Source organism: Atractosteus spatula, chromosome 7 (assembly GCF_055471065.1).
Source record: "Atractosteus spatula isolate fAtrSpa1 chromosome 7, fAtrSpa1.hap1, whole genome shotgun sequence".
Classification (NCBI taxonomy): Eukaryota; Metazoa; Chordata; class Actinopteri; order Semionotiformes; family Lepisosteidae; genus Atractosteus; species Atractosteus spatula.
In genome coordinates this window covers 55,994,807-56,066,895 of record NC_142712.1, presented here as the reverse complement: position 1 = coordinate 56,066,895, position 72,089 = coordinate 55,994,807, and the positions used below count along the sequence as shown (strand labels likewise).

Genomic DNA, 72,089 nt, shown 5'->3' with positions numbered 1-72,089 from the left:
AAAGAATTAAACCACTGAACACATAGTGCGCCTCCAGATATTTTCCGCCATTTGTTGTGCTTTTGATTGATTAATAACATCCGGGTTTTTATCTGTCTTGTGGCAAATATCATCTGCCATCTTGCTCTGATCTATCCAGCTGGGATGCTGAGGTTGTTGAATGCTGACGAATGAACAATTGAGAAAAACCCTGAATTGAAGATACATCCAACAGATTGGACAGGGATTCAACAAAATGTCTGAAGCTCCTGCTGGCCTCAAGATCAGATGATTCAGTCTGCTAGAAAAAAAATCAATAACAAAGCAGGTACAATTTTCATATCATTTATCTACCACAGACTGAAATTTACTCCCAAAAGAATCATGCATTTTCTAAGATGAAAGACATGGTGTTCAGTAAGAGCTGTATTTTAAACAGTGGAAGTAAAGAACTTATAATGTCAGCTTGACAGAAGAATAAAGTTCCACCAATGTCTTATAGTGCAATTCCCACTACAGAAGTGAAGAAAATAGAAACAAATGCAAGAAATAGTCATATAATTTGATAATGACCCATTTGACTGTAGTGCAGTAATGTGGACTGGTTTGGAGGTACCTTCTCAGTTTAGGGGAAGTGCCTGTTTCACTTGTTCTGTCAGCAAAAAATTATGCTTTGTTAGTTTCATTACAACATAATGACTTTCCTTTGCCTGTTAGAGTTTAGAAAGCTAATAGACTGCTGAAAGAAACATTAGGAATGGAAGAGGAGGTATTTTGATGCATCCTGCAGGGTGGTAACTAATTGTCAGCTTGCTCAACTTTTCAGCTCTCCAGCAGATGTGTGACAGGAAGTCAGTATAGGGTTTTCCTCTCGAAAGTGTTGAACTTGTGTTAATGTCTGTGAGAACAATGTGGAAGGCAGTTTAGTAGGAATGATGTATGGACACTGATATGCACTCTCAACGGAAGTGATCTAAAGCTCTCGACCACAAAACTTACTGCCTCATAGGAACTGGCAAACTGTAGAATTTTTCCTTGACCTCCTCATAACATTTAGACTGAATCCTCACTTGTTTCTCTTTAAAAATGTGTGCGATCAATATATTAATGTAATCCAAACATGTGGACATGTGTAAGATTTCTAACACAAGTAAATATCTGAACCCGTACACATCCCAACCCACCCTGATGCTCTCACTGTGTGTGTCAGTGTTCCATCATGCTTTCTTGAGAAAGAACCCTGCACTTTACCCTGCACAAAAAGCAACTTTGTAATTCATTTCTTCCCAAGTTACACCTAACAGCTTTCGAGTTGTGTCCCCGTATCGTTTTTTCCCTTGCCAAGACCCTTACGGTGTATTTGAACTGTGTGAGGGCCAGACTCTGAACAGCAACTCTGCTCTCTCTATTGTCTGCGCTGGAATTAAACATGATAGCTGCCTTATGCGTTAGCTGGGATGGGAATGTGTGTGAATTCTAGCAGATATTGCCTGCTATCACTCGGGCCACACGGATATAAAGTATTTAAAGTCAAAGGGCAGGTGTTTGGAGATATCATCTTTAAAGGCAGGCTTCTGTATTTCATCTGCTGCCCCCAACCACCCTAAGTTTACACAGGTTGGCTAGGAACCAGACTTCACTAGGAGAAAAATCTCCCTGCTTTCTGCCCTGATAGAGACCATTGAGTTGGAGACCCCACACAAAGACAAATAGCAATGGGAATCAGCTGAAAATATGTGACATAATCACATTAGTGTCTTAAAGGACACAAAGCGCTTAGTCAACTTCCTTGATCTAGGCACATCTGGAGGAGTAAGAGACTTGAAACATATTCCTGGCTTCTCCCTCACCAAATTAAAACAAGCTGTTGTGAAATGCCATGCTTCCAGGCCCTAGCAGAACAAGAAACCTTGACAGAATAAAGGATTGCTCCAGCAGCAGGGCCGGAGAATTCATGGCTTGTGAAACAGAGGACAGATCTTTAAAGAGTTTGGGAATGACGCCCACTGCTTTCCCAGGGAGAGGTGAACTCTGACCTGGAAGGCCTAGTCTCTAAAGATGGAAATTCATTGAATACCTCTAAAAAACCTCATCCAGGACTTCAGACTGTACTGTATTGTATGTCAGGTGTTGGTATGCCAATTAAAGTGACCAAAAAAATCACCAGAACCAATGCAGCATTTTGACACTTCAGAAAAAAAAATGGAAGGAACAATTGTAATGACTTGTTTAGTATTCCCTGTTGCGTTTTAATGAGGTAAATTGAGAACAGCCTTAATCTACCAGTGTTTCAGTGCTGGCACTTGCTGTAAAATAAGACAAAGGGATACTTTGAGAGCTAATAAAAGCCCTTCCTTTTCAAACAATTAGCAACACAGAGTAAATAACAGGGTTATCCTTTCTTCTCTCAAACACTTGCATCTGTGTTTTCATTGCTTTTCAGTTATTTCTATTAATTATTATTTTAGTCTCTCCTGCTTATTACACTGACATAAATCATTCACTTAGGTCACATATAATGCAAGATGATTTGCTAGCCTCACATCGCTTCTTTACCTGAAATAAATATCAGTGAACATTATATCTGACCTTGGGAGAGTTTTTCTGTTTTTGACAGCTAGTATCAGCAGTGTGATACAGCATTACTGGAAAGTTTAAACTTGGATAGCATGGCGGGGATACTAAAAGTGAACACTTTTTGAGGAACGTAAAATTGAAACAGGAGATGTAAAGGCATAATAATATGATATTGACCTCTCCAAACCAATAGCACAGCACACTTATAGATCTTTTCATAATATAGAATGAACTAAGAGCTGCAGCTGTAATGAACTCTGTGTATATGTATTAATTAGTTCATCACAATTTCAATTACAACACTCCAGGAGACAGAGCCAGTCTCACTGCCACTGCTTAAATACGTGGAAGTGTAGATTAAATTGTCCAGATATGGGTGTTGGTACTGTAACTTACTTGTTTGCATTTTTAGCTCGTTAACTCAAAATGTCTTTTTTTGTTTGTAGCCTACAAGACTAATTATGTGGCCCCAATTAGAAGTGGTTAGTTAAGGGTCAGAAAGGTAAATAAAATTATATCATGTCTTTGCTTGGCCATATTGCTGTTTAGAAGATTCCTAAAACTGTTGTCACATCCAAATACATTTTTTAAAGTTTTCCATTATGCTGTGAAGGACTTGCACGCCAAGAGCCCATTAGAGCATTTTTTTTTTCTATTTAAATCAATGTATTGTACAGATTTTATTCTAGTCGTTAGGTTTAACGAGAACAAAAAAAAACTGCCCAAATACTGGGGATACTTCAAAAAAAGTTTTCTGTGAATTCTCTGTATGATACCTATTTTTTTTTGTTTCCACTCCAAAAGTATTTCCAGCTAGTATCCATTAGAGAGGCGACAGTCTTTTTACTTGCTTTTAGTTGGCAAGAACTCTGTTTGGTCATTTTCTGCTTTAGTTGTGAGCTGTTGGAAATGCTTCCCAGAGGCTTTTCTATGCTATTTTCTCCTCCTCTCCGGTCTTGTCCCTGTCCTAGGAGCGCTACAAAGCTCCAAGTCTATTTCTGTTCCCAGCCTGCTGTGAGAGAGCAGGCCCACTCCTCCCCTCAACACCCAAGTCAACGCGCTCCATTCCAGCAGTGGGAGCTAATTACAAACACTGGCAGGGCTAACACGTCCTCCATGGTAGCAAACACACAAAAACAGTGAGAGAAACTGAAAGGGGCTCAGGGATTGAGGAGGGGGACTAATGAATCCAAAGGAAACACCTCTCCACCAACGTGTCAAGCGGTTTCACTCTGAACAAAACGGGGCTTAAAAATGTTCCTCCTTTGTCTCTCCTCTAATTCCTTCTGAAGGGCTGCTGGGGGTTTCTCTTCACAAAAGTGCCCGTCCCGTGGAGTGAACCTAACGATAAGATGCTAAAATTAGATGAGATAAAAGTCCTGCAAAACTTATTATTTTAAGCCAAACCTCTTTTAAACATCGATTTTGAGGAGCTGTAAGTTTCACATAATGAGTAGGCAGTAAATCACACCTTCAGTCTCAAAGGATATTTAAGTTTATACTGGCTCTGGTCATCTGTATTAAATATTGCTAACATATCTTCAATGAGCTAAGACGACTACTACTACTGCTACAACTGTTGCTACTGCTTTGGTCTAAGGAGATAAGAATGTCAATACTCAAGAATGAGAAAAGGACATTCAGCCCATCTAGCAAATAGAAATATAGTAATTATTAATTAAAATCAGCAGGAATAATTAGTAAGCAAATTACAGTCATAGTTCTAGTAACATTAAAAACAGTAGTATTTGTGAAAACATTTTTAATTGGATAACATAACTTTTGTATGTTGGAAACAATGCAAAATTCAGTGCAGATTTCAGATTTTCACCGAGTTTCCTGCATTCAGTTTAATGATATTCTTCCAAATGATAATCTATACAGATCCTGACAGGACTGGGCAGCTCTGCTTGATTGACCTTATTAAGGACAGAGCTGAAGTTAGCATCCAGTGCTCTGTTAGTAAATTGGCACCTGCTGTCCTGTCACATAACTTTCTCTGAAAGGGAAAAACTTGAGTAGAAATTTAATGATTATTATTATGACCCTTGTTGTATTATATGTTCAATGAACAAAAGCATACCAAGAAACATAAAATCATTGAAAATAGGTAAGAGATTTTTTTATTTATTTGATGTTTATAATATTGTCTCTATATCTTTGACCCCAGGGCATGTCCTTTAAGTCTCTGGATACTCTTCCTGCCCAGCAGTACAATTGACTATCAGCAGGACACCAAGGGAAATGATTTGTGGAATGTCACTTTATCATGGGTAAATAAACACTCTTACACATGAAAGCCAGCTATTTTCAGGCAGAGAGTGGCCAGCAGTTTGAGCTTCAGTATATACTTATGTCATTGACGCGAAAATCCTGGAAAATAAAAATGGAAAATGAAGAAAAAAAATCTGATCATGCTTCACAGAAACAGAATAAAACGAATCAAAACAGTGCCCTAACTGGCTTAGTCAGCCCTCCCCCTAAACCCAGCTGATATGAAGAAAAAAGGTTTGATTCCATTGACAGGAATGTGATTTCCAGCAGGGTCTTCTTAAAGCAAGATAAAGAGTTAAGAAGGTGATCGCTGTGTATTTTTGGTCAGTAATTCCTCGAAGTCTTGAAGACGTTAATCCCATCTCCAGATAATCCATTAAGGAGAATCCTTCATTATGATGTTAAAAGCCTAGATCAGCACTCTGAGACTTCAACAATAAATCCAGGGGTGTCCCTTGAATGGAACCTGCATTCTTCCCTGGCTAGAAACAGCAATTGTTTGCCTTCTGGTTTCAAAGGAGAACCTGCAGGAGATCCTTCTCCGACAGTTCTGGAGTTTTGTGTTTCAATCTGTATTTTACGGTTGGGATACTGCATGGTTCACTCTTCTCCTTGTGTTCACCGAATACTGTGCATCTGGGCTTCATGTCACCCAAAGACATTTTCTAAGCCCCTTTCCTAATACTATTGAACCCTGATTAGATCTATTAAGCTTAAGACCTCAGATTAGATGAAATAGTTGGTTAACTGATAAAACAGGTGCACCCTCTGGTTTAATCATTCCCTACCTCTTGTACTTTAATAGGCTATACTTCAAGATGCAAAGAGAGTGGTCAGAAAATAAGCTTGGGCAGACAATAACAGTTATGGAGTCTACAGAGAGCAAATAATGTCCTTCTTCACCCTCCTGGCTGTTTTATAACATTTGCCCATTCTCTGCTTCTGACAACTTTACTGTTAAAAATATGGAAGCCTAAATTTATGATATAATAATCCACTTGGTCCAAATATAAAGCAAGACATTCCTTGACAACTGACATGTTTTTAAGGACTTAGAAAATTAAATTACCACGTAATTTCAAACAGTTTACAGAACATATATAAAGAGTAGAGGCTGTACATCTCATATACAGAACTGTAACAGATTCAAGATTCTGATATTAATCAGAAAGAGTTTTGGTCCTAATACAGATCTCTGGGGTACTCCACTAATTACATCATCATAGACTAAACATCCATCCCATTTGAGGATAACTCTTTGTTTTCTGTTAACCAATTCTTAATCCAACTACAAAGTCAAAGCAAAGCCAACTTTATTTCCAAACCAACCCTTCAGAATGTTAGGAATGCTCTCTGGTATACTCAAAATGACAAAGATAAAAAATGACGGAGATACAAAAAAGAGAAAAAGAACAAATAAAAAATGCATAAGTAATACATGCACTGTCTTGAGTGCCTACTACCTGTAATTTGAGAATTGTTTCATGAGCCTTTTGGAAATCTAAACTTGAAATACTGTATGTCAGATCATACTGTATATTCTGTTTGAATTTATAATTGATATCACGGTCAAAAACTCAAAGAAATTAGTCACCTCTTCTAAATGTGTGTTGACTATCCTTTAGAATCTAATTTCCATACAGTTGATCCTCTAGTTTTGCTTTTGTTATTTGATATAAATATGGTTTCCATAACCTTTTATGTAATAGACATATGAGTTATTGTTCTATAATTACTTGGTTTGGTTTTGTCACCATTTTTCTGGATGGGTGCTACAATAGCAATTTTCCAGTCAGTGGGTATTACCCTTGTCTAGGAAGGCTGCTGGAAGAGTTTTTTAAATGGCCTATTACATTAATTCTCCCCCTAGTCAGCCTCAAACTGAACTATGTTTCTGTCTCATAAGTGTTTGAGTAGAAAGTAAGGGGTTTAAAGGACCTTATGGCATCTGGTCAGCCCAGGACATTGAGTATTAGAGTATTAGTATTAGAGTATTAGGGATCTGATGAGTAGCTGGTGATGGCTATAGTTAAAGTAAATACAGAACCTAAAGAGAAAACAAAACACCATTTAGAAGTAATTTTCAGTATCCAGCCTTTCTCCAAATTGCTTAGCCTTCAGCAACTAGTGAACACCACAAGTGCAGTGGAGAAACAGATAATTGTGATCATGCACCATTCCCATGTAATATTACATATCATATCTAAAGATGACCCACAGGCAAATACACACTGGAATCACAAAGCCTGTCAATTTACTATCATTCAGAGCTGTAGACACATTTCTGAAATACTAACTTCTAAAGGTTAAGTGCGTTTTGTGAACTACTTTTTCAATATTGTTTTACATTGTACTTATATGGAACAAGTAATAGGTTTATTCCATGCTGAAAAAAAGAAGAAAAAAAACACAATGTTTCGGCCGTGGAGCTCCTTTTTGGAGCATGGAATAAACCTATTACTTGTTCCTTTGCAACCTACGCATGCTGACACAGCTACCCACCTAAATTGTACTTATATGGCAACTATGGGATGCACAGCCTGGCATCCTTCTCTTAAAATGTATCAATACTACTTAAGGAACAAGAAAAGTATGTACTTATAGCTGAGAAGTATGTACTTGTAGCCGAGTAACACTTAACCTTCATGAAAGAAGAAAATAATTGCTTTAAATAAAACACACTGCTAAAAACCAACATTCCTCAAACTAGTCCTAGAATACCCATTTTCAGATTTACACATATGCTAATAGACTGGAATCTGTTTATTTTTTTATTATTTTATTATTTTTACTTGTGGGCCACCCTATTGGCCAGAAAGGCAAACTAGCAAACTTTCACTCGAAGCTGTGGTTAACGCAGTAGCTCATGGATGTAATTTGGCTAATCAAGACCTCGCTGAAGGAACAAATAGGCCTGTAGCACACAGATTGAACTGACCTCAAAGTGCACCATCAGCCACAAATTACAGGCTTTGATTTTAGGTTAACTGCATGCTATTGCTATAAGAATAACAGTGATGGCTGCAATATGGGAATAGTTAGAAACCTGTAATAGAATCTAACCAGGAGGCACATGCAGTGGTTGCAGCTAAAGGAATTGAAAAAAAAAAGCATTACGTTTCTACTGCTTGATGAAAAGTTCTATACAAATGACCTCTAGCAAAGCAGAGAGGTACAGATAATTGTTCTTTGACTGTATGTAAATAAGCTTGGTTAATTGGTCTTTGTACACTCAGATTTGTTTGCAGGGGTGTCCTTATTTTCCTTATGTTTGGTTTTCATCTGTTGGGAAGTACATTTGGATTGCATGATCCATTCCCCCTGAAGTGGGCTCAGATTGTCCTTTGCGTGGTCTGAGCAGAACAGACTCTGCACTGTTCATCAGCAGCTGGCAATTGTTTTTGAGCGCCACCCTCACTGTGCGATTGGTACCCTATGATGCACAGCTGTTTTCTGACTGCTGCGCTTGCCACGCCAGAGTGCATGTTCAGAGTACTCTTACAGAGTATTAATTGCTCTCTTCCATCCACTAGTTCATTTCTGTTATACCCACCCTTTACTTGGGAGACATAGTTGTCAGATGTTGAAGTATTGTTTTGCATTAAAAGGTAACTTTTTTTCTTTAAAAAGCCCTTACAGATAACACGATGACATATGATTAAGGCGATGAGAATTTTATTGCTATAAGAAAGAAACCAAAGCACATTTGAAAAAGTACATAAAGATATCCTAAACCCTGTTAAAACGTGTTGTGTTTTTTCTGTAAATTTTTGTAAATTTCCAACTAATTGTTCATATTTGTGAGGAAAGAAAAGGCAGCTGCGTGATGGGTATGCACTCACACGTCTCTCCTGCTTGAGGTTTTATTAAATCCCGAAGTTCAAGTCCCCCAGCCCACAACGAACAGTTCCCTCGGTGCCAATTTCAACACCTGATAAAACAGATATAACAATAGTGACATGGATGCCAGCTAAAATAACTGCTTTGGTTGCAGGAGATTAGTTTCCAGGAGAAAATTACAAAGTAGGTGGCAAACATTTAGAGTAAAACAAACAGCCTCATTTAGAAATGCCCAGATAGGAATCTGGAGGTTTTTTAGTGAGAAGATGAAAGGAGACTAAATTACAATGACAGCAGAAGGGCTTGCTTTTTAAAGAATGCAGCCATTACAACAAAGCATTAAAGGCACCTAGGTGCTGTCAAATCTCAGAACATGAACATCTTGCACAATAATAAGCTTCTTATGCTTTAGGTTGGAAAGATGTGAAAGGCTGTGGAGCTCATTTCAGGGAGTAATTTTGACAGTTGGTTTGAAATAAAAGGTGCCTTGTCTTTCCTCTATTTTTTGCAAGTTAATTTATTGGCAATAATATTTAAAACAAAAGTAAAAAACACTTTAGAATATTCTGGTGTAAATGAGAATAATTGTCATGTATAAAACCATGCCCAGACTGGCTTACACAGTACATGTTTTGTGAATCTGGCCAATTTTTCTTCAAATGCTCTGCTCCTTACTACTTAAAGATTTCCCCACTTCCTGATTTAAACCTCTTCTGTAAAGCCAAAAGATAGGAACACAAGGAAAACTGTTTTACTGTGTTCAGAGCATTGCTGTTTCTTTTGCTTGAAGGGAAAAAAAGAGGAAAACACAATAAAACTGATAGTTTGTCTTATCAAGTCAGGGAGAATGTGTTGAACAAAGAAAGTGATGTCACTTCCAACAGGAAATTACATCAAGGGAAAAGTACTAGTGGATTCTTTGCATACACACATGATAATGCAGACAATCAAAGAAGAAACCTGTTGTTTATTTCAGGAAAGGTAGCCTGCTTTTCAAGTCACCTGATTTTGTTTTTATTGGTTTTAACATTTGAAGGACAGGATTGATTTTTGTTAGGAGGCATGTGATTCCCAAAAAGGGAATCAGATCGTCAATGAATGAATTTTCTCATTTTCTACTGAATGAGCAACACATTGGGTCAGCTCCATCTGGGTATGATTGTCTGCATGAAGACAAGTAATGAATGCATCCAGGTGGATGCTGCACATTGGTGGTGGTGGAGGGGAGTCCCCAATACCTGTAAAGCGCTTTGAGTGGAGTGTCCAGAAAAGCGGTATATAAGTGTAAGCAATTATTATTATTGTTAATGAAGCCAGTTCAGAGATGGGGATTATTAGGAGGTCATGATTGGTAAGGACCAATGGGAAATTTGACCGGGAAACCACGGTTACACCCCTACTCTTTTCGAGAAAGTCTCTGGGATTTTTAATGACCACAGAGGCAGGATGGCACCTTTTTTACAGTATAGTGTCCCCGTCACAGACAGACCACAGGGTGAGCGCCCCCTGCTGCCCCCCTAACACCTCTTCCAGCAGCAACCTTAGTTTTTCCCTGGAGGTATCCCGTCCAGGTACTGACCAGGCTCACATCTGCTGAGCTTCAGTGAGCTGTCAGTTGTGAGTTGCAGGGTGATATGGTTGCTGGCATAGTTAGGATCCCCTTCCCTCAACAAGCCTGAGACTTCAAGCCTGTACTTCAAAGCGATTTTTACTTGTGGACCTTTTCAGAAACCTGCAATATGCACTTATGGCGACAAGGAATCTTCTATTTCTCAAAATCTGAATAGCAGAGTTAAAAAAAGTTTTCTCTTTGTCCTTGTAGTATCCTGAAAGTGAGGAGAGGCAGGTAAAGTCTCAGACAACAGCTCCATTATGAAGGAAGTTTGTATGATGTCTCCATGCTAGCGTAGGTTTTCTACAGGTGTTCTCTTTTCCTCCTACCTTTCCTGCCAGAATCCAATGCTGAGTAGTTAATCACTGTCTGTAAAATAACCCTGTGTGGACTGGCCTCCTACACTGAGCCCTGTGCCTGGTGGGTTCCCCTCTGGATGAATACAACCTTCCTAAGGCCTGCCTGGAGCACCTCTGGGTAATGGATGGATATTTCTTCAGTGTGTCCTGATTATTGATTGTTGTTGCTTGCTGTTATGTACATGTTAGAAAACCATCTGTGCAGCTGTCTCTTCCTTCACAATGAGCAGAGTTTAACCTTTAACATTGGTTTGGCCAGAACTAATTTTATTGCTTTCACATTCTGTAAAAATCAATTGGAAGTGAGGCTGTTTAATTACTCTGCAAAGTAGAGTCCACAAAACCAAGTTCTTGAGATAATAAGCAAAGTTGTGTGGTTAATATAATTATTCTACTGGTGTGTGAGGGGGGAACAAATTGATTTGTTTAAAATTACAGCCTTTGTTTTGTTTCTTATTTCTGTTCGTTTTGCAAAGAACATTCGCAAAGTGATTTTGATGTATTTCCGATAATTAAAGCACACCCTGGTTTCATTTGAAACAACAGACTGAAATTTTTTACTCTAGTATCTACCAACATGCTATGATACTTAGACGCAAATACCTTAAACTATTTATTGTAATTTAATTGCTCTTTTAAAATTAATTTTCACTCCATAGTAGTGACACAAGCACACATCATTAATCTAAACTGCTGTTTCGACTTACTGGGACCTTAATTTGTATTGTATTAGTAACCTTCGATAGCAGACACATCCACGTATCTTCAGACGCATCTATTTTTAGGTTTCACATAGTGAATGAACTTTTCAGTTCCGAAAAAATCCCTGAGATGTATTTTAGGAGGAGAGATAGAAGTCGCTTTATATCACGGGGGGAGGTTGGTAGTAATTTCCTGTATGTTTTCGGTCTTCTGATAAAAGGGCTGGTGTGCAGTTTCACGTTGGAGGTCTTCTTCTTTCTGAAAAAAAGTTCTGAAGGGGGTTACAGAGAGGCGGTTGTTAACGTAAAGCAAGTGCCTTTCTGCATTCCTAGGGTATTTTGGAAACAATGGGTTTAGGGAATAAACACAGGCCTCGTTTGTGAAATAACACGCTGTTTATGGTGGGAGGGAACTCTACAAGCCCAAACTGCAAATGCCATGTTTATAGTTGGTCTGGTAATACCATCACTTGTGTACAAGCTCAGCTTGTTAACCCTAAACTCCCAGAAATGGAAGTGCTTTCATTCACCCGTTTTTTCTTTCAGCTTGTCCCTTCTGCCCTCAGGGCACAGTTGCACTTTGTTGTCTATAATGCAGATATTACTCGCCAGGTAATGGATTTATCACAATGAGCTATTCTGCTAAGGCCTGGAGGCAATCGTCGAAATTTGGCTGAAATCCACACCTACTTTAAAAACAAGAAAGAGAAGCAGAATTTTCCATTATGGTCTAGAGCTTTTAAAAATCATTTTGGCCAAAGGATTTGCTTCGAGTAGCCTCACCCAGTAAATGATTACTCTTGTACTCTATATTTGTTTTTAGAGCTCTTAAAGCACCAAGAGCTTCTTTTTGAAGAATAGCTGCTTATGATGATACAACGAATACCATTGCTCTGAAAAAAGATACATATTGAATGAAACAAAGAATTTTGAGATGAGGCTGCCTTTTGAAAAAGGTGGATGAAGTTTCAAGTACAGAGACCTCAGGGAAAATAGATGCCTCTCCTGCCTGTTGGCTCAAGCAGTCTCCCATTTGATATTCTCACCTCCAGCAGTAACGGCGATGATGCTTCCTGTATCAGTTATACAGATGACATGCACTAGTTTAGTAACTAGCTATAAACAAAGTCCAGCTCCTTCCTCGGACTACCTAGTCTCCATGTCACTTCAATCCTCTCCCTAAAGGGCCATTTACTGTCTAGGAGGATTTTTATGGAGGGGAAGAAATGATTTCTTACAACTTAATTCAAATAAAGAAACAAATATCCTATTATCTTTTGCTTTTCAAAGAAAAAAACACTTAGTGCCACTTTTAGTGCTTTATAAACTCTGTGCTGATGCGTAATGTACAGTACGTAATTCTATCTTGGTTATTTCAGCTGGCCTTAAAAGAAAGAGTGTCCTTCTTCTGTTATTTTAAGCAGTGTCTTACTTGTCTCTTATGTCAGGCCTTGGATTGTTGGTAAAAAAAACGTCTGGTTATTTATGCACTGCTGTTCCTTGGAGAGCTGATATATTAACAAATGTCTTAGATGAAGATATATTAGACAGGAGAAAACCCAGAAAGAATGTAGTTCTCCATCCCACAGTTCCAGAAATATGTAATGCTCCTAACCACTGTAGCTCTGAGGAGAAAGGAGAAAACTGCCCAAACATGTTACAATCTCTGTTGAACCCGGGGGTTAGCTTACATTACATTGTTCAGCACACTCGCCAGCATTAAACCACTGGTACAGCGTTGGGATGATTATTGCTCAGCTTCTGTTCTTTCAAGGAAAAATCCTATATCTAAATAGTAGCTAGAAGCCGAAGAGATATAGACTCAAAATCATTCTCTCACATTCTGTGAAATGTGTCGCATATCAGATTGTAGGAATAAAACAAAAAAAAAGGTGAAACATAAACCCATTGTCTTGTGAGTCTATATTTTTCTTGGTATTCTGAATGAATTCCAGTCCTCTGTCCTTTCATTAACATACTTTTAAAAACTCTGTTCATCCTCCAACAGCTTATGTTGTTACTAATTGGCTGTGATTTGAATGCAAGAGAATCACTGTGGCTTCCAAATTCCAATTTTGAGCTGGGAAATAAAATAATTACTGAATTGCTTAGTTATTATTCTTAATGAAAAAACACCTGGAGAGAAAAAAAGTCCAATCACAGTAAGTTGTGTTTTTTTTTACAAAAGGATTTTTTGTGATTAAAGGACAGTTGCTTATGTTGTTATTCACTGACCTTCAGGTAAAAAAGAAATATCCCAGTTGAGATAATCAAATTGTCTTCCATTTTTACTTATAAGTTCTGCGACACTGTGTTTTTCCATTTCAAAAATAATTAGAATTCTTAAGTAGCAAAGTTTTTTCTTGCTTTGTGGCTGAACAAGCCTTCAGCAAAAGACATCTGCAAATCATTAGCAGCCAGTTTCTGTGTGATTGGGAAAGAAAAAGCATTGGGAAGAAAGTTTTAAAGCAGAGATAGACGTGCCGCTATAATTTATTTCACTTTGGTGCAGAAGAAAAAAAAAATCTAATTTTTGTTGGCAACAATCAAGTATATGCTTTCATCAAATAGCCTTCGCAAAGAAGGACTTTCATGTGGGAAGCAGGCAATATCTTGGAAGTATTACTCAGACTCAACCCCCAACTGCACTGCGTGTTACTTGTTGCTGAAAGTCTTTTCAAATTAATTTTCTAACTACAGTACCTTAATCTAACCCATTGCCCTTTTTGGAAGATCAATTACATTTTATGCATAAGTAATTCTCCTTGATGATTTTCAGATGTATGAATTCGTTTTTAAAGAATGGTCTTTGTTTCCTTTACTCCTCAAAATATAAAAAAATGAAATGATTCAGATCTGGTTTTAACAACTTAACTTCTTTATTGGGAATCCCAGGAAAGACACATTGTCAGGCTTCTGCAATGACAAATGATTCAGTCCAGTATCAATTGCATCTGTTTACATTGCGGTTTTCCTTACAAACCTGAATTTTGCCTGCTGTTTATAATGTTGTAAGTCTACAAGTGACTCTTGTGCCAATGAAAGCGCGGCAGTGCTGAAACTGGCTAGGGATATTTTATGAGAAATAACATTAGTCTTAAATTTGCTGCAAGAAGTAATGAACAGTTCAAAAACACACACTTTTGCTTTAATTACATGTACAAAACCCTGCAGTTTCCATTTACTTAATCACACCACATTTTTGAGAGAACATTTTACCAATTTGAGAGTGAGCAAATTGATGGTCTGCTCACTTTTTGAGACTAAAAACTCATTATTGTTATTATTATTATTAAACCTTTGACGTAGTTCATTCAAGGTTTATGCCTTTGATTATGGGGCAAAAGACAGTAATTTTGTTTTATTTCAATATCCTCTAATCTTCTCACCCCCTCCCCCCCCACACACACGAAAAAGGCTACAGAATTAAGTGCAAGTTCATAAAGATTAAAAGGGTAGACAATACTTTGCTAATTTACAGATTGAAGGTTCATTACAGACCAGACATGTTTACTAGCAATCTAGGAATTTATTTATGAAGGAGGCTGTTTACGAAAGGATTTAATACCTTAATCTCTGGTTATAAATGTCTGAGATGGAATACCTGTACCATTTTTTCTATAGATGGAATGCACATTTTTGAAGCAGGGCCACGTGTCAAGTAGTGCTAATGTTTCCTCTTTAATATCTGGAAACCGTAGTCGGAATTAAATTGTGTTGTCTGCCCCTCTCCTTTTTTGGTCTTGCAGTGGTGCAGTGTCCGATCCTATGCTGTCCCGGAGTGGATTATATGTTCATGGGAAACGGAACCAGGACTCTTTTTACTTTTTCTATATTATACTGAACATTCCTTATTATCACTTCAATTACATATTTCGATACAGGCAAATGGTGATTACTGACTCCAATTAACAAATTGTGTGTTTTTCTGTATTTTTAAAATGGTTTCAAGACTACAGGAATACTGTGAATAAAAACATTGGAAATAGTTTTGAAATTTCCTGGGAAAGAGAGATTATGCAGCACAACAGTTAGAAATGGACCTTTCCTGCATCTCCCTGTAATAAATTAACTTGATTAACTCATTAACTTGTTTCTTAACGTTTTGGAAAATATAAATGGGGGCACATGGGTCTTTGAGCTGCATACAGGTAAGCAGTGTGAATAGAACAGTGTCTTATTTGCAGCCACAGCAGGTGAGCTCATGAGGCCTGCGGTCAGCCATGGAGTTAAAGGCTCACCCTGTGAAAAGTGGCGCTACATGTTGCACATAGGACACGTGGGCCTGTGACCACATGTCTCACATCACAGATCCATGCAGACATTCCCATTGTAGCCGACAATTCTGCCGCTGAAATACCCATCAGGAATGTTGGGGCGCTTGGAGTTGGGCAGGGCACAGGCGTTCATTCAAGAGCTGGCTGGTGTGGTTACTTCCAGGCCGGAGACGTAGCCTGCCTGTTCGATTTAAGCTCTGTGCCAGCTGAGTTCATGTGGCTTGTGGGCGGGCTGCCAGCAACAAGCGGCCTCCCACTGTTTAACGACAATAGATTTACTGCCTCTCTCCATATTGCTGTTATATTGTGTAAACAAGGTTAATGCTCCTTTTAATTGAGCACCTGGTGACAGAATGTGACCTTGCCAGGTTATTTTACCTGGCCTGCTGTCTTAGCACAATGATTTGTATCTGCAGGATTGAGCTTTTCATTTCCTCCATAGTGTTTTTTTGTGTTGACAAAGTAGCTTTTGCAATGCAGAAGACATCTTCCTATTTTAATTCTTTGAGTGACTTGAGATTTTAATTAAACTTTCATGCACATCTATTTTTCTTCAAGGTCCGTCTTCGAGTGTCTCCATACCTGAACAGAACCTTTCAGACCATAAATGTGAAAGCAAATACCAGAAACCAATAGAAATTTAAAATCCATCAAAAATGCAATTATCATTTTGTCCCCTGATTTTTCTTTTGGCTTAAAGCTGACACAGCAAAAGAGGGTGTAACTGCTTTTTAACAATATCACTGAAAAAGGTCTCAACAAATATTTTTTTTTTGTAAATCTGTGCAAAGTGAAAATACAATTGAATTTCTAACCCTGGGGAAAGCACATACAACCAAATTGAAGAAACCTCAGTTAAATCTAAGTTGTTTGCCATAATAAATATTAGAATGGAAAGCCACAACTCGTTAATAATACTCCTTTTCAATTTTAAAGCTTGAATGTGGGCTGCTGCAAACAATGTCTTTTTATAAAAGCCAGTAAAATATCCTCTCTAATATATATATATGAACATATATATATACAGATGGAAAGACTCACTGAAACATAAAAGAAATCAAAGTTTAGAAAGCTGTAGAACGTTGAACATGATTTTCAGCTTTTGCATGATCTATTAAAAATGGATAAGGTTGATTATTAGTATTATTAGGGCAATTCCCCAGGATAGAAGTATCAGTGAATATCCCTAAATCCATCTTATTTTCAGTTTCACTCTTTTCTTAGAGACTTAAAACATGTAAAGCCTCTTTATTGTCATTTCAAAAGGGGGATTGTTGCTAATTGAGCACTGTAGCACAGTAATTGGTCCAGAGCACCTATCCACATGGAGAGACTGACCCCTCTAACCCAGGCCTGAAAGAGACACAAAGCCAATGGGTGGAGTAATATGAGTTAAGGGATTCTCACCAGCTCTTGTGAGAGCTTGTTTCACACACATGGCTAAAAGGGGGACTCAATAACTTAACACGTCGGTGTGTTATTGCTCTTGAGAAGCCTTTTCCCTGGAAGCTGGAAAATTCTCCCATAACACTAGGTAAGGACTCTTAAAAAGAGTAGGCCTGGTCCTTCACACTCACACACACACAGGCAGAAGCACACACCATTTACTAGCCACCATTTACTGAGAAAACTGGGAGGGAACATTGTCACTTGAAAAGCACAAAGAGCACCTTTACTTACAATACCAGACAGCATACCCTTTATTTTGTGAGCGGGGGGGAGGGAGGCCATTTCTTTTGCTGAGCGCTAAAGTACTATACCTCTGCTCAAAGTTCATTGTGGCTCTCTCTGGGATGCGATTAAGATCTTTGAAAGTATATATTTTCCTAGCTGTATTATGTAAGCAGTTGGCGGACTTACTGCATCCTTATACGAACTGGAGTATTTTCTCCTCTCAGGGGTGGAATGGGGGCCTCAGGTTCACAGAGATATGAGCTGCTTAGCTCAATCCCCACCTCGCTGTACATGCACACAAAAAAAAAACTGCGCTGTTATCACATGTAGAGGGAATGGAGCTGACATTTTCAGGATTCTCAGGAGGGTAAAGATCTTTTTGCTAACTTCAGACCTTTTTCACTTTATTTAGAATCTCAGTCATCTTCATTTTCCTAAGGTCTTAACCTACCAATGACACAGTTATTAATAAGCAAATATATTTATTGCATATCATTTTCCCTTTTTCATAAAATTAATACACATTTGCAATTCTCTGAGTTACACTTACCCACATTTCATTCGATGCTTTTATTGAGAAGTGGCGCTCGTAATTAAAAATGATATGTTGTGAAGTGAATGCGCTCTGGAGTGTACATAGTCACCCTACAGGTAGATGTGATTAAGAGAGTGTGCTTCTTCTTCTTCTTTTGGAAAATCAGAACATTTCTACCTTTGGAGCCATGAAGACAGGTTTGATTCCATACTGGGACCTGCCTACCTCCTGAACATTTCTATATAAATACAAAAAATAATGGAAATATACGCAGATCTTACAGGCAACATCCTTCTGGCATTTGGAGGAACAAGTAGAAGTTGCTATAGATAATGGGATATATGAATATTAATTAGCTCCTATAATTTCATAACCCTAGAAAACAGAACTAGAAGTAACTTCTAGTTAGACTGTTCAGTTCTCTTGTGTATGCAAATTGCCGGGAAAACACAATACACGGAGAAGCCATCCAGAAACAGACTACAGCAACAACAACAACAACAACAAAAAACTTGGTCTGGAATGGAATGGAATCAGGCCATGACGTGAGATGTTGTTTGATTCTGTCATACACTGCAACATTCCAACATCATTAACAGTTTCTCAAACATCTGTTTCTTTCTGTTTTTGCTAAACTCGAATAACTTTCATCTATTTAACAGAACCAGAAGGCACAAGTAGAAACTATGTGGAAGTGCATTTAAAACTGAGAATAGGAGGTCCTTCTTTCCTAAAAGGGTTGAGGGACTATGGAACAAGCTGTCCAGCCATGTTTTTGAAGCCAGGACCCTGGTTTCTTTCAAGAAATGGGTGGAAGAGATCTTGCAGGCAATGATGGCTAGATGGCTTATCTCTAGTAAGGTCAAATTAATGTGAATCTGTGCAGCCACTTTACCACCACTTGTTTTCGTTGTGGTTCCAGAATTAGTCCCCTCTGTAATCCATGAATTTCCATTAATCTAATTGATATTTAATGAGACTGCGACTCAGTGTTCAAGACTTCAACTATTGATCTAGAAGCTCTATCCTCTTGTCTGTCTCCACTCCTGCAGCCTCTAGGCAGGGCCTGTTGATGACAGCAGTACACCAGGTGGCTGTGAGTTTCTGTTCCTGTTCAGAGGTGTTTACTTGTCCAGATCTGATGACAGGAGTTTCAAGGGCTTACCAATGCCAGACTTTTGAGCTTTCTCTGGTACCCCACAAACGTGTAAGTGAAAACAACCATTCATATAAGCTACTGTATCAATTTAAAAGATGACTGAGGGAATTGTGCTTCTAGTGAGAGAAGAGGAATGACTGTGTATGAAAGACAATGTCCTTAAGATGAAGATCCCCCTTTCTCTCTTATATTGATCACTGTATAACCGTAAAAGACTAAAGGAAAATCCTTTCGCTCTATTCAGAAAAAACTTTGTCATACATTTCATTTCCTAATATTTTACCACTGCCACAGATGCTAAAAATAATTACCTTTAATTCAAACTCTGAAATAATCAGTAATGAAATTGGGCTCAGTTGTGTTAATCAGCAATAAAATAAATTGGTTAGGATTCAAATCACTCTGCTTGGGTGCCAGAAAGGCATTGCTAGCTGTACAAAATTATGCAAATTGTAGAAGACATTACAATGAGTAATTTAAAGGGTCTCCTTGCTGTTAACATTCCTCGTAGATAAATATGATACATTTATTATTTTTATGAAGGGTGCAATGATATTCCTTTCTTTCTAACTATAATATAATAATCAGCATTTCTTTACAGGTTATCTGAAACTTTTAAAAAATGTATAACTTTTTGTAAGGACCTTTCAAAACATTCCTGCACTACAGTGAAAAGAGGTAAAACAATTCTATTTGAGCTTTTTGGGAAACCCTTTAGGAGTATAGAAAACAGGTGACTATAGCTGGAACAGAAGAATGGCAAATGAAACTATTCTCCGATAGTACAGGAAGAAAGAAAAAGAAATAGAAGGCTTATCAGTCTTTTAAATGCTTTCATAGACGTATGGTTGATGGTTTAGCTTTCTGATCTCAAGGAGTAAAGGGAAGAAGAATTTTTACCTTCTATGTACTTCAGTAAGGTTCCTAGCTGGGTGGTCCCTTCACAACCTTCACAATACATACATTTAAAATAGTCTTGTTCCTTTGCCAGAACAGGAGCCTGATGAGCACTTGGTTTTGACATCTCCCATTTAATTCGTTGTCATACACATTGTGGCCTTTGTTTGGATTTTTTGGTGGTGCAGGCCAGTGAAAGCCATGGGCAGGATTGGGAGTTTTTATTTGCTCTAGCAGTGATTTTGAGAAGGTAAAATATCGGTGATATAAAAACAGTTAAGGCACCCTGTCTGGAGCACAGGCTGAGCTATACAGCCCAGAGGTTATTGGTTTAAGCCTGGTGTCTGTCTGGGATTTCCTAAGAGCTGCTGCTCCACTGGGAGAACACTACTAAGGTGTCTTCAGTTTGCAGCACAACAGGCGCATCTGGATCATGTTAGGCGCCTGTACTGCAGAGTGTGCTTAGTGTATCAAATGGCCTGACAGTGGGTGTGCTGGAGGGGAGTGTGCACATACCCACCCCCCCACCAAAGTGGTGCACAGGCGCAGACAGGGAGGGTATCAGATAGAATAATAACTATAGCCATTTCTGAATAAAAAAAAGGAAAAAGTGAAATGTCCCGTCACTCCATCTTTTTCTTCTTCTTTCTGTATTAGTAAACATATGCTGCTGTTCTAAATTCAAAAACATAGAACTTGCAGCATTCATGACATTTAATGTGAGATGCTGGCTGGAAGAGAAGGGTTGCTTTCGTTTCTAGATGAAGCTGCAAATGAAAGTACCATCCTCACAGGGCAGTTCCCAAACTTCTTTCAACAGCCAAGAACAAGCACCTCCACAGTGAAGACACTGACAGAGATCTCTGTGCTGGAATGCACTAGTGCCTGACTGCTGTGTCTCCTTGGGGAACGACTAACACTTTGCCATGTTGCACTGGTAACCTGGCACGCGCATGAGAGGAAGAGGATGGAAGTTCACAGATGTCTTGATTTCAAATATTTTCTGAGATCAAACCATGACCAGGGCTCAAAGCTGAGTTTCTCTGGTTGATGAGTTAGTTGGGTTTTACAATGATGGAAGTTTAAAATTAATGTGACTGTGACAAAAATTATTTGTTAAAATATTTGCATGTATATACATTTTAATTTCCTCCACATAAAATTAAATAATATTAGGGTCCACAAAAGAGTTTATAATAAGGAATGTTCATTAATAGTTCACGTTGAATGATGGAATTTGTAGAAGTAAATGCAAAATTTGTTATGAATATATAGGCTGCGTAGGCTGCAAAGGAACAAGTAATAGGTTTATTCCATGCTGAAAAAAAGAAGAAAGAGAACACAACACCTGAAGAAGGCTCCACGGCCGAAACGTTGTGTTCTCTTTCTTCTTTTTTTAATAAACCTATTACTTGTTATATTGGTTTTACCCTGGCAAAATATGGGTTACTGCTTATATAATTATGTACATCAGAATTTCTGATGCATTTTAGAAAATTGGTAACACTTAATGGAAAAATCAGACAGAATAACACAAAATGTTAAACAAATGAGATTAAATGCAGAGCTGGAATTGGTTTTCATCTTATTAATGTGTACCTCTATGTGTGTGTCTGTTCACAAAGTTAGCATAGAAGAACCATTTCTTTAGTGATTCTGGGTTAGGATAAGGCAATAAACTATCTTTTTGAATTTCAAAATAAAGTTTCTTTTTACTTGATGTGTAACACCACAGGCTAGCAGAAGAGTATGGATTATCCAATAGCAATCATCAGAAGGGTTACTCCTCCAAAGCAATCAGGATAAAAGTGATTTAGGTCTCCGCTGTGAGAGAGGAAAGAAAAGATAAATAAATAAATGGCACTTTTTTCTTTACTGGTGGACTGGCTCAGCAGTAGACAAAGAGATTAAACCTTTCATCTGGGATGTTTGTTGTTAAAATTAGCCTAATTAAAACCTACCTTAATCAATGCTCTTTACGGTAATTTGACCATCTCCTTACTCTGATTTACACAGACTCCCCTTTCACTTATTTAGGCAGGACTTGGCACATTGGTGTTAGTGTCTAATCCTCAGCTTCCCTGGCTATAAAACAAGCTAAGTGTTTGTTTAACATGACAGAATTAGCCCAGGCACATCACTTATCAACTTTCGTAAGTCCAGCATCAGGTTACGAATCAAGAATGATTAAAGAATAGGGACAACATGTTTACATGTTCAGTCTGTCCTCCTCTGATTTGAATTCCTAGTCTTTGTAATTATTAATTATTTTTTCAAATACCCGAATATAATTATTTAGCTTAGAAACTAAGGTTCAGAGAGTGAGAACCTGAGGTGTACATTCTTCAATTTAACAGACTTTAGTATTTTCAGAGCTACATGTATATTCATGTAAACAGTGTATATTCAGAGCTGACTGTTACTAAAGATTCTCAACCACAGTACATAGGTTCTGATATATATTGCAAAGTAACAAAACCTATTAGAATATAAACAAAAGCAAAGTATGTTACAGTACAGTACATGCTGTAAAGATACTAGTTAAGAACTCAGGCTATTTGTGATTAAGTTAATTGAGTTTAAAATGCTGGATGTAATTTTGAATTACACAAGCAGGTAATGTTTAATTTTTTTGATGAAAAACTCCAAACAGCAAACATTGTTAACTATATATATAATGTATATATATAGTTATATATTTAACTATAATATATATAAAGAATATAAATATTATAATTTTTCAGTGGTGGATGAAGTGGGCCCTCTACTATATGTAAAAATTATAACATTTTTTATAATATAATAGAACCTAATAATATAAATAATAGTACATCTAAGATTTTTGTTGCATCATAAAAGGGACAAAAGCAAGAGTGAAGAGCTGTTTGTTCTAAATCTATTAAATATCATACAGCATTCTTCTGAGGATGAGCAGTATGTTAACTCTGGGGTGACAGCCAAATTCTTCTAAAAGGTCACAGTTTTGGCCTGTTAAAATTCCCTTTGCTTTGGCTGATATACAAATAGCCTACAGTTATTGTGGCTTGATTACATGGAGGTAGGAAACAAGACCTTGCAATGCTGAAGATCAACCCTGCAAAACCAACCGAAAGCATTAAAACGATCCATATTCTATACATAGAAAGCAACCCAACAACAAAGAACTGAAATGTAGCTTCATTCCTGCATTGGAACAAAATCAGAAATTTAAAGATAAATAAAATAGATCCTGGTCATCTATTTGAAGTATAGAGTAGCCAAAAACATATTTGTGATTTTGTCTAAGAGGCAGTACTTGTCACTAAATGAAAGATTGAATGACAATTAACAATAATTTAACCCATTCTCACATCTGAGATCTTGATGGTGGCTATTATGAGTTCGTAAACCCTGCAGTTTACAAATTCTCTGTGAATAATGTCGCACACCTTAGCTCTGGGAGGTGGAGCAGAAAGGTTATTGAGTTCAAAACCCTCTAATAAAACTCAGGAAAACTACTAAATGAGTCACTACTACTACGACTACTACTACTTAAGTTACTACTCTACTAAAATCCCAACATGTTCCTGCAGCCTGCAAAAGAAAGCCAAAACAAGGCTGGACCCCAAATAAAGATTTTGCCAATTTCACGCTACAGTTTAAGTGAAACATTGCAGGACTGATGAAGAGTGAAATGAAAAAAGATGCTAGCAAACAGTTCTTTTGTGCATGCAATGGAACCTCATTAACTCATTATGAGACATGCACAAACATACATAAGAATCAGCTTGTTTAAAGGAGGAGCGTTTACTGCAGCTTGCCTTAAGATGATAAACACAACAGAGGAATAAAGAGCGTATGGATATATGAAACGGAGGTGAGTGTGCCTTTTCCATTAGCCACTGAATTTGAGTCAATTTCCAGGTTTTTCCATCTGAGTGGAATTATTCATGAATCCCCTCTAGCTGTGACTTGTACATTAAGTGCTGTTGGACTGTACAGAGTCATCCAAGGCAGTTTCCCAGCAGTTAAACCACAGTAGCTACAAGGTTAATGCGCTCTGCACATGTTGCCTTTGCAACAGGTGGTATAAAGTACACTGCAGTTCCCTGCATTCCACAGTTTCCCTGCTGGTGACTCCTGGTATTCTAGGATTTACACTGCCTCCTTCCTTCCAACCACAGAGGCTGACTGACAAGCTAATCGTTGGGCTGGGATCCCCTCAGCTATTGATTCCACTGTAACACAACACCTCCCAGTCAATGAAACTGCAATCTAATGCTTGAACAGCGAAGAAAAGGGGGGAATTAGTGTGTTGAGCAACTGGAAGAAATCTGCTGCTGCTGCTGCTGCTGGTAGGTAGAGCAAGGAAGGCACAAATTAAGGGAAAAAAAACATGTCTCAGGGGCAGGAGCTTGGAAAGCCAGGTTATTAAAAGCCACAAAGCGGAGCTCACGCTGAGCGGGGAGAAATAGCTGCAGCTCAGTTAGGCACGTCTGAAAAGAAGGGGGTCGGCTTTCTAAATTGTTCTAATCCTCCAAGTGCTTTATTTCTCCGGGTCTGTAGTTTAGCAACGTAGTTTCAGCCTGTAGATGTCCAGCACCCCACCTTGAGCAGACTTGAACAGCAACTTCGATAAAGGACTGGAAAACAAAGTCAAGAAAAAATAATGATTCTGTTTTAATGTTTGACTTCTCTTAAATCTACAAAATAAGGTGTCATAGATTGGAAACAACTTTAACTCAAATTAGGAGCACTTTAGCAATATAACTGCTACTGTTATTAATACAGTGGCAATCATTCTATTTTTCCTTGCAAAGATTTACAGAGATTTATTCATTTTCCAGGAATATCTGCTATATGAAGAAGGTTATGGTAGTGTTTTTTCTGCCTTGGAAAAAAAAATGAAAAAAGAGTGTTATTTTTGAGTGTGTGATCATGTATCAAAGGAAAAATACTTTTTAAAACCACATTCATCCTTACCCTAAATTTATTATAATAAATACTACCCCTGCCACTTTTGTGTCTAGTTTTTCATTTCTATATACTCTGCACAGTTAATTAAAATGAATCTTTTACATATTCTCAGGTAGTTCTGAAAAAGCCTCAAGAGACAAAGAAAGTCAATGAAGTGGAAGGAAAAAAATCAATGTTTTTGGGTCTATTGTGCTACTGGGAATCACTAAAACACTTGAATATTGAGGACAATTACCCTGTCACCAAACGCTATCTTTCCCGAGGGCTGAGTGAATTATAGTTACATTTGGAGTACAACTTCTCAGGAATTTTCCTCCCTCAAACGACTTTCTGAACGATAATAAAACACGTTGAGACTGAAGGGAGGGGAGAAAGCAGTTAACATTTTATTAACTTTTAAAAGCTGCACCAAACTCATGACCTTTCGGCTCTCTCCCCCGGGTACTTTTCGGTAATACTTCAAAAATGTTCACTTGAAACTATCAGCAAAGCTCCCCCAGGACCGGCTTTATGCATTTTTATGCTGTGTGCACTCCAAACAAGAGGCTACCTGACCTATTAACAAAAATAAAGCCTGTGTGCTTCAACCTATCCACTTGACTGAAAATTCATTTGAAGCTTTGCTAAGCCTGTAAACGCACTGAGACCCTTTGAATGTTTATCCTAATGATTTATAAAGACAACCCAATGAACTTCTTCTGTTCACCATTCATTAGTACATTTTCTTCTTGGTTATCTGTTAACACTGGCTAACACTGTTTTTTTTAAATTATTTCTCCTTTCTAAACATTGCAAATATGCTGTCAACACTAAATACGTCCCTGCATTCAATTGATATCCACACTTACTGGGAGTAGATAAAGTGAGTCTTGCCATAGAACAGTTGTGAACCATAGTTTTACTTCACTTCTTAATGCAGTTACTTTAAAACCTAATTGAAACACTTGGTTGCATTGAGGGCCAGGATTCGAGTGATGTGGCTCTCAGTGTTAGGAAAACATTTTACTGGTCTGTTCATCAGTGCAATACAACAAATACACTGATCACTCGCATACTCTCGCAATGCAGGGTGAGCTTTTAACTTTGAACATGAGCTTATTTTTTCTTATTAAGAATAGAATTAACTTTTGCAGAAGTTAGAGTAGCAGCTTTACACAGAGTAAGGTGCCTCACAGCAGTCTTGCAGGTTGGGCCTTCGTTGTGAAGTTTTCTCCTCTTGTCTAGGTGATCTTATCTGTGCATGCTCCGGTTTCATCCCTAAAGCTTGCAGGATGGGTAATCTGTGCCTCTACATTGCCCATGTGTGAGGGTCCAGTTGTTTACCAGCGCTCCATCTGGGATGTGGTCCTGCCTTATACCCCGTCCTTCTGCAACAGACTCCAGGTTTCTTCAGCCTTTTCCATGAATGAGCAGCTTTCAGATCAGAAGGATGGATAGAAGTGTATCTTTTTGGGTTATTCTATGTTTTTTCTATCTCTCAGTCAGGAAATGCTATAAACCGGTAATCATTGTGGTAAAATACATGTTATAGAAAGAACAAACTGTCTTGCACATCTTTCTATCATCTTGATCCCAGAAGGAGAGGTCCCACTATGTTGTCAATATTCTTAACTTCTAGTGCATTAAGTGCAGAACGAGGATTTGAAAGCTGCTGTGATTTATGTGGGCAGAGGAGTAAGAATTTGTAAAGCAGAAGTCTGACAGCAAATAAATAACAACAGGGGTAAGACAACCGAGACACATATCTGCTGTGATTTGAAAACTTGTGCTTTATTCACACAAGAAATATTTGGCCACAGCCACTGAGGGAGTGTTTAAGTTCACATCAATAGTTGATTAGATTTATCTAGCCCGTGCTTTTTTATTTCTCTTTAATAATGAAGCTAGCAGTTGCAATCCCGTCAGTAATGTGATATATTTTCAATCTGTGCCCCCGAAGCAAGGCAGCTCAATTCATGCCTAATTTTCATGTTTTGTTGAAACTTAAGTAGGATGACTAGTGTAGTGTAGTGTCATTGTGACCTCCCGTGATATCTATTTGTCTGTTTATCTGTTTTCCTATACCTGTCAGGACAATTAGCTAGGCAATTATATGCAGATGTAATGTAAGTAAGATACTTAGTTACTCGTATCACAGTGACCCTCACAGATGGTATTTGATAATGCAGAACATCAGCTAAACTACACAAACAAGAACCTGGAGAAATTGCCTTCTGAAATGTGCAAAACAAAGCATATCGCATTCGTGATGCTAACAAGGAACAATTGTAACATATTAGGCTAGACAATCAAACGACTAAAAGCTTGTAGTAAATATGATTCATCATGAAATACAAAGCTGAGAAATGAAAAATTCCCAAGAGGATGAGAGAATTGACTTTTATTATATATTAACATTGGAAAGGCAGATTCTGACTCTCTCTGAATGCATTTAAAAAGGGGCTGGACAGGTCACCAGTGCTTGGAGCCATTTGAAAGAATGGAGGTGGACTGACTAGCCTTTCTTGTTAAGGCTGCTGTTATCCTTCCCATATTAACGTTCCTGGTTCCAAGTGCTATTTCCCCACACATTTTGTTACAGCTGTGCAAGTAAAAATAATAAAGCCCATTTTCTGTTCTGTAGTTAATAGTGTGACCTTTTTTTCCCAGGATGGAAAGTCTTAATTTTTTCAATCCCAACTTTCAAGTTTACTTCAGTCATTTGCTGTGGTTTTTGGTACAGGATTGTAACCTTGTGTTGATCTTTCAAGTGTTTGTTTTTGCACCTTTCCCGAGGACTGAGGACTGAGGCTTCAAGTACTTTAACTTTTGGGTTCTCTATAATGTGAGATAATTAGCAAGACTGTGTGTTTATATTGTTTTTAGGCCTGTCTGGTAATGTGTTGTCATTTTCACTCATTTCTTTTGACAGCCTTTACACTGAAACCTTCCAACAAAGTGTGTTCTAACATTCTGGGAATTTTAAAAACAGAAACTAAATAACACAAAATAAATAAAAAAAAAACTATCTCTATAATGCATCTATGTCAGAGGAGCAGTACTAATTTAAATAACGAAGACATAGGATGGGAAAGGTGATTATATTTACATAAGTCTTTATCTGAATGTTATCTATATCTATACCGGAGTAACATTGCTCAACAGAGTTTCAGCTGAAACCCAGCTATGATATAACTTATCTTGGGATACATTTTTTTGTGCTCTAAAAAATGTAAATGTAAAAATGTAAAATCTAAGTTTGTTTTAGCACACTTTTAATAGCATTCTTGTTGAGAAGCCTTTGAACTTTTCAATGGGAAAAAAATGGGCTTTGAATTTTGCTTCATTAACTGCCAGCATACATTTATTGGCTTAAATATGTCATCTGAAAAATTTTGTAAGTGAACTACAGTACTCTACATATCTAAATGTTGGATTAGATCTCCCAGTGATTCCACAAGCTATTAAGCGCCTCTGTGGTTTGTATAGTATCCCTTAATTTGCCGTTGAGCAGCTGTACGATAATCTATACCAAGCACTTATAATTTATGTGGCTCCACCTTTATAAGAGCCTGTTAAAACCCCCTCTCTGGTTTTGATTGATTGATATTGTGCAGAAAGGGAGGGAGAGGTATAAAAAAAATAATATATGTGTGGAAACCTCAAGGTGGGTTTAGCAGTGACAGTAAATATATCTGACTGAGGTCTGCCAGCAGCGTTGAAGACCCTGCACAGATTTAGTCTCTTTTCACTTCTTCACCTCCCCTTCTCTCTCCAATCCACTATGAATGGATTACTCCTCCCAGCTCTCCTGTTTCCTCCTCCTCCCACCCCCGACTCCCACAGAGGGCAGGTGGGTGTGCTTGCACATACTTCACATAGCTTCCAAAAGCTTCAAATAATGTACCGTGAATGTACATACTACTCCATTACAGTGTGGTGACTGCTAAAGTGGTGCTGCTTAGGTCACCTGAAGAGCGTTTAAGAAACAAAAACATAAAAAAGAAAAAAAATGTGAATTTGTTAATTTATGGGTGCTTTTGGTAAACCGGAGTTTGTGTCAGATCCAACACTCAGTTATGGGAGGCTGCTTCCTTCAATTACTGCATTGAATTGGGCCAAATGCCAGTATTACAGGGAGGAAATGTAGCCTAAGGGACTGTATACAGAGAATGACTGACATCTCACCTGAAAGACACTAGATATTGCATTGCCTGAATGAACTCTTACTATAGAATTCCCTATCTAGTGATCTCTGCATGCACCATTTTCCATGTAACATTTTTATGTGCTTCAGCAATGGCTGTTAAAAGTTTGGACCCCTTTTCTGTTACAGTATTAGTGGGTTATTTGTTTACTTTTGCTAATCACAATGTATTTAATTATTCATTAATATTAAAACACATATTTCCTTCAAATATTTTAAGGACTAGATTGATTGCAATGTCTGATAAAGTTTCACTGTGCTGCTCTTGCTTTCTAAAATTACATCAAATTTTATATTTTAGAACAAAACAAGAAATAACATGTTTGTTTTACTTTAAGTTCTTAAAGTTCAGTTAGACTGATAGAAAAGGACAAGGCCAAACTAAGAAGCTCAGAATAAAATATTTTTGTCTGCGTGTATTAAATACTGTATTTCATTCTTTCAAGGACCTGAGCTTAAAAACTATGGACATCCAATAACGTGGCAAAGTATGAAAATAATTGACCTATCACAGAGCAGAGAGGAGGGCCATTCCAGTTCTGTTTTTCTCCTTAAGATAGTTGTGGATACTTCCTCCTTGTTCTGTAGTCCAGTTCAACTGTCAATCACAGAATTGTGTTTCTTCCTGTGGCTAGGCAGAGTGTGACATTGGTTTTTGACATTTTACTCTGTAATGCATTCTTGTTGTGCACGTACATGTCCGTGTGCTTTTGCATAAGCCCCGATCTCCAGACACAGGCAGATGAGTGCATTCGTGAAGAGCATGACCCCCTGTGCACGGCAGACATGACCTGGAAGACGAAATTCCTTCCAGGTCACTGTCCAGGAACAGCGCGGTGCCATCCCACACTCCCACTTCTCCTGGTGCGCTTTCCGAGTCAAGGAAGAGGAAAAAAAAAAAACCCAGAAAATCCTAAGTAGCTTTGTGTCTAGTCTGGTTAAAATCCATTTTAAGACTCATGCAATGCAGCTTTCATAGGCTCTCCCTCTTTTACAAGTACTGAGGGGATCGTGCACTGTTGTGCTGGAATACAAACACACCAGAGACACAAAGCTGATGATGTCCTTCCTTTATCTGTCATGAGTGATAAGTAAGTTATATTGTAATAAATGTCCTGTTTCCAGCCTTGTTTTGGTTAGGATTATGTTTTCTTGAAATAGGGACGCGTTAAACCCATCCAGTTTTTTTGCCGTTTGGCCCAGGTCAGTGTTTCCCACACCTGCTCTGACCTCCAAATGCAAGCAAGCATTTTGATCCCATCAGCACACACGAAAGGATTTAACTGGTGCATAAGCCCCTGACGTGTCCTGATCTGTTCTGCAATGTAAGATGTGTGTGTGTGGAGTAAAGGCAATGCACATTTTAAAATGATGTAGACGTCAGTGGACTATGCAGCAGGGAGTTGAGTAGACGACAAATATAGGACCCTTGCAGAAAGCACAAGAGGATATTTAAACATTCGGAGTTTCATATTTGTGTCAGCCTTATTATTAATCTTTTTAAATGCCTCTCTTCAACATTTAATGTGCCGGTTACTGTGTAATAATCTCATTAGCTAATCTCAAAGTGCATCCAAAAAACCGAGCCTCTTGCTTGGTAACCCAGCTGAGAACATGTGCGAGTGCTTGGTCTTCCAGAGCAAATTCTAAGAATTGCATGGGGAGACCTGAAAATAAATATATCAAAAAGTAAGAAGTGCAGGTCATGAGAGCCCAACATAAACACACATTTTCATTTGCGCCCGTGCATTCTGGAGGAACAGTTTCAGCACAGCTGAAAATTCTGTAGGGTGAACCCGAATCCACATGAAGAGATTACATGGGGCAGAAGTTTCAAGAGAACAGTCATTAATTAGAGAAGGCTTGCAGACTGGCGTTCTCTGCCTGTTGCTCATGCCACTGTAGTGTCTCAAAGCATGCTTGCAGGTGCATGGGAAAATACATGCTTCCGTATCAACTCTTTCTGAAGCGTCTCGGCCAGCATCCATTTTTCCTCCTGAGTCTCACCCTCTCCCATGCACATTTTTAAGAACAACTTCCAAACACCATTGCAATCTTCCTTTTTTTTCCCTCTACAGACTCATGCATGTCATTTGCATACATGTTTTAAATAAAAAGAACAAAAACGGCCTTAGGAATATGCAAAGAAAAATAAGAGGAATCTCCCCTCTAGAAACCTCGAGGTTTACAACTTTCAATCGGAGTGTGCAGTTCAGTCAATAAAGAGGAATAAAGCCTGAGTGGCAGTATAAAAGAGCCCCTGCTTTCTAAAAACAAGCAATTTAGTGATAAAGCTAAAGGCGGTTATTACATAGTGACTTTTAATACAGAGACAATTTGCGGTCGCAAAAACCCAGGCTTGCCTGAGGCGAGTGTTGTGCTGCGTTCTAATGGGACTAGTTTGTTGACTGTCAAGATAATGGAGAAATCAGCAGCAGACGGCCGGAGAGCTGTAAATAGCAGAGGTAATTAGAAGGCCTGTCAGGAGCTGAGTATGGTTTGACATTCCTGGTAGTAACACTTCTCAAAAATTGCAGGCACAAAAGAAAAACTGACGACACGTCATCAGGATTAGGCGTAGACTGGCTTTGGTTCTGGGTTTGGCAATGGAGACCTCATTGCTGAATATGTGCATGGAAGCCCAGGGTGACGCCGCTGGTGCCTCTGCTGGCCACTGATCGTAGGTGGATTCTGAGGTGAGGTTACAAGTGGGCTTTGTCTCTCTTTTCTTGTGTCACAACACTTGCGAAGCTCTTGTCATACTCCCACTGCACTGTCGCCTTCATTCAAGGTGGGCTTGAGGAGTTCCTGTGGCTTTCTTCACAGCGGTTGTGGAGTTCATCTCTTTGTTTCACATGTGAGAGGTAGAAGGTAGAATGATATATTATTATTCCCTCGGGTAGCCAGAACAGCTGATAAACATAACTTGCCTAAAATAAGATAAGATAAGATCACTTTATTAGCCATATACAATTTCTTGCATTAGGAATTCATCTTTTTGCATACCCCAGCTTGCTCTCCATGAGACACACAGACAGGGAGAGAAGCTTAGGGTCAGAGCAGAGGGGCAGCCATTGTACAGCACCCCTGGAGCAATTGGGGTTAAGGGCCTTGCTCAGGAGGCCAACGGAGTAGGATTCCTCTGCCGGCCGCAGGATTTGAACCGGCAACCTTCCAGCCACAGACACAGATCCTTAGCCACAGCGCCAGCCCAATGCTACACTGTAATTATGTTTAATATTATTATATTGGTTGTAATCATAATTGTAGAGGTGACAGTGCTTCTAACCAATAGCAGTAAAAAGACAATATTTTGTCCCTTCACTTGATTTCCGTTGGTATAAAAGTATTCACCTTAAAGAATCTGTATTGTTTTAACACTTTGATCAAGTTTGATTTGGAACGAATATTAAGAAGTACCCCCTTCAGTTCCAAATTCTGAAGGAGGTAAAAGCTACTGGCAATTCTAAGAGAGGACGTAACAAAATACTCACTTCAAGCAACACAAAAGAAAACCTTACATTCACAATAAGAAAAACCAAGCAGAACAAATTCTAAATACCTCATTAGTGCGTTATGTCCTGGGTGTAACCTTCCTTGTGCCCATTGCTTGCTGGAATAGGCTCTGGCTTCCTGGTGACCCGGAATGGAAAGAAACAGTTGAATGGATGGAAATTGTGAAGAATCTTTACCTGTGTTCCCTTAGAATGCTTTCCCCTAAACTATTTCTGCCCAGTGACGTGAGCGTGTGCCTCTTGAGATCTGATTATCCCTGCTGTGACGTAAGAGCCCATAACCTCAGAGCTCAAGGTTACGGTTTTTTAAGATAGTGCAGTAGTGATTTATTTCTCATAATCCACTGTGCACTCCAGAGCAGAATATGCTGCTCCCTGATGTACCCAAATGCTGTGATGAAAACCAAAAATCAAGACTGTAAATTAGGAACTTGTAGCACTCCACTGTTATTTTGTCTGTAAACAAAAGGGTTAATTAAAGAAAGCGATTGTGCTCTTTTTTTAATGGGAAAAGTGTAACTGCATCATAATGATGCTGATACTGCTACTGCTGGGAGGGTGACAATGATTACTACTAATAATAATGATAATAAAGGAAGAGTTGGAATAGGAACTTATTAAAATCAAGTTACAATTCTGTAGACGTTCAGTACACATTTAACTTTTTGGAAATGTTTTTGTGTATACTTGCACTGTCAAAGGAAAAAGAAATATTAAACTTAAAAGGGTGTTAATTGTCGGCTAAGATTCATTTGACACGAACAGTTGTATGTCTGCAAACAGTTTATCTTGAGGTTGTGTTGTTTGGTAAAGAAACCAATGATTACGTAAAGGTTGGGCTTCTTGGAAAAGGAGGAACTGGTTTAGTTACATCGTGGTCTGAGCCCGTGGAGAGGAAAATGTCTTTATATTTGGTTTGCTTGTGCTGAATCCAACCTCTGCATAAACAGTGCTCCTCTGACAGACATATCTTAAGCCTTCAGCATTTTCTAGGGCATATTGAGTCTGTCTGGATTTTTCAGAAATATTCCCACTATCAGTGCATCTGGCAAAAGTTTTTACAATTTTTAGTTTCCAAAGGCTACACAAACAATTTTGACCACAGTAAACAGAGGAATTGCAATTCTGTTTACCAGCATAATTTCAGTGAGTTGCTCACAAACATTCTATTTATTTAAAACTGAGTGTTTCTGTTGCTTTTAAGCATTTAATTTGTTTAAAATTGAGTGTTTCTTGTAAATCTTAAACAGATAATAAATTTGAATTTAGGATCTGATACATGAGAAAACTGGAAAAGCCTTCTTGGAGAACAATGAAATAATTCTTCAAAATACGCAGTTTTTTTCCACTCTCTAGGTTTTCACTAAGGAAAATAAACACAGGCTTCAATTGCTAAATCTATCCTGCTGTTTCCATCTCAGATTACCTTGTTCTGTGGCTCATGTTTGTCCTTAAACATAATTGATCCATGACTCCAAGCACTCCATCATAACATCATCAGTCAAAAGACAAGGTGTCTGGTAACAAGCATTTCAACATCTGTCTTCATCAAATTGATAACAGCTAAATAATGGCAGTATGTTTCCAGGTCTGACTTTATGCTGCTGATATACTCTCCTGCAAATAACTTTAATAATAATAATAATAATAATAATAATAATGTTTCCAAATTAAACCTTAACAAATCCAGTCTTTTGACCCTTTGATTGAATATAAAACCAATACGTTTTCATGGGTGGTAGATTTCCTGTGACATTTTTTTACTTTTTGTCTTACTGATTGTACAAAGTTGGGAACATATCCTACTTCCCGTTCAGATCTCTCTTGGCCACAGTGAACGGCACGGTGATTGTTTGCTCCAGTGAGTGGGGAAGGAAGTAGGATGTCTGGAAGTGCCTGGCCTGGCTCAGCTCTCGTTTCGCGATGTGCGACGACACCGTCGTCACGGTGACAGGGACTGACCTTGGCATTGTGCTTGCAGCAGCCCCGGGCCTCAGCTGCCGGTCAGCCATCTCCATTGACAGGACAGGAGCCTGTCAGTCCTGTTGAGAGGGTCGTGGCGGGGGTGGGGTTGTGGGACCAGGAGGCCAACTGCAGAAAGACCACATCCTTGGGGGAAGCCCAAAAATATGACAGGAGATTTTTGTGAGTAAAACAATAAAAGTTATCTCATGTGTGTAAATGAAGGGAGCCAGCAATTCATCCCTTAATTTGGAAATTTGGCAGATATAGACATGTGTATTACTTTTCTTGGTTGTAGCTCAAAACCAAGCCACTAACATTTGTGCCTATTTATGTAGCTGGGTACTTTATTGAAACATATCAGAATGAAATATGTTCCTCTAGGGTACAAAAGCAGTCCCCCGTCTTGGATATGAGCCAACAGCCTTGCAGTCCTTGAATCCAAAGTGTTAACCACTCCTTCCCACAGCTGCCTACCTGCATGGAGCTGACAAGGAGCCACCAGAAATCCTGGCGTTCTGAGGCACATTACGCCTTTTAACAGACTGTATGTCTACCAGCCTTCACAAGCTAGTCACAGACAGCAACCCTGGCTTAGCAAAGCAAGGCCTGAGCAACCGGCACTTTGTTAATATGGCCCTGCTATAGTGGTGCATTTCACATGTTCTCTGTGAGCCTGTGACAGGAGAGAACTGGACTGTCTACCCGTTGTTTTTCCTCATTCACACTTTCCATTTGACCCACAGAGGTTTTGTAACTTTCCTGTCTTATAGCAGCAGTACACAAAATTCAGGGTTATGGTTTTATAAATATTGTAAGGGTAATTTCTATATTTTCATGTGGCATGTTTGTATGAGTATGTGATTACAACATGTGATGTGGGACTACATCTAATACGTACAGCAGGTGAAGTCCTCTTTCAATATTTGGACAGCTCTTCAACAAACAAGATCAGATTTCCCCCAGCTGGTTGGAGCATTTCTCCTTTATTGAAATGTCCTTAAAATATGTATCACAGTTTGCAATCTGCTTATTTATTTCAATAAAATATTAGATGCTGATCATTTGCGTTCACTGACTGCATGCATGCCAGTTTCTTTCGTATTCATCTCTTGCTTGAGTAATGAACACCAAGCCCCAACTCCCTCTCCACAAATGACAAAGCACTGTAAATAAGTAACGAGCATTCACTTCAAGCAGAGACGTTGTGTATAGTTGCAAAAAAAGGCAAAATTTGCAATCGTGTTAATAATGCAGTAAACATGAATGTGCTTTCAAAGTGAAATTCTGTGTAATAGCTTTAATTTCCTGTCTGGTTACTTTTACTGTCATCAGAAACCTGCAGTATATCTAATAATTCCTTTTAAAGCCCTTTAAAACTTTCTAAGCGGAGTATTTATCCACACAGTCCTTTTTAGTGATGGCTCTCACTGAGAGGCACAGCTGAAGTATTACCTTACCTCTTTGATGGTACAAGTCTAACTAATATGTGACAAAGCAAGAACTGCAATACAGCCTTACCCTTTTTTAAAACAAAATTCCTGCAGATGTGACTCAAGTCCTTGGACTTTGCAGGCGTATGGGCGGTTAAAAATAATTAGATCAGGCTTTTACCGGCTATCCTGCTGGCCACATGTGGCTTTTTTCCAGCGTGCGCCCTCCCCAACCCCTCCTTAACTGCCTCCTTTCTCTGCGTTGGATCATAAGGTAACGGTGACTCTCGGATTTACAAGCCCAGAAAATAGGATGAAACCATTTGGATTTTATTATTCCATTTACTCTTACCCGGGCCACAAAGTGGTTCTGAGAGCCTGTTTTATGTATTCAGCTGCCTTCCCCTGACAAGCATGTGGAGCCGCTTAAATAAACCATCAACCGGAGCACAGCTGCAACAACAACCGATCGATTGGAGGCAGGTTACCATCTGAATGCTGAGCCGTGAGCACGCTGGCTTCAGCAGGTGGGGTGGGAGTTGTAATTTGCTGCCGAAGGGCTCTTGTGCCTGTCTGACTTTAGAAAACTGTAACTCCTGCTTCCCTTGATAGCCAACCGCACAGGCTGATAGAACTTGTGTGTTTGGAAAAGATTCACTGTTGTATAAACAATAGACTCCCTGCCTTCCTTAACATCTGGGAGCTGTTATACTCTGGGGCTGAAACAAATAGCAGGAGACTAGTTAGTTTCTGATGAGTTTTTAAACCACACAGTGCAATGAAGGCACACGCCACACTAGAAGTAGATCCTCTAGCTGTAAAGTTGTACAACTTTTTTTCTTAAATCCAGGGTAGGCCTGTGCCAGTGGTATAGTGTAGCTTTCTTCAAAGCCAGGAAAAAAAAACAAACACATAAAATGGTCCTCGGTTTGTAAGTGCACATTTCTGCTGCAAAAAGTCCTGATGGATCTGTCACAAGATTATGGATCCCCAAACACACTTTCAGCTGCATTGACACAGTCAAACACACTGTTTAAATGCTAAAACGTGAAATCAAGGCAGGAATTTGCCACATTGAACAGCAAAACACTGAAGGGAGAAAAGTATGTATGTTTGAAAATGCCAATCCCTTTTTGATATTTACCTTCCTGATTTCTAGGTTCTCTGGCTAATCCCTGCTTTCAAATTAATAGACAATAACATCAAATTCCTCTTTTACTCATTCAGCACTTGTGCATGTTTGCCAATGTGTCTAGAGGGAAGATTGTGCACATTATCAGTAATCCCCCTGTCTACTTTAGTTAAAAGCTTAGATAAGTTGGGACACTAAGATCTTAACCTTTCCACGGCTTGGAAAAAAATTCAAAGCATTGTTCATTGCATTAGGGATTTCACATCCAATAGTGCATCTATATCTTTATAACTTTAGCCTTTTCACTTCTTCTTAAGAAGCAACAAAAGAAAAATCTCAAACCTCCACATTCTTCCTGCCAATAGCTGTACATTTTCAGGTAGACGAAGTGAGCAGTAATCAGGTTTGAGGAGTTGGTGACAGGAAATTTGGCTCTGAAGAGCAAACTAGTCATTGTGTTATAACTTGATATTCGGCAATCACCTGACTGTGATTGTGACTGTGAAAAATGTCAGTCTTATTTTGGTTGTGCAAAAAAAAAGATTATTTTCCATGCATGGTTTATCATAGGTATCATAAGGGCAAACAACCTTACTACGGTAACAAGGAAGGAATCTTTCTACAATGCCTTTACCTTGTCTAAACCCTCAAAGGAATTTGAATCTTGTTGAATAGTTTTCAATCGACACCCATAAAAAAAAAAACTTTCACCGGGAGGCTTTCAACAAGTGGTGTGCCGTGTGATAGACTTGAGTCCCGTCCGGGGTGTATCCTGTCTTGTGCCCAGTGCTTCCCAGAATAGGCTCCAGCCCTCCGTGACCCTGAATCGGATGATGATATTTTCAAGTGGCTCAGCTACAGCTAGGTTTATGCTGGCTCAACTATGACCAGAATTCCCTAAAGTGCAATTCACACCTGGCCAAGGGCAATCAGCTAGTTTTTCGTTAGCTTGCTATGTAAGAGAAACTAACTTATGTCTTGCTGTGTTGTCAAACACTGTGAACTGCATCACTCTTCCAATTGATAATTACTGCCCTGTGAGCCCTGTGGGGTTTACTGTGGGTAAAATACTGTAGCAAATGGCTGTCGCTGTTAATGCTATAGAAAGAGTACAGTACCTGGACTTTATAGTCATCTGTCCTTAGCTGGCTTTTTGGAAAAGTAAAGTCTGGCTAATAGCAGAAGATTTCAATTGAGGGTAAGGGGATGTATAAAGAACAAATAATTTGTAGTTTCCTACAAATTTCATTCAACATTAAAAAGCAAAAAAAAAAGTACTTAATTTCCACAGAGAAAATAATTAAAAAAAAAAACATCAGGAATTAAGTTACACTCATACCCCGGTATAAGAATGTCCGGTATACGAATTTTCGCTAATCCGAACATGAAGACTTTTTACCTTGTAATTTGTTATAACGAAATTTCGCTTATCCGAATTTCTAAGTCCGAAAGTGACCGATTTAGGCCGAGATCCTTCAGTGAACATTTGAGTTCAGCGCCGCCGAACAGCTGTTCGTTTCTGCGCAGGCGACGGGCATTGTGGATAAGTACGCCGTGAGACGCCAGTGCTTTGTTTGCGATCACAGCGAAAGCTTGTGCTCTTGTTTTCAAAGTGTTTGTGTGTGTGTTTGTTTTGTAGTTGCTGTTCATTCTGGGCCCTAAGGATGAAGTAATAGTCGACAATAGTATGTACATCGTTCTAGCTATGGGTAGCGATCTATTACGAAAGAATGACAAATGTAAATATGATATCATTCATAATTTTACAGCCATAGTTGTCTGATTTGAGTAGAGCTGCGTTGTTCACTAACCTTGCTAGAATGGTCTTTATGGTATTACATGTTTAGGGTGGTTTTTGAGTGAGTTTGTCTTCGGTTCGGAACGCGGTGGAATTTCCCCCATAAGAAATAATGGACTTTTTATTTTCGATTTATGACCTCCCGCCTTCCGAACAGATTTTCAGAAACGAATTAGGTTCGGATACGAGTGTATTGGACTAGTTATTTTTTACTCCGATCATTGCACGCTTAATTTAGATCTCCAGTACTATTTCACAGAAGTCTTTACTGACCAGTATGCACTTCAGAAGCTTTTCAGACACGGTGCCTTCACTACAGAGGGGTATGAGGGTTGAAGGTTCCTGCTCTAGAAGCGCCAGTCAATCTGCTTTGTATAGTTAGTTCCTAGTACCTGGGTTCGAGACTGATGAAGTGGTGTGCTGTTACGGGCTAATGCTATAAAAGCTAATCTCACCAATAAAAAGTGCCATTAGAGCAACAGCAGATTAGAAGCATGGTTCTGTGAGGCCCTTTCATGAATCGCATGCAGTTTGATCTGTAATTTTCCAGTGCCCAAGGAATTCCACAGGCTGCCAGCAATCTCTTCAGCACTGATGGTTCTCTAAAGTGTAACCTGAGCCTGACTCAATAAAAAAAACTGCAGATAAATCCAATAGGCAAATTAAGTCTTCTGCAAATTTAATTTGGTACATCTTACCTAGAGCCATCATATTCCCCCAGTCTAGAATTCACTGAAACATTCTGACCCAGTACATGAGAGCCCGCTTCTATATTTCTCCTTGATGCTTGAAAGCAGTATTGCATCTCTCTTCATCTCCAATTCAAGAAAAATAGAGAATTACAGCTCATGTTTAGAAATCACTGACTGATCAATAGGGAGAGACACCATCAATTTATCACAGCATAACAGTTTTAGTAAAGAGTATTTATAAAGTCTTAACACACATAGTAGGAAATGGTTGTAGCTTCATGAAACATACACAGAGCACAAGGTGAAACATGATGTTGAGCTGAGATCTGTCGATATGTGTCACCTTCATTAGCCAAAACATTGATTACTAGACCTTTGTCATGTGAAATAACGTTCTGAAGAACCAAGCTATAGTGTGGTGCATTCAGATAGGTGGCTAGACCACTAATCATACTGTAGCATATCAATATAATACTATATTAGGTAACTTTTCATTTTTTATTTAGTTTCAGTTGGAATATTTTATCAAACACAAATTAGAAAACTGTATACAGGTATTTCACAATTTAACTTAATTTATATTGTAAAGTATTGTGGACTTTATTACAATACAAACCAAAAATGTACTGAAAAACATTTTGTATTTTGGAATATATTCGGTCCACAAAGTAGTATATGATGGTAAAATTACCTGTGTATTGTATGTCTCTGAAAACAGATTTATGCTGAAAGTGAAGGAAAAGCATTATGTAAAACTGCATCAACTACATTCATTTTTAAGACTATGAGTGAACTCTTTAGCAACAGGCGCACGGAAACTCTGTTGAACAGAGGTGATGTAAGGGAATTCATTATACTCATACACATTTGTCATCAGCAGAACAGGGCATGTAATGTGAAAGACACACAGTAGTCGCATGTATGGCCTATACTGGATATAATTACGGGTGTTGTGGTGGCACTGTGGCTAAGGATCTGTGCCTGTGGCTGGAAGGTTGCCGGTTTAAATCCCCCGGAATCCTACTCTGTTGGTCTCCTGAGCAAGGCCCTTAACCCCAATTGCTCCAGGGGTGCTGTACAATGGCTGCCCCTGTGCTCTGACCCCGAGCTTCTCCCCCTGTCTGTGTGTCTCATGGAGAGAAAGCTGGGGTATGGGAAAAGACAAATAAATTCCTAATGTAAGAAATTGCATATGGCTAATAAATGTATGTTATTATATACGAGTGGCACATCTGTGATACTATAACCTATAACCCAGTACAGAATATGTCTTTAAGAAGCTTCTCATACAGGCTGGTCAAGCATGTGCCTTTTCACTTCGTTCTGAGCCCTCGAAGCCATACCACCCAGGACATGGTCTATATAGCGCCATGCAGTCAGGTTGTCATCAAACATCCCAAGTGGAGTACTGTAGCAACTGGACACTCCTGCCCTGACCATTATCACACATTGACTTCCCCAGAGTCTTAGCTGGTGCCGGATACTCATGGTCTCCGGATCAAGGGCGATCAAGGACAGGCTGTGTGTGACCGGCTGTGAGCTAACATCCCAGTCACTCCACATGGTGAGAGACATCATGCTGGTTTAGCCCAGCCTGTGACACACAAAGAGCTGCTCTCCTGGTAAAATGAGTTTACTGGTTCCTTTCTGTTTCTTTCCTTCTTGATCTTGAACCAGGCTCAACATTCAACAGGTTCATTCAAAACTCACTAGAGAAACAATTTAGTGTCTACACAACAGTCAGTATCACTTGATTATATCATAGGTCAGTCAGGAGGGATCAGTTAATCAAAACAATGCCAAAAACATTAATATCCAAAACACATATACTATTGGACAATGTATTTTTTTTTAAATAGAGCATAAATAGAGAAGGTTTCTTCTAATACTCTGTATGTGTATATTAAATAAGACAATATACTCATGTTTTAAAGATGTCTGTAACAATTTTTAATATGTATCTTTCATATATACTGCAATAATACGTTTTAAGATTTTTTTCAGCATGAGTTGCACCCCCCTTCACCTACCACAATTTATTTTATAGTTTTTAATTAAACAGAAAAAATGTTCGGGCAAGAGAACATGTGCTCCACAAAAAGAGCTCACATCCTTAACTTAATGCCTTGAGTCGTAGCCTCTGAGCCAGAACATTTCTGCCTTATTTTCTCTCAGTTCCTTTCCTAATTAAAAGTGTTTGGATTGGATTGCTTCACTCTTCCATTAAAAAAACTGAAGTGAAGAGGATAAGCAATTTATTTTTTATTGACATAAACATTAAACCAAATACCTTACAGCCTGCAGATTTGTGTGTTTCTTTTTTTTGTGGGGGTGGGGGTACATTCCACACAACTTAAATAAACAACTTCCCTTTGCTTTAGTGCACAACATTTCCCTGCTCCAAGAAACTCTCTGTACCATGCACATTTGACAAAACAGTTTAGCCTGTATTTGTCAGATTGTATTGCTGGTAAAGTGCTCTTGACAAATACATATTCAGATTTAAGAACAGCGAAGGCCCTCTCAACTGGCGAAGTTGTTTTCACTCTGCCTAATGTGCTATGGGGTGGAGTGGCTATAGTTCACTTTTTTGGGTCCGATCCATGGATGGCGTGGTGCCGCGGTTGTTAGCACTGCTGCCTTGCAGCGCAGGATCCCTGAGCCCAGTTCCTGGGGTGCGATCTGCGTGCTTGTATGTTCTCCCCATGCTCGCATGGGTTTCCTCACAGTCCAAAGACGTGCTGGCAGGTTAATTGGCTGCTGTGAAAGTTGGCCCTGCTGTGAGTTGGTGCATGTTTGTGTCTGGGTATGCTCTGCAATGGACTGGTGTCGCCTGCGTTATACCTGTTGCTTGCTGGGACAGGCTCCCACTCCCCAGCGACCCTGAAGTGGATAAAGCAGCTAGATAATGAGTGGATGGACGGGTGCTACATTTCAGTGGTGGATAAAGTGGGTTCTCTTCTACGTGTAAATGGGCTCCTGACAAGAATATAAGGAATATTGAGTAATGTTTTTTCTTTCTCATTGTAGTGTTTTCTGAGATACCTGTATAACCTTCTCTTCTCTTCCCTTCTACCAACGTCTCGTGATGTTTAAAAGGGCAAAGAGTTTAGCCACAAAAATACTAAAACATGGATTTTCCATCTGCCAATATGACATTGCATATTTATATTTGCCTTAGATCTGGAGCTGCACGAGCATAAGAAGACGGCTGAATCTGCAGACTGAGCTGCATCAGCACCTGATGCACGCAGAAATATTTGCAGGGATATTCACTTATTTTAAATGAATATCAGCCCTCGCACACCCTGCCCCCCTGCCTTCCATTAGCCTCCCACACATGCAGACACACACTGCCACAGCGCACTCACAATCCTTCCATCCACTGCTGAACTTTTGCACTGAGCATTAGGCAGGTTTCCCCTTGCAAATCCAGTTGCTACCCAAATTAAGCCAATTACAGTCTGAGGGCAAATGGTTAACCTCTATAATATACATTTCCCAGCCTCTTCTGAAGGCTTGCCTGTCGTCCCCAGGGCAGAGTTATGTACTGGGCCTTGTGCTGTATGTGACCCAGTCGAGTTGGCTCAAGTTATTAAGCTGGGCCCCGTGTATCAGGGCTGAGTTCACATAGCGCAGGCACTTGGAGCAAACAGCTGCTGCACATTCCTGACAGGAGGCCAGGCAGATGTCCAAGGACAATCAAAGGGAAAGGCAGAAGAAAGTTTAAGCCAACGTTTGCCTATCTCATACGCTGGGCTTGATCCCCTCCTTAAAGATAGGGCACAGCTGCTGTAATTCAAGGACCCGTCCTGCACGATTCCTCAGCGTTCACTTCACCCAGTTCCCTCTCCACGCTCTGCCACCCAAGAGTGTCACTTAACTCTTTAGCGCTCTCCTCAGTGCACCGTCTGCAAAGCTCATGCCTGTAGTCCTGGGCCAAAACAAAGATCCCTGGGTGCCAAACACATTCTGGCGTTTGCTAGATTGAAAATATTTACAAAGTTAAATATATATATACAGTTATATTCATTTAAAAGACTTAACATTGCAGTTTGGCCTGTGTTACTTTCAGCACTTCTCCTTTGAAAGTCCAAATAATTTGGTACAAGATCCACATGAAAAGATGTACATGTACGGTTCACAGATGTATCTAAACTTTGTAAGGGGAACTGGTTTTTGTTTCTTTGAATACCCTCAGAACCTCATTATCTGTAATGTTTTCTTTGATTAAAAAGATGGGCATAGAATGTAGTGCCACCCAGTGGATATATGATGTAAATGTGTAATTTGTAATAGTACGTAATTTACATGGAAAGTAAGGGTCACTCCTGATGTTTTGATTGTGGGTTGCAATATAATTTTTACAAATTTATTTTTTTCGTACTTTCTAGGCTGGATTACAGCTAGATTTACAAAATGTCAGGACGTGTGACGAAATAAGTATTCCGCTATATTATATAGAAATTTAAGAAGTATACAATTTAGCATTCTTTTCCTACACTATAGTGCATTATTCTACACTTTGTTTAAAAAATTCAAATCTTGGCTGTAATTAATGTTTTATTAAGCATCATTTTGAAATAATCCATTAAAGATGGCAATTAAACACAAGCACAAAGCCCAAGAAGCCGCAGAACATGTTGTAGTTGACCTTTCGGAGAGAAAAGCACTAATCTTCACAAGCCACTGTCTGCTGTAATGTAGTGGATCTAAGCTCTGGTGACGCCCTGCCTGAAGTCGTCACGTAATTAGATCTTCTGCTTCTTATCGTAAGGACCTGGCGGTCATGATTTACTTAAGGAAGAGCTTTGCTATAACCTCAGTGTGCTCAGTGTGCCAGTGTGCCAAGATGGCACAATATAACAGAACTACGCTTGAATAAGCTGACCTATCGAGTCTGGAAATTAACAAATCGCTTGACAGATGTTTTTTTCAGCCCCAGTGCTTTAGTAAAGTAAGCCCAAGGAAGACAATGACCTTTACCAAGAATAAAGAAATCACTATGGTTTAGAGGTGCAATGGTGCAAATTAAGATAATTACCATTTCCTTTTGCATATTTTAATGCAAAATGATATGTATTCTCATTTGTTTTATCCCTCTATGCTTTTTCTGAGATGATCTTTCTACCTCCGAGCCAATAAATTTAAGTATGATTCTGTAATGCTGTTAGAGTCTGAATTTCTCCATTACCTTTACAACCCTGGAAAACACAGATATCAATTAATTTGCTCTCAAAGGTCACGGGGTCGTAAAAGGTTGTTCTTCTCCCCCTGCTTAATAAATGACATGCTATCATAAGAAACTATCCCCGAACCTCTACGCCCCTAGAATAGACTGCTGTCATAAAAAAAACCCTAATTATTTGTCTGCTGTTTCATTGTGGAATTAAAAAAGTGTGAGCTTAACAAGACATGGCTGGTATAGAGATTTCACAGGCATTTACAATCACATGTGGAGGTTTCTCCTGAAACCTTGCACTGGTGAACTCTGTGACAGCAGAGTCTTTGCACTAGACCACCAGCCCCTTCTCACTGGTAATCGAATCTAAGGTTTTCAGTAGCTTACCGTGGAAATTTGGTAAAAAACTACTTTTTTTCCTCCAGTGAGAACTCGGGGAGTTGAAAATATATTAAAGGTAAGAACGTGAAATGTAAAAAAGAAAAAGCTTTGTCTTTGCCTTCATTCAACAATCAGTCACGAATCAGACGCAGGAACCCCCCTGCATATCAATGGAGCTCTGACAGCTGCTGAAATCTTTGGAAGATCTCTTATCACAGGCCACTCCAAGGGTCTGAGCCTCCAAGATTACAGTGCAAGGTTACTCTGACAATTTGTTTACACGCAGAGGGAAGATTGAGATCTTGCTGAAAAGGAATGGCAATGCTCCCTTGTGCAGGAGCACTCTCGCACACGCTCGGAGCCCACGTGCACTCTCTCTTTTGTACACAAGCTCAGCATGCCACCAGTTGTAATCACTGCTGGACACAATTTCAGGGACAATTTAAAGACAATTTATTATCTCCTGCAAATAAGGAAAAAAAAGAGAAAAGGACTCAGGCTTTCTGGATGTTAATTTGAGATCTAATTAATAGCCTTTTAAATGCTTCCCAGTTGTCTCTTGCAGAGACTTTGCATTCTCTTTAGCGGAGGCAGAAAACTGGGCTGCTGGATTTTTTTAATCAGGATTTCCAGCTGCTAATACAGCTGTGACACTGTAACTGTCACAGTTTGGAATACAGAGGAGATAACCTGAGATCTAACATTTCACGAACGTGTAAGTCTGTCTGCATGTACTTTCTGAGCCAGGTTATAAACATTTATGCTGTATGTGATTTTATCTTTCAAGTGCTGTTTTTTGTGTCTAGTCAAACAGTACATTGCACTTCATTCTGAAGTAATTTGCAGTGAGAAGAATGACATTTCAATATGGTATGCATACAGCAGAGATTTATAATTTACCGGTTGAATCAAGTAAGAATAATTGGGAGAAAAGATCCCTTCTCAATTGTTTTACTTTTCTCTGTATTTGCTTTTCACCTCCTACTGTGTATTTTCACTTAATCTTTAATACCTTTCAGTAGCCATATTTTGAATGTGAATTGATTCAGTCCTCGATTCGTAAGTTCCTGTCATCTATAGTCTGTCAGAGGGGAACCAATCGGATTCAAGCTGGAACTTGATGTAAGGAATATGTCTAACATTCCAGGTCCCCCAGTCCTATAAATACTGGGCTGGCACTGCTTACAATCACCATGACATTAGTAAGGCTGATTAATTTTGTTCTCTTTTTTTCTTTGTAAATAAAAGGGTACATGAATAGATTTTAAATGTCACACAAGCTCTGGGAATACAAGCAAGTACCCTTTGAGACTAGTGGAGTCAGTTCCCACATTTTAAAACTAGCAGTGTTTAGCACATTCCACCACAGGTAGAACTGTACTGCTCTGTTCTCTGCTATGCCTACTGAGAATAGTACTGTAGGAAAAATGCAGTCCTTACACTTCTGTAAACTGCATACTGTTACTTTTTTCATTTCCTCTGAAAATCAATGTAAAGCTCATGTCTGCAGATGCCACATGGTCTTGGCATTTTTAATAAAAAAGAGAATGGCTCAGGATTTAAAATCCAGCTAGATTTAGATAGAGATATACCGCCATGGGCTTAGTTTTGTTATTTCTTTGGTCACCTTAAATAGCTGCGGTTGTGTTTTGTGATGCTCTTCATCTAGGATTTCTCTCTTCTCAAGGACCTCTATCATTTTCCTAAGGAAACAGGAAACTGAAAACAGAGGAGAGCTCCAGAGGTGACTTGTTAGCAAAGGCTTTTGCTGCACCAGGCTTCCCCGTGGAACAGGGCCGAGCCGGGACCTGTGTGGGCCTCTCCGCTGGCTCCTTTGCGGACGCAATGAGAATTGGGGAACTGAGAAAGCAAGAAAGCACAAGGGCTTTTCCCACCAGGGCGCCCGGTAACATTAACACCTAATTACGAATGAGCTGCCACAAAAGTGAGACTTTAGCAGTGAGAGGCTCCATTCAGGCCAAAGCAGTCACACACACTTACCCCCCCCCCCCCACCCACTTACTCAAAGTCATTTGTACAAATGCCTCTCTAAGATAGTACCCTCACCACCCCTGTTTACAAATGAATTTACAAGTATGTGATAGGTGACTTTATTTGCTTAGGAACCTGTAGATTCATTTATCTTGAAATTAGCAGGTAATGAAGTGGAAAAAAAGGAAAAAAAAAAACAACATCACAATTTAAAGGCCTACATCCCTCCTGCTAGTTAACATGATAATAAGATTGTTTTGTTGGAGGGGTACAAATTAGCAGCTATGTGCTAGTCAAGGGGAGAGTGAAAGATCAATATGGCTGCTGCAGATACACAGTACCACATCAAAAGGATTCACAGAAGAGAATGCGCCTTCCAGGTACTCAAGGGTCTTTGAGCACCAGCCTGGCTTTGTCAGCAGTGGTAGACTTTCACAGCTGTCTCCAGCTGCTGTTATTGTTCACGCTAACTTCGCCCACCTTCCACTAGTGACAACCAGACCCATTACAATGTTTTTTTTTCCCAAATCAATAAATTGGCAAGGACTTGCAAATAGGTATAAATCCGTACAGCCCTCTTGACCCCATAGATACAAATGATCTGGCATATTTAAAGACTTGTAACTTTAAAATTGGAGTCATTCTATACTTACTACCAGCTGTACTATTTAACTTATGAAACAATTGATAACTACAAGTTTTCTAGAGGAATACCTAGAGAATACAATGAGATGAGGCAGATTTATTATTTTTTTAATTTCACTGTCAGCATTTTCAGAAAACAGTAACATCGTGTTGCGCAAAGGTTCCTCAAAAATACAAATACCTCTTATTCAAGATGAGAAGTAGCTTTGTGCTTTTAACCTAACAAACAAGACAATGAAGCTTCCGAAGCCAGACTGCGGTGTGTCCATGTGTAAGCAAACAGATATGACAAGCTGGAGAGAAGTCAATCTCTTCTTTGTAGTCTTTCACTCTAATGATGGCAGAATCCTGCCCTTGGAAGCTGTCAGTGCTGACCCCTATCTGTCTTGCTCCCTCCTTTTTTAGGAAACCCATCTTTACTTCTTTGACCCGGACCTCATTTTTCACGTGTCCGTGTCTCCTAACTAAAGGCACCATGTTTTCGTGTGAGTTTAACCTCTTACTGGTTTTGTGCTCTTCATTGCTTTTCTCCTTTGTGATATATCTTTCAAATTCTTTATCCGGGTAATGAAGACTAATGCTTGTTGTAACAGAATAGTCAACAGGCTGAGGTCTTGTTGCATTTCTACATTTTTAATGAAGTGTGTGCTTATTTTCAGACATTATTTTTTCTTTTTACTTATATGTATATGTATGCACTTTTTTATATTAAACATATATATATATATATTGGCTGTTGTTTTTTTCCAAAGCAACTTACTTTCACCATTCATATAGCAGAATAATTCACTGGAGCAATTTGGGTGAAGTAGCTTGCTCAATGTCACAGAAGTTTCTCACCTGGGATTTGAAATTACAGCCTGCAACCTTCCAGTTATGAGTCCAGAACCCTAAGTACTACTTTATATGGCCTTTCAAAGTGCTATGCAGTATGGGCTTTTGAAACAAACAGTATTATTAGTCCACGGACCCAAACCTCATGTTATACATATATAACTTGGTCTTGGAACTTGGAAGTAAGTTATCAAATGCCAGTCTCTGCAAACATGTTTTAACAGTTTATTTCTATTTCTGTTTCTTGAAACAAAATCATGTTTGCAAGTTAGAGAAACACCAAGAACATCCTATTTCTAGTTATTCTCAATTTCTGCCATGCACACAACAGAACTAACACAAAAAATGTAAAAACAAAAAAAAACTAACACATCCAAGTATGGCAAAACCACATCTGACCACAATCAAAAAGTCCCTTTGTAATGTTGGGAAAGACATGCTGATAGCTGTAGGCTGATCCAGACATACATGATTAATGAAATTCTGGGGTTGTGAGACTTCTGAAGCATTCCTTAATTTAGGGTATTACCCCCCCTCCTAATCATTTACAGTGAGAGAATTGATAGTGTTTATATAGCCGCCCTTTTTCTGCTATAACATTGGACAAAATGACCTTTTTGTCGGAGTTCAAAGGTCACCACCAAGACAACAGTCTCTAAGTTTTGATTTATTGTGCTGGCAAATTAATACAGGATTATAAAGTTTACCAGACTTCAGCTGTCTCTAAACTGACTCTCTCTATTTGGACTGCTGGTTGCAATTTTAACCAATGAGCTGGGCTGTTTGAGTTCATTCAATGAGTACAAAGACAAATTTAAGAACATAAGAAAGATTACAAATGAGAGGAGACTATTTGTCTCATCTATCTTGTTTGATTGCTGATAACTAATTGATCTGAGGATGCACTACCAGTTGTTTCCATCTGTGTGCTGTGTCCACAGGATTTGAGTATTGAGTTCAGGTGTGTGTACGTAAGATGAGAGCTAAATCTGAATAGACTTCATTAGGGAAAAGAGCTGCTTATATTCAAACGCTATCCCAGGTATGTACAGCATTTTTAAAGCAAAAGGCTTCAGCCTGGGATAATATGGTCCTACAAACTGAAAAAATGTTCCAACATCAATACTGTAAAACTTGTCTTTTATAACAGAATCATAGCCACTTGTTGCATGCAAATCAAGCTTGTTGCCTTTCTGCAAACTTCAGCAAAAGAATATGAATTTCTCTGATTCTCCACACAGCATTCTTTATTTAGGAACAAGTAATAAGTTTATTCCATGCTGAAAAAAAGAAGAAAGAAAACACAACATTTCGGTCGTGGAGCCTTCTTCAGGTGTGAGGTGTCAGGTGTCAGGTGTGCTCACACCTGAAGAAGGCTCCACAGCCGAAACGTTGTGTTTTCTTTCTTCTTTTTTTTCAGCATGGAATAAACTTATTACTTGTTCCTTTGCAGCCTACGCATGCTGACGCAGCTACCCACCTGAACTACTACATTATTTATATTCTTTCTGATTACTATGTTTAAGAATATTCTTTTGTGATGGTGAACACCAGGTGCTAGTTTTGGTGAGAATAATGGGGATTCGATCACTGCGGTTGCTCCAAACCTTGGAGAAGGGGTTTAAAGAGGTGTGTGTGTACAGATCTTGCCGTATTTATTTTGCCCCTCCCATTTTATGCAAAGACACGCCCCTGTCAACCTAGATCTGTGACATCATCAAACAGGAGCACTGCAATTGGACAGAGGTAGAGAACCATGGGGAGAGCTTGGGTTGTGCTCTACGCAGGACAGATAACTTACCTTTCAAAGGTGATAAGGTTGCCATAATATACCATTTTTGTAGTTATGTGCTATTTAAATACATTTGATGGCACAGAGGTTTTTTTTAATGTGAAGAGGCAACCTTACTGTATTTTGGTAGGCAATGAGTATTTCTGGGAAAAAAAAAGTTATGCAAGGGAACTCATATTTGTATTTGTTTGCTATTTCCTAAAGCAATGCTAGATTAATTTAGTTTCAATCAAAAAAATCAAATTAGCATGCTTATCAAGATCAATTCTTGGCTGATTCATAGACACCTCAAGACACCTGATCTGTTTGAGATTCCCAACTCTCGTGAAAATGCTTTTTTTTTACAGTTTTGTAGTGCTGTTTTGAATTGCCGCTTACAGTATTGTCTTGGACCACAGCAGTAGCTCAAGGAGTCCTGTACCTCGAAGACACTTGAAGGGAGCTGCTCAAGGGAATGTGGATGGGCAGGCAAGCTCCTCTAACCCACCAGCCCGTCTGAACTGTTCTCTGTGTGACACACTGCAAGATAAATGATGACTATTGGGGAGGTTAGTACAGACTGGAAGAGCAGTGTGTTTCTCACTGACATCACTGCGAGCCTGCAAGCACCTGGGAAGTTGTACAATTTCCTGTTTCACAGAGAACCAAGAGAGCCCTGGACAGCTGGTCTGACCCTTACTGCCAGTACCACTCAACATGTATCTCCATTTGAGAAATCCTGGTCACACCCAGCTAGTGACACTAACTCACAATGCCTGGCATATTCTAAAAATCATGTTACCAAATATTCCATAGGTGAGAGGTGATGCCTCCTGAATTGCTCTGTGCCTTCAAGGCATTATTCATTTGAATCCTGAGCCCTAACCCCAGCCATCACAGCCACTGGCATCCAACCTCAGTTGGAAAAAAGCAAAGGCAACGATAACCTCTTGATTTGCTGCCTGACGGAGTTGTTACCATGGCAGCTCGCTTTCAGAAACACTCGTCTTTTCCTCCTCGGTTCCTCCCCAAAGGCAGAACAGTGACCTAGGATCATGCTGGAGCAGACCGTGTTTGTGAGCAACACTCTTGTGATGTTAATTCTATGCCCACTCCCCAGTAATGAAGGGTGAACATTTTGCTCCTCTCAGTTTAATTCATTACACTATAATTTTAGTACATGTTGAAGACTGTATGTAAACAGTTTCTATGTAAATGATATGGCTGAGCAGGTAAATGCTGACTAATGCCCAGATAGATTTTTAGTTTTGATTTAAATTTTACTGTAATGCAACACATTTTCCCACACAATGTTTTTTCACTTCCAGGCCACTGTTAGAAATCAATAAGTGATAAAGTGTCCTTTAGATAAACTATGCGTGCTATCTGTGTTCTCTGCCATTTTCAGCCAGTTTATTGGGAGAAATTTGTTACTACATGTGTGCTAACCTTTTCAAGGGCACCTGAGGGCAATAGACCCTTGGACTGAGCAAATTTGCACAAACTGACATGAATAAATAAAAAGGTAGAACAGGGCATGTTTTCAAAGGAAAAACTAGGCACTGTACTTGGAGCCACAAGAAAGACAAACACTTATTTCTCAAGATCTTAACTCAACATTCTAAAATATTTAATTTCTCAAATCCTGCTTATGTGTTAAACAAAAATTCAATCCCCTCTCAGCCATCATGATCCAGGTCCAGCAACTTTCCAGTAATCATGATTTTTTTTCATTAATTACTTCAGGACATGAAAATCATTGGAAACAAAGACATGGAAAACATCTTGACTTTGTCTTCATTTTTTTGGTCATTTCAAACATGGGAAATACTTTCGTCATGGATTGGAATATAGTGGAATATATCAGACTGACATTTCTGATGATGAGAAATGAAAAGAATATTTTGGCATGATATATATAGATTCTATATATAGATATATATTTATATATATTATATCTATATATTATATATATAATCTATATATAGATTCAATTGGCTTTTTATTTGTTAATATTAGTGCATTTTTCTTGTTTATGTGTCTGATTCTCATTTTGCAGTTAGAGAAACAATCAAATACTCTGACTTTGTTGAGCTGTTGGTAACCCATCTCAGAGACAAAGTGCTATTCCTCAACAGGTTTCCTTTTTGAACAAACAACATAAAATGTATCAATAACTATTAAAAAAACAATTTGTGACATATTTAGATTTTGTTTTCGTTAGGACATGGAGATGGCTTTAATTTTTTTGTTCTCTTATCTGACAAAAGGAAATCTGTTTCCAACATGCTTTTGAGGGCGTGGGAAATAACAGTCCTTTTTCGGCAATACATGCCACCTGCTTCAGATGTCCCTGTGTTTCAAGCTCAGACTAAACATCAGCCACAAATGTTGGTGCTCAGGTTTACAATATGTAATTTATGCCTGCTTTCTGGGAGTTGCTTAGCACCCCTTGGTGTGGATTGAAAATCAATACCTGCAACTGAAGTTCTCACAGTTCACATTCACAAAGCCCTGAATTGATCGCCACATCTATCAATAAGGAGCTGCAATTTCTATGTAAATCAGCACCAAAAACACAAAAAACAGAGATGGAAAGAGAGCTAATGTGGGTAGATGTCTGTATCAGGTATGTATACACTATTGTTGATCAGCAGGTGTTTCTTTCGAATGTTAATAATAGCACCAAAAAAATGAATTTAGCCTTTTCATATTCTTTATTATCCTGTTCCTTTTTAAATGCACCCGGTAAAAGAAAATGGCAGCAAAACAGTAGAAGTGGTGTTTACCACAAGACCACCAAAATAAAAGCTAGAAATGGAGCCCCAGATCAAATCAAGACTTCGACCGATGAATCACGAATTATAAACACAGTCAATCAGAGAATAACCTTGTTTCAGACAGTGGCCCCTGATTTTTGTTTCTGTAGCTTTGCCAGACACAGCTGTGTCTTGTGCTTGGTGCTGTAGTGTTGGGATCCTCAGGGAACAGATCTGAAATGGCGGATTAAAGATCTTTATGAATTCCCTTGGAGTGATAAACAGTACATTTGTACATACACAGACACAAAGCTTGAGCCTCTTATACAAATGCTCTGTTTGTGACAGTTTAAGAACAGAGAGCTGCAATATTAGAACACAGAGAAACATTCAGTAATGACAGCACAAAAGAGCTGAAGTCTTGGTACCGTAGATACACTAAACAGTAAATGAGTAAAACTACCTGACTCATTTCAACTCTCTATACAGGCTTAATTCTTAATGATGTTTCTGCAGGCCTCCCAGATGCAGGTGTGTTTGTGCTTGCTCCATTTTGTGCTTTTGTTGTGTTGTTTTGTCTTATCTGTATTTTGTGATAGAAAAGCTTCTTGTGAAATGAACAAATCAGCCTATCTAACTGTAGGGACTACCATGAACTGTGCTTTAACCTTTTCTCACCACAGCACACTCCATACTGAGAAGGGACAGTTGTAGAATAAGCAGTGAAGTGAAGTGAAACACTTTAACCTTCTGTCTTCGCCTTCCCTTAAACTGTTTGACCTGACCCCTGCCCTTAAAGTATTCAGGGACTGTTTAAGTCGCTCTGTACCAATAACACTCGTAAAGGTTTGCTCCACATCACCGCGTTGTAAAAGCACTACAACATGAGGTAAAACGAACATGGTGACAAGAAAACAAAACAACAACAAAAAAGTAATTAATCAAACAATGAATGGGGCTGAAAAACTAGGAAACAATCGGTAAATTAATGCTGTTGTTCTTGTGAAATAAAATCACAGTAAACATCATTATGGCATACGTGTCTTGGGTTTCTTATTGTATGTGGGAGTATATTTCTGTATTCTATCGTATCTTCTTCGATGTCAACTTTCAATTTTTTTTATTTCTTTCTGCAAATGCTCCATGTAAGTTAGGAACATAGAGAAATTTTCTTCGCTGTTTAGAGGAAGAAATAAAGGTATTAAACCTGAAGAAGGCTTTTCAGCCAAAACGTTATTTCTTGTTTCAACTTTTCAGTGTGGAATTGATCTTTACTTGTTTCTCCATAATTATGAAGTGTACGTTATGGCAATGAATTACACTAAAGGTACAGTAAGGCATCCTCTTTGGCCCGGGATTCAGACCTGTATAAACAGTTGTCTCGTTGATTTTTTTTGCATTTGGATCTTGTACTCTTAATATGGAGGAAAAAAAATCTTGCTAACTTCGTCTCAATCATCAGAATGATTGATTAAAAAAATCAAATCTAGCCTTGATGCATTCATTATTTGATTATACTGTCACTGTTTTTAGGATCTCAATATAAAAAGGAATAAAGCACACAGAAATAGCAGGTTTGATACTATTCTTTACAGATTTTTATTAGTGTATTTAATAATCTATCAGATATTGCCTCCTCATGAAATCTTTTCAATGAAAGCTTCTTTTTTATTAAAACAGTTATACTAGCCTTCATGATGTAAAGGCAACATAACCATGGCCCTGACAGTATAAGTAGAAAAGGTCTCACTTCTAACAAGAAAAACTTTCTTCCTGAACATTTACTGTTGATTTTTCCCCAGTTTTATATCCTAACTTGTGTGTCCACATGTTTTTAATTTATGATTTTTACAGTTTCAAACAAACATATGAACACAAAACACTTTCATATATATGTATATATCAGTCACCATTAAACACTGTCTTCGTACCAACAAGCCTACTGAGAGTGTTCTGAACCAGTCTTCCTTATTTGAATGAGGAAAATGGCTCACAGTTGCAGTCTCGTCATGATCTAGTCAGAGCTTTGGGCCTTGCTGAACCTTTTTATTGAAACTGAGGGTTGATTAAAAAATGTAATAAATCTACGAGTGACAGGGCAAAGTTTCCCAAATTCTTTTTTTTTCAAAAAGGCACCATCTTTATAATAGTTCATAAGCATTGTCAGTCTTTCATGGATCCTCTCTTCATTAAACAAGAGTTTCTTTTTCAGAAGAGAACAAGAACATATTTTGAAGCGTTTGAGAGGGCATCTGCTGCCATTTTGGACTTCACAGTGTCTTTTAGGACCTGGGGGAGTTTTGGCAATCTCTGGAATGCAGTGAGCAGCTTGTAAATTAGGGCCCCTAATGAAAACTCTCTGGTGTCCAACTGGAGCAATCATCTGGTTAAAATCATCCAGTAATTCCACTAATTTTACTGCCCTTCTCCCAGCCCTCAACGCCTAATTTAGGAGGAAAGTATATGTTCCACTCAGCACACCTGCATTTTGAACTCCACAAAACTGTGATCTGTTCCCCTGAGCAATCAACCTTTTTTTGCAATTCTGTGTTGTTGTTGTTTTTTTTTAAAACTGCAATTGCTTTGGAAGAAGGCATATGGTTTTCTTAAAGTTGCAGAGAAACCCTGACTAACTCACTCATCATAAAGGGAGGAAATGAGATAGCTTTTCACCTAGATAGAAATATATACAGGTATTTTCAAATTTCGTCAAAAGCGATAGTGATATATTTTTTTTCTTCAGGTTTGGGGTAGCTTCAATGTAGAAAAAAACTGAAAACTAAGTTATAATCATATGTTTAATGTCCCATCCCTGAATAAACTCATCAATATTCATATTATCAGATAATTATACATATTCATATAATCACACAAATATAAATCACCTAATGCAGATAATTCATAATCATTTGGAAGTTTGCTTTTATGACTAATGTATAGTAAGTGGTGAAAAATAATATTTGAAAACAAATACCCAAAGTATTCACACTGCTTAGCTGTGATCTGAGTCATTTCTAAGTTTCTTATAATTGCTCCCAGATCACTGTTCCAGAGCTCCTGAAATCTGTGAGAGCTACACCAGCATGGAGAGTGTAGTTTGTTCTTTGTATTCCTCTCCTCATTAATAAAGGGAAAGTAAAATAATAAAAAGAAAAGTTTATAAACTTAATACAGGGTAAACTGCAGAGGAATAAATTAAATATTTAAATAGATATTTTATATTAACATTTCAATTCATATTTTCTATTCACATATAATCGTACATACACTCTGAAGGTGAGTTAAGGCCTAATTCCCATAGAACTGAGGTACTGCTGGCCACAAGAGCAGGGGATTGTTTGGAGGTAAGCAGACAGGCCTGGGTTGTGCATGTTATGCATCAGAGCTCTGTTGAGGCTGCAGAGCTTTGTAAGAAACTGCAGGCAAGCATATGCATAGCTGGTGCTGCTTCAACAGTTGCATGATCCAAGGTGAGATGACAAAGCCCAACATGTTTGCCAAACATGCAAAAAGCGAGACAAACAGAGAGAGGGAGAGAGAGAGAAAGAGAAGTCCAAACCTGTTAAACATCTCCTTGCTGAAACTGTTACTACTTTTCTTCAAGTTATTCAACCTCTCACCCACTGGGCCTCTGAAACTGACCTTTGACCTAATGCCGTTTGCTTAAAACGTGTCTGCCGATCCCAACCTCTGGAATCTGGTATTAATACCAGGAAAGGGGAAGGAGGCAAGGGATGGTTTACTCAGCTATTAGTTTGCTTCTGCCACTTTTAAAAGGGACAAATCTGATTTCAAGGCAAGGTAAATCAGAAATGAAAAATGTATGGACTTTTAGAACCCCTTGCGCTTGATGATCTTTTGATGAAAAAGTATGCTATTTAAAGACAGTAAAATCTTTTTTATGTGAGAGTATAGGAAGATGGGGATGAAACAAATAGCTGGACTTCACATTTGGCCACATGATGTCTCACTGCATGAACATTAAATTGTAACAGAGCAAGAAATTCTGTTCTTCCCATTTAATGTGATTGGACATTGAGAGTTTTCTACTTTGGAGTGACGACTATTTGTTTTGTTGGGGAGGAAGGCTTAAACTTTGAACTGCAGGATTTGCACTCTGGTCCTTCTGTGACCTGCATGACAGCAGGTCAGCAGTAAGTGAATCTGGGTGCGACAGCGGTCTGGGTCTTTCACCTTAACTGGAAAATACCATGGCAAACCTTAAGAGGGGTGTGAAAAGTTGAGAATGACTAAGGAAACATGAAGCCTGTATAAAAAGTTTACTTCATTCGAGAACCCTGTGTTAGCACAATGCGGACCTTCAGTGTTATACCTTCAGATGGCTGTGATGGGCATAAACAGACAGATCATAAAAGAAGCACCTACAATCTTTGACATCATTATGATTTACCAATTTCTACTTTAAAACTTAAGCTGTTTTCACACTGATGCATATTTGTTGTACACATAGCATCCCTTTTTAATACATATAGGTGTGGAATGTGAAATAAAAACCTTAATGGGGTTTAAACAGTGATTTGGACTGCCTAACTTGCAGTATGTTAAAAGATGAAGAATGCGAGGGTTAATATAAGGTTTGTTCTGAACAGAGATTGAAGTTACTGATCCAATGAGAAGTAACAGAGATGGCTGTCAAGTCATTATCTGGTCCCTGAGTACTCCGTCCTCCGGTCTTTCTTCCTTTCTTCCCCTCTTGCTTTAGGGATTCTTCCTGGGCCGCTGTCTCCGGATTGGGAGAGTGAGTTTGGAAAGGGGCCTGTACCAGTGGAAGCGCTGATGTATAGAGCACAGTTGCCTGTCTCTGCTAAAAGCTTTTGTTTCCTGAGCTCCCATTCATCGCAAAGCCTTTGGTGGGAGGAAAAGAAAGAAGGGGACTGACCTAGGTCTGAGGCCTCTGACCTTCGTGGAGCCAGGGGTCAGACTTTGAGCAACTGTGCAAGCGCCGTTCCCCAGCTAACCACAAAACCGAGAGGCATGTGAGTGAATGGAAGAAGACGGTGGGAAAGTGCACTAATTTATAGAAGTTAGGAGTCTATTTCAAAGAGGCTGTCCCAGATCAGCTGACAAACGAGGGGTCAGAGGTGCTGTTTGTGCCTGATTTCTTGGCCACGTTACAGTAACATCTGCGTGTCAAGAGACTTCTGGGACCTAAAGTTTTTGACCCTTGAGCACCGCCAAGGACAAAGAGAGAGATTAGATCGATGGTGTCAGTGGCTGGTGTTTGATTTAAAGTCTGTCTTTATCTGTCTGTCTGGAGTATGTGCATTTCCTTTCGTTTTTTAAATCTTCTCCCTTCATTCTTTCACATGGATACTGGCACTTCTTCTGCAAACATTTTGAACAGATTGCTGTCATATCTGAATAATATTTGTTAGCAAGTGTGCATTGTATTCTCTTGTTACATTTCTAAAAAATGATCCCAAAATAAGACCAATGACCTTGGTCTTGAGATACAAAATTCGGTTTAGGTTCTACAGTTCTATTTAGGTTTGGCAGCTGGTTTATAATGCCTTTATTGCCTTTGAACCCATTTGTCTTAAAAAAAAATAATATGGTCCTGCATGAAGCCCGAGCAGGAGATTTTGGAAAAGAAAAAAGGTCAGAATAGGTTTATTTAGCAACACACAGTTTAACTCCTTTTAGCGCTGATAAAGATTTTGAGTGTATTTAATTACCAAATTTGGTACAAAACGGAGTACTCATTTGTCTAGCATATTTCAGTGAATACAAAACACAGTGTTCACATCAATGAGTCCACTCTATAGCTCTAAGATTTGTTTTCTCCCTTCATACTGTAAAAGACGTTTCCACATCTGAAAATATGCCAGTAGGCCTTCAGGGTAGCTATTAGCTCAGTTTCGTCCCCAGCCTAGTTGGCATTTCTCAGGTTGTGTGCAGTGTGGCACATTTGACCCAGTAGTGGGAGTCCAGTTCTGGCCAGCTGCTCGCTATGACTCTAACAGGGACCCTGGGAAGAAGCTCCTAATTAGCCTCCCACACCCATAAACACACACAGCAGCCTGCTCACACACTCAGGTCTCACTGACTGGGCTGCTGTGTCTCTGACCAGGGCTTTGGTGTGAGGTTTCATGTCAACGGCAGTGAAATCTGGAGGCAGACTTCACACAATACGCTCCTTGTGGATTCCACGTGACAACCTCTCTAGGAGTTTACAGACACATCCCTTTTTCAACTAGCCTTTCATCTCTCAGCATCACAAGGTCTTCAAACTCACATCAATGCAGAGTAAAATACAGAGGAGTAAAAGAAATGTTTAAATGGCCATTTCCTAAATCACATGAATAATTCACAATTTAAATATGTGGGCCCACAAAGACAACTAAAGGCCATATTTTCTAAATCCATCTAACGTGGAACTGGAATGTCCCAGATTAGGGAAACAAAATAGAAAAAAAAAGTAAGTTTGATGTGATAGTAAATTTCCTTTTTGGCCCCTGATGGATTACTATTTCCATGTGCCTGCTCTGCTAACGACTGCTGCTGTTATTACTACCGTTACAGCTCCCCCTAATAATTATAATAATAAATGAACGGAAGTATATTCCGTCAGTCTCTACAATGTGACTTCCCGGGTGTCATAGGGACTCTTTCATTGAGGTCACAGAATACAAGTTTGAGGGCCTGCCCTCTGAGATCAAGGAGTCACTCTTCTAGATATTTTTTTTTTACCCTCCTGTATTTTTCTTTCTTTTAGCTGGCCTCCCCAATAAACATGCAGGTCAATTTTCCAGTACATTAACCCAAGGAGATCTCTAATGCACAAGAGTTTGGAGCGAGAAAGGGACAGTGAGGTCTGGCAGAAGATGGATGGGCCCCACTGAGTGAGAGTGGGCAGTTTTCCCACTGCCCTGGCCTCGGCCTGGGACAAAGACCTCATTGAGTGAAATGCTTGACATCAGCATCATAAACTAGTCCTGGCTACAAAGGCTCTGACATTTTAAAGTACCAGCTACTGCCCCTTTCTTTATTCCTACCACGGGGTTGCCAGGGATGGCCCAAGCACTAACAGTTGTGTCCCTTTGTGAGCCACCAAGACAAGGGAGTTTAAGATAAATAGTGTCAATAAGAATACCTTCTCACAGACTCTTTTTTTTTACATTCTCAAAGACAACATTTCCTCATGGGGATTTAGATTAGAGTTTGCCAGACACCACTATCTTCCTCCTTTCCCTATTCTGTTGGCCTTTTTTGTCTTTATGCTGGTGGATGTCGCAGCTAATTTAATTTGCACCTTGTCCGAGCGAGGTGAGTCTAGTGGTTTCATCATCTGTCGCCCTGCTCAAAGGCAAGTCCCGCTTTCTCATGGGAAACTTTTGGGAACTGGGCTGGCCACCAGAAGAAGGAGTGAAAGTATGGGAGCCTTAATTGGTAATTGCTTTAGTGCAACATTTTGGTGGGATGGATAATCCACTTTAGCGAATGTTTTGACACTGATGCAATTATTCCTGGGCGGCCTTTGACGCTGAAAATCTTCGCTTCCATTGTGCTGCTGCAACTGTAAAAAACCCATACTGTAACTCATATCATGGGCCCAAGGGCAGATTATTAGAAAAATAATGATAAATAAAAATATTTGATATCTCTCAAAATCTTTGACTGTTTATTAGCCAGTAAAACAAAAAAGAAACTCTTTAATTGTCTTGCATCACAAAGGACATTATTACCTTTTGTATAGAAAACAGCCCGAAAAAATCAAAGCGATTGAGAAATGCAAAATCTGCTCTTGACACAATCGTAAGAGCTATAAATTCCTATGAACACTAGTTCAAAATGAAATGACATGTAATAATAATAGTGACAAGAACGAACTTCTTTTATAAGAAATAAAGTTAGTCACATTGGTGCCTTTGTGTTTCTGATCTGGCTGACCAGTGACTCAGCACAACATTAACTGACAGACAATTTAACTTTGTTTTGCTAAATATAAATTTTATTGATTTAAATTTAGTTATGTTATTCAAAAATATCTAATTTGCAGAAGTGGCATAATATCATGCTCATTTAATTTGTGTCACATACGTTTTCACATTTCATGACCTCAAAGTACACACCAGAAAAACAAATAAACCAAAAAGGTTTTTCTGTGTGTTTTGTTACCTCTGGAGTTATACTGATCAATGCTCACATCTGCTTGAGATGGCACCTACTGGTCCCAATTTGTCAACAGAGAAAAGAAACCGAGATAACTTTTTTTTTCTCAAATTAAAGGGATTATGTTTTGGAGCAAATTGGGAACTTTCCCAGAATTCCTTTTCGATTCTATTGCTTGCATTACAGGTATTACACATGTGCTATTGTACAGTGCTGTGGGTTTTATTGTAAAATAATTATTATTTAGTACTGTTGATCATAGATCTTGCTTTTAACATTTATGCAATATTTAACTCAGTACATAATAATTACAGTGTAATAAGAAGCATTTCAGTATAAATATTGACTTTGGTAAATTCTTTGTTAATGTTGACCAGATGTCTTTACAGATTTCTAAGGTTCATTTGTGTGCTGTATTTTAAGACATTTGCTTGTTAGACCCTTGAGCAATGAAAGTTCCTACAAGTAACAAGCCAAACAGGTTGGTCAGTTCAAGTATATACTGTATCCAACAAATAATGGATTTAGCACCCACTCCCAGTCTGCAACATTGCAGAAAGAATCTCTGAAGTTCCTCTTGCTACATTCTGAAATTTAATTTTCCAAATATTAAAAACGACTGGTGCAAAGTACATTTCCAGATATGACGTACAGTCATTTCCAGTGCGTCTATATGGAAATCCTCAGCTTCTGTATGAGGAGTATTTTCTCTCTTTTCCTTTATAAATATCTTTAAAGTTTCTTTTTAGTATGGGAGAGAGAAAGAGAGACCTGAGATCACAAAGAATAGTTCAGTGAAAACTCAGACATACCTTCAAGGCACCGCTAAAAGCCCTTCCAATGTTTGCTTTGCGATCAGCTCTGAATGTTGCGAAGTTCGTAGCAGCTCCGGCCTCACAGGATGCTTTTTCAACCTTTTAGACAGGTAATTCCTTCTCCTGTGAGAAAAGCTGTTGACAGGTGAGGTTCTTTCTTTTCTCTCAGTGAGTAATTCATAGGCCCTTGGAAGAGCAGGTTTGTTTTGAATGACCTCAAAGTCAAAGAATTAGGTGGGCTCTTTACAGAAAATAGCAGTGGCTGCATAAAGGCAATATCCACACAAAATGTCAACATGTTAGAGCCCTCAGTTCTCAATGCCAAAGAACAAAGAAAAAGATGTAGTGCACTTTACTGGATTAAGGAGAAAAAAAGCAAAACCCTGCAGGACAGGTAAGCGTTGAAAGATCCTACACTCTTTAAACATGCATGGAGGCAGCAGTTTGGCACACGCACATTGGATCATTGCAGAAGTTTATTTTGGTGAGGATGCTCTACATTAAAGTGCATTATTACATTATCTTTAACTACAAGTGGAAAAAGACAAAGGGTAGAGGAAATTAAATCAATGCAGTTTTTCCAAGCATTTTAAATTAATGCCACATGTTCTCATATGCAGGACTTAAAAAAATAAAAAACTCTGCAAACCTGTATAAGTTAGTCATTCATATTTATGAATGTACTGCTTTTCCTTTATTTAACAAATTTGATTGAGTTCAGGAAATCACTGATTCATATCTTTCACCCCATTATTCAGTGAAAAGTGTTAAAAAATATGTTTCTTCAGATGTAGAAAAAAAAGAAAGGTACACTAGAAAGACCAAAAAATGAAACATCTTGTCTTTTTGGTTGCTGTGGGGATACGTGACTTTTAGTCCACAGTAAACTGACACATAAACAAAAATCTTCATGTTCAGCCATAAGAAAAATCTAACTGGGATGATCTAAATTTTGAATCAGTATCCATATCCAGCTGATTCTGATCTGGGATGAAGTCAAGAGCCACAGAGTTTGTGGAGGAACTCTGTGATTCACATTCAGGCTAACTCATCCATTATTAATTGTATAAGCCCGACAGAGTTTGGGCTTGATTAACTGTACCACCCAATTCCCTGTAGGCTTGGAGCTTAGGCCCTGATCCACGCTAATGCCTCCTGGTGAAGAGCAAGTGGTGACAGTAGTAACTGGAAAAGCCCGGAGTTTGAGCTTGCAGTGGGAAACAGCTGCCTCACACTGCTAACCTCTGGGACAATGTGAATGTTGTATGTGTTTGGACAGGTTTGGGCAAGAATCGAGGTCACCGCATTGTCAGAGGAATATGCCAGTGACGGCTGTCAGGGCCTGGAAATGAGGCAGAAAAATAACATTATTTTCCATTTCCTTCTAATTAATTTTCATTTTTTTTCTCCCCTCTTTATTTATTTTTTTGCACACAGGCCGGCTGGGGGGTTAAATAAGAAAAACGAGTTTAAGTGGATAGTTCACCCCTGGGGGACCTTCTGTGTGCTATATGATTTGAAAGCATCAATTATCTTCTTTTCTTCTGCTTCTTTTTTATTGCAGTGAAAATGTCTTTATAGAAGTAGCAGGCAGTGCTGTCATCAATGAAGACTACTTGTCAGTGAAATACAGCTGACTAGAGGACATTACATCAATGAAGCCTTAAGCATTCTTAAGAGTAGCCTAGGCTGACCAATTACTGTACAATGACATTACCTTCTGACAATGCTGAATCACGGCAATATCTCCTTGTTATCTGGGATGTTATCAACACAATATCAGAACAAGACATTTTCAGCATTCCAGCAGAACCTAAACCTGTGTGGGGCTTTGGCAGGTACCCCAAGTCTTATTTCAAAGCTTGTCTGACCAGCGAGAGAGGAAGAGAGGGAGTGTGCTGTTCCACCCCCCACACACACGTACAAACATATGATCAGAAAAAAGCTGGAGGCTGAGGAGCAGGAGGCAAATTCAAACGAACAGCAATTGTTAGATCTTTAAAAGTTGTTTGTTGGTTATGAAATGAGTCCAATGTACACCGTAAATGCATGTCTGGGGTGGGAGGTTGGAATGGATAGATGAATAGACTCACATGTTCTGTGTTGTATGTGATATGCATTGATGAGAGATCCCCATGCCTGATTTATGGGCAGAATTTCATTCATTATAAAAAACCCTCTGAGCTCAGTAATTTAAGCAGTGTTACACATTCAACTACTTGTTAGGTTGCTCACCACTGCTTTCATTTTGTATTATGCTTTCACTGGTGTTTTCTTAAGTGTGTTAGTTCAGGGTTAGAGCAGGGTTAAAGCCTTTATGAATAATGCATCAGTGTTCTTCACTTTTCTTTGTTTTAAACCCCTTTCCTGCCCCTCGCCCATTTGACAACAAAACAAAAATGCAGAATCCAAAGAGGGAAGGTGGGTGTAATTCCCGAAAGATGGAAACAGCTGGAAATTATGGAACATCTTGAAGGAGATGAGCGTAGTGATCTCATTCATTAATTCTTCCGACCTCCCCCACTTTGATTACGAAAGGGTGGTGCTAGGAGACCAGAGAGCAATGGCAAACACTTGGTGATAAACTGTGGAGGAAATTTAACTACTGTATGTTTGGCATAGAAAACAACAAAGGGCTTATATATAAGCCTCTTGTTTTATGCAGTGTATAGTAATATAATTTCATCCTTTATTTTACCAGATGAATCAACTAAGAGCCAATTCACATCTGCAATGAGATCTGGAATCTATTTTATGCAGTAGGGCATTAACTGGAGCAAAGTGAGTAAAGTCCTGTACCTTCCTCAAGGGTACAACTGCAACGTCCCACCAGGAATTTGAACCCATAAACCTCCAGCTGGGATTCTAGAGCCCTATCCGCTACTCCACACTGCTGCCTATATACTATATATTGCCTTTTGTTTTAGAGCAAGATGTGCATTTCACAGACTTATTATGCCAGTAATAACAGAGTTAGTTGGGTCATGAAACTGAATCTAAACAGCTTATATTAGACATCAGAGGCAGCCGAAAAATACCCCACCTGTTTCTTGAGTCACATCCTCTAACACATATCTCCTGCCTGCAAGCTGAGTCAGCGCTGTCCTCCTCAGCAGCCACAGAGCCCCGTTCACTGCTCGCCCCCAGCAGTTGTCTCGCCAGTCACTGGTAGGTGATGCACTCCAATATGCTTTTGTCACCTGCTCATTCACCCGTGCGCAATCGATCCCTCAGTTTTATTTTTAAAAAGGGCTCCAAGGTCTGGAGATTAGCACCCCGGTCAGCTGGTTCACATATGGCCTTTCGGCTAAATTTAAATACAGTAATAGCTACCGGTCTAAAAGGGGAGAAAAGAATAAAAAGGCTGTATTACGTCCGGCATGGCAGAGCCAGTCTGTGTGAATGCGAAGGTCTAGTTCAGAGGAGGTGTAATTATACCAGGACCAATCCTCTCATCTGGCCTGGCTTCCCATTGATCTTCATGGTCCATTGCCTCTTATTTCTCAGTCTGTGCCCTGAGAGGGCAAAAGAAGGTTAGTCCTATAGAAGCCTGTGGCCATGAAAGATCATCACAGGTCTTGGAAGATTAAAGATGAGGGCTTTGCATCGGTCATTTCAAAATAGTCAGTTAGACTGCATTTCTTTCTGTTACACTGCAAGTTTTAAACATTCAGTGCTTATTTATTTTTTTTTTAGCTGTGCTTCAAAATGCAAATGCACTTACTGCTATATTTAACAAAAAAAATTACATTGTACTGTACCTTCGTCTAGCAATATAATCAGAATATCAGGCCTCAACATGCTGCATTTCTGCTGTTATTCCCGCTGTTTTGGAATTATGCTATAGATGAGTATTATACAATGTGCAATATAACATAATAACAGGGCAATTGCAGTGTAATTAATCCTGTCATATGAAATGCACCTTGTATTTGTGCCAATATTGAGGCAGATATCTTTGGGGCAGAAAACTTTTGGGCTTGTATTGGTCTGCTTAGACTATTCTCTGCTGCTGTGCATCTGCCACCCTCCTCAGCACTCTTGTACTCTGCTTTTGTTGTGTGTTAAACAAGACAAATTGGCATGATTTCTAAATACCACATGCCATGAATGTTGGGATGTTGAGTTGAGACATAAATGAAGATGACAATGAAGAAGAAAAGCTATAATGTGTCAGTCCCACCAGACCGACACAGGAGATGTTTCTCTTGCACCTGTATTTCGTCAGTAGAAATCATCCACACTGGCACAAACACACACACCTCCACTTGATGAAGACATAGCCAGTGTCAAGCTCAGCTGAGAAACTCCTGTCCTGGATCTCCAGAAGTAGTTACAGTATGTGACTTCTCTCCTTCATCCTTTCCTGCAATTTCAAGAGGTACTACAAGCTCTACGTTACTCCCTCATTCAAAGTACTTGTGAGTTGCCAACTGATCTCAGGGGAAAATAATCTTAATTTTAACTGCGCCTGAGTACAGTGAGTCTTGTATTAGACCAATCTCTGTTGACATGGTCTCAATGGAAATTCTATCTTGGAAAATACACCTTTGTACTTTTACTGATCTTTATTTATTTTTATGTACTTAAATCTGAATAATAGAAACTAAATTTATTTTTAAATACATTTTCTTCCATAACTTGTTCAAATCTATGATATATAACACTCACATAATTTAAGGGTTACAATCTATACTGTAGAGTGGTGTAATACATCTGATTTTATATTACAGTTTTATTTATCATGTGGGAATAATACACATTATGTAAAAAGAGTCTGACTTGAAAGAATAAACAGAAGGATGTATTTATTCATGATTCATATTATAATATCTCTATGTTCTCTTCTAAACCATTGTTTACTCAACCTTCATAAACCAAAAAATAAATGATCCCAAGAGACAAGTATTTCTTAACACTTAAATTTACATTTCAGTACAGGAAACGAAAAAATAATTTTGAAATGCAGACTTGTTTGTACAATATGACTGGTCTTATAATATACAGTAATTCATTCATTCTCAAAGTCATCCCCGTTGAACACCTAATAGTTTTAAACTTTTACTTTTTACTTTTTTAAATTAGGTGAATATCACAGCATAGCTGTTTGGTCTCACTTTCCTTTTTCTATTTCTTAACCTTCACTATCAACAGATTTACTGTCTTAACATATTATCTTGCAAAGGAAACAAATGGTAAGTCTGTTTACCGGAGTAGAGTCAGTGTCTAAACTGTAATTGCTTGTGCCAGCACTCCTGAACAACAGGAAAAAAAAATCTGTGTTCATTACAGAGACTGGGGCTCCAGAGGGGAAGACAACCTTCAGCTCACACTGGTGATTTACGTCTTGCCCAGCACAGTCCTTAAACCTCGTGCTCCAGGTGTGAGACTCCTTAAATCACAAGCGCAGTGCTCTGTCCAGACACCAGGGCTGCAGCTCCAGTCATCCCTGTGCTCTATCCTGTATCCCTTACTGCTCCCTATGTCATGAACTTCCTTTACTCTGTAGTGTAGGGTGGTGCATCTCCTGTTGGGACACACCACAACATCATCATTTGGAACCATTTGTGCTGTATCTTCTTGCCAGGTTTTTATACATGTGCTTTCCAGTTAACAGTACTGAAAAAGATTCTCACACACACCACATTTGATTTTTTTTTCTACTACTGTATGTGCTGCATGGCTGTGTGTATTACTTAGACTTTTTGCTTTGCATGGAAGATTACTAACTAAAAGCTTCAGAAATGTTGGTGTGTTGATGCATATGCACCTTCGAATTTAAATATACAGCACTCTTTCCACCCATCCATTTTCTGACCGCTTTATCTAGAACAGGATGGCAGGGCAGGGAAGGCAGAGCCCATCCCAGGAAGCAACAGGTGCAAGGCAGGATCCTCCCTGGACAGGATGCCGGCCCATTGCATTACACAGAGACCCACACCCGGGCCAGTTTTCCTAGAAGCCTACATGAACGCAAGGAGAACGTAAAAACTCCACAAGGTAGCACCCCAGGAGGAGAACCCCTGGTCCCAGCACTGCAAGGCAGCTGATCTAACCACTGTGCCCCCATGCTGCCCAATATACTTTTTATGGATTGTAATTAAGACATATATAAGCATTTCAAACGGAAGAAAAGATGAGACAGACAAGTCTACGTATTAAGTCTATAGTACTAGTCAGCAATCAGACCCAATCACTTTAGGAGGAGTAAAGGCTGCTTGACTGGCATAAGTAATGATGTCTAACTGTCTTAAATTTGCAAGTCACAACTTTTTTTTTTAAATGAACACTTTCTAATAGCACTATTTCAGGCTTACGTAAGTGATCGCTGGTAATAGTGCTTTGCAGTATTCTGTTAGAAAAGTCAACAACTCAGAAACGAATCTTTATAGAGCAGAGAAATAACTCCAGCAAGTCCACATTCTTGCGGCTCTTGAGATCTTTCCCAAAGAGAGTTTTAGCTTTTACGCCATCTTTTACTCTTGTATTTGTTTATTTTGGGAATTTTCATGCTTTTGGAGATCAAGGTAAAGCTTTCCTTCTGTCCCATACAATATCCTTTCTGTCATAACGAGGAGCATTAGCTCCCTGCAGTGCATCTTGGACTTCTGCACAAACTTTTCACTGCAGCGTGAGGGAGATTTAAGATATCTCCAGCCATTGAGCTTTGACCATCCACTCATGAAAAATTAGCCTTTTTTCTCTGGAGAAACCAATTTTTTTTTCATGAAACTAATTCCTTTCTTCCTTAAACAATTAATAAACTGAGGAAAAGCACCAAGAATAACTGACCTAATCCAAACCACAACAGTATAGGCGAGGTTCACAGGCCATTATTATTTTACTTGTTTTCCATAGGACCCACTGTGGTGAAGTTGCCACGCTCAGGAACATTATCCTAAAAGATAATGTCCAACATGCCCATAACCTGATTAAAGTTCATGCCAAATATATCTGTATATGCCTGCCACCTACCCCCACCTTAAAATGATACAGACTCTCAAACTGTCAACAGACCAGCAATTCGCTTGAATTTAAAAGCCCTGGATTATAAGCTAATGATCCATCATTTCTCCTGAGTGAGGGGTTATTTAATTGTTGTGTTGTTTCACATTGTGCCTTAAGGGGCAGAAAGGGAGGCCATACAACTGAGAAAACAGGGCTGAAAGCAGCTAAACCCTCTGAATAGCAAAACACTCACATCAGCCCATTGCTGAGTATCTCCTACTAGAGGGGCTTTCAGGACTGGTACTTTTTACAGTTTGTTTTTGACTTCTTTTACATCTTCAACTACAGGTTGAAATCAGTGCCAGATTCTTTTAAAGGGCATCCCTGAAGAAGATTTACTATTTTAATTTATCATTGCATTCATTTCTTTATTTTTTTAAATTAATTTGTATACATTTGATTTTATTTTTGCATGTTTAAAGTCTTAATGTGTCTTCATGTTACACTCCTTAGAAATATCTAAGATGATACTCAATGGAGGTCACAATAAAAATGTTTAATTTTTAGTTTGACTTAAGGTAGGACACCGGGTTTTGTTAAGATTTACAAATCAATGCTGAATTGAGTTGTGGCTTTTGTGCTCAAAGCAATTCTGTCCAACTTCTGGGGCTCAGATAGCCCTTGAGATGAACTAAATTAACACAGACATCACTCTGACTTATGCATGTAATTCCTAAAACTTCTGCATTGTGTAATTAAGGATGAAGAGGAATGCATGGTGGGATCTCCTCTTGGCTTCTCATAGCCTCTGAGGTAAACACCACTCCACTACGACTAACTTGGAATGACAGTTTTGTTTTGGATTTTGATCGTCTCTGTTGAGCCTTTCAATGTCTCTCTGCATAGACGTCAGGCTGAGAGGACAAGAGAATAAACAGGACTCCAGAATTCACACACTGTAGGAAGGAAAACCAAAAGACAGTTAGGGTTACAGGGTTGCCTGTGACTTAAACATTTGTTTTCCTGCTTGCTATGCTCTGAGTCAGCTGGTTGTATTTGAGACACTCAAATGGACTTCATGTATGTGTACTGACTTGAGGCTATAGGAAAATCATTGGATTACCTTAAATATCTGCAGTAATATCTCCATGATTACCTCCAGACTATTGTTATATACTCTATATCTTGGGGTGCAGAGCTTTAGCGGAAAAATGGTCTATATGTTTAGTCCTTTGGAATGCACAGATAAGTTTTTTTGAATAATATACGTCAATTTCTGGACCGCTTCCTGTAAATACATTATAGCATTCATATGTGCTGCCTTCAGGTATTATATTCAAAAGCTTAACAAGTTGGCATCAGATGGAGCTTCCAAAACATAAAACCATTGACAACAACAGGTCCTACAAAAACATTGCAACAGCTAGGAAAGCTTTCAATAAACCCACGCAGTGGATTGGCAGAGTCTGGAGTTTTCTGAGAGGTGGTGTCCCTCGTGCTTAGCTGAAGCATTGTCCTGCCTAGCCAAAGCTGTTAAAACTGAGTCACGAGTATGTTCCAGGATTGAACTTTGGCCCCCGGAAAAGCATGAAACTGACCATGCCGCTTAAAGAAGGCTAGGTCAAAGAAGTCAAGAACCAAATGCCTGGATTGGCACACTGAGCTATTTGATATACAAAGGGATCTTTTTTTACACAGAAGTCTCTCGGGTTTTGAATGCTGTGAAAAAACTAAAGCCACACACCCAGCTTGAAAGAAAAGCAGAAATATGTCCCAAGCAAACTAACATGTTTTTGGCACTGTCCACACTGCGTTATATAATACCCACAAAAATGACATGCAGAAGAGAGATACAGAATGTCACTCAAATTAGGACCTCATGCAACAAAGTGATCTTATCTCAAAATGCTTTTATTGTTTAGAATGGAAGATGTCCACAGCTGTAATATCTTTAAAATTAATATGAGGCACCATGATTTGTTAAGGCAACATTGTTGTTTTCCATCTGGTGTTTATGTATCAAGCACACATTTTTTTGGTACCAAAGAAATGTGGTGATCCACATTAATCCAAAGAACAAAAAAAAGTGTCACTTACAATCTGCTAAAGCTTTTTATTTTTACAAAAGGTCAAATCCTCATGGTAGAGTAAAACCTTCTAAGCTGCGCCAGTACTTGAAAGAGATGCAGAAGGTGGTCAAGTCTTCAGATTTATCCACTGACCAGTCTTCACATAAAAAAGCACCTGGGCTTTCTTTTGGCCTCTCAGAAGAACAGAAAAAGAAATTGCACAAACATACTGGTTGTAGAGAAATGAAAAACACTGAGTCCTTAAACAACGCAGGCAAATGTTTTAACAAAAGTGGGTACTGCATCACATTACCAAAGAGCTTCATACACAGGCTGCTATGCAGAAACCCAATACTTCTCCTTAGGTACTTGATTGAGAACAACATTTAAAACTGATGCATGTGCCTTTTTCCTGTACATGCAAGTGGAAAGGCCTTTATTAACATTCTCTGCAATCAAACTGAAGAAGTTTAGCAGTTTCTTTTCTGCTGTTGTTATGGCAGTGAATAACAGCACTGCTGCACAAAAAACAGAGCACGATCAAATCTCAGCCCCTTTCCCGAACAATGTTGTGCTTCTAAACATAACTCACCAATGTTACACTCTTTCCCCCTCTTGTTCACCGCTGTTGAAAAGTTGTTCTGTTAATAGTTATCTGTCCTCAAGTCCTTGACCCCGTGAATTGTAAACAAGTTTTTTACACCACTCTCAGCACTCTGACTAGGCCAGTTTTGTCAACAACAAGCGCAAGAGATAAACGGCAGGATTGAACCTGCTTGGGCCTGTAGTGCCCTCTGCAGCCCTTTGACCTATTCGAGTCTAATCTTTCAGACCACGTCCTGAGCACATGGGTTAATCTCCTCTGACCCTGACTCCAAGGGCCGGGCCCTGGCTGTTTAAGGCTTGGTTCCATTTCATACAGGGCAACACACACACACAACACAGCAGCTTAGATCTTCCGTGCTCCCTAAGCAGTTTATAGTTCAGTCCAGTAGAAAAAAA

At 39.0% G+C, this 72,089-nt stretch overlaps 1 long non-coding RNA gene across 1 annotated transcript; it reads right to left on the bottom strand.

Moving 5' to 3' along the window:
• Nucleotides 1–27,201: 27,201 nt before the first annotated feature.
• Nucleotides 27,202–32,683, bottom strand: LOC148831465 (uncharacterized). Its single transcript, XR_016091336.1, has 2 exons — nt 32,589–32,683; nt 27,202–31,956 (listed from the first exon to the last, which is right to left on the bottom strand). It is a non-coding gene; the product is annotated as an uncharacterized LOC148831465 (long non-coding RNA).
• Nucleotides 32,684–72,089: the final 39,406 nt, after the last annotated feature.